Here is a 70,517-nt window from a genome sequence, read left to right as displayed (position 1 = left end):
AGAGTGTATCCGATATGTTCAATCGGTTAAATGAGATAGTAAATGAACTCAAGGGACTTGGTTTTAATGTACCGGATGTGGATTTCACTCACAAGTTCCTTAGATCACTTCCGGAGAAATATGAGACCATTGTGACAATGTTAGTAAGGAGTGATCTATCTACAACTTCTCCAACCGAAGTATTGGGAGAAATTCTCACTCAAGATATATTTAAGAAGTCGCAAGCCGATGCTTTAAGTTTGGCAAAGAAGGTGAAAAATGAATCAATTGCTCTCAAAGCTAAGGCCTCAAAGGCAATTGAAAAGGAAGATAGTAATGATGAAGAAAATGAAAGTGAGAGTGATGGTGACATGGCTCTATTTGTAAGGAAATTCAATAAATTCATGAAGATGAAGAGAGGTCAACCTAAAAGAGGTCAAACATCTAGAAGAAATGCTTTCAATGATAGAAAGTGTTTTGAGTGTGGGGAACCCGATCACATTGCCATGAATTGCCCAAGCAAGAAGAAGAAGGGCAAAGATGAAAGTGACAAGAAGAAAAAGAAATACTTTAACAAGAAGAAAGATGGCAAAGCCTACTTAGTTGAATGGGACTCGGATGATAGCTCGGATGATGATGATGATGATGACACCTCATCCAAGCTTAATGCCGGAATTGCCATAAAGGAAGCTCCCTCACTCTTCTCATCCCCCATTGTCTCATGGCAAAGGGAGATGCTAAGGTAAACTACAAGCCGGGAGGGAATCATTGGGTGTTAGATAGTGGATGCACTCAACACATGACCGGAGATATGAAAATGTTTACCCAAATGAGTGAGGAAGATTGCTCAAATTATGATAGTATCACATTTGGAGATAATCGCAAAGGAAAGGTTAAAGGTTTGGGTAAAATTGCTATTTCAAATGATCATTCTATATCAAATGTGCTCTTGGTTGAGTCTTTGAATTTTAATTTACTTTCCGTAGCTCAATTATGTGATTTAGGATTTTGTTGCAATTTCACGGTTGAAGATGTTATTATCTCTAGTGTTGATGGTAGCAATCTTAAGTTTAAAGGTTTTAGACATGAAAATCTTTATCTTGTTGATTTCTCATCTAATGAGGCAAAGCTCACAACTTGCCTATTCTCAAAAGCTTCACTAGGTTGGTTATGGCATAGAAGACTTGGTCATGTTGGAATGAAGCAACTCAATCGGTTAACCAAGCATGACTTAGTTCGCGGCTTAAAAGATGTGAAGTTTGAGAAGAACAAATTGTGTAGCTCTTGTCAAGCCGGGAAGCAAGTGGCAAACACTCATCCAAATAAAAGTCAAATGTCCACTCATCGACCTTTGGAATTACTTCACATGGATTTATTTGGGCCCACATCATTTGTAAGTATTGGTGGTAATTCTTATTGTCTTGTGATTGTGGACGACTATTCAAGATTTACTTGGGTTTATTTTCTTCGAGACAAATCTAATGTGTTTGAAACATTCAAGTCATTTGCTATATTGGCTTAAAATCAATTTGATTTCGACATCAAAAAGGTTAGAAGTGATAATGGGTCGGAATTCAAAAATGCGAGAATTGATGAATATTGTGATGACAAGGGTATTAAACATGAATTCTCTTCCAAATATACCCCGGAACAAAACGGTATTGTTGAAAGAAAGAATAGAACTCTCATTGATATGGCTAGGTCTATGTTAGCGGAATATAGTATATCGGATTCTTATTGGGCCGAGGCAATAAATACCGCTTGTCATTCATCAAATAGACTATATTGTCACAAGCTTTTGAAGAAAACTCCATATGAATTGCTCATTGGTAGAAAGCCAAATTTCTCATATTTTAGGGTATTCGGTTGCAAATGTTATATTTTGAGAAAGGGAAGCCGGCTTTCTAAATTTGAGAAGAAATGTGATGAGGGTTTTCTTCTTGGATATTCGTCAAATAGTAAAGCTTATAGAGTCTTCAACAAAACTCATGGTATTATTGAGGAAGCATATGATGTTGAATTCGATGAAACAAATGGGTCTCAAGATGAGAGTGATAATCTCGATGATGTTGGGGGAACTCAATTGATAAATGCAATGAAAACAATGGCCATCGGTGAAATAAAACCAAAGGAAGATGATGATGAAAATAGTGTGGTTGTCATTCCTTCATCCTCAACTCTAAATGAGGAAGATCACCAAAGCCAACAACATAATGAAACCATGGATACTCATGATCAAGGTACTTCAAGACTTTCGGTTCCTCCTAATGCTTCAACTAGAAATTATCAAACGGTATCAAGAATTCATCATTCCATTGTGAAGGATCACCCGGTTGATCAAATTGTGGGTGATATTAGTAAGGGTGTTCAAATTTGCTCTCGCATAGCTTCTTTTTGTGAACATTTCTCTTTTGTATCTTGTATGGAACCTAACCGTGTAGATGAAGCTCTACTTGATGTTGATTGGGTGAATGCAATGCATGAAGAATTAAATAACTTCGCTCGAAATGAAGTTTGGGAGCTTGTTGAGAGACCAAAGAACCACAATGTTATTGGTACAAAATGGGTGTTTCGCAACAAGCATAATGAAGATGGTGTGGTAGTAAGAAACCAGGCAAGATTAGTTGCACAAGGATATACTCAAATTGAGGGATTGGATTTTGGGGAGACATTTGCTCCCGTGGCAAGATTAGAAGCAATCCGGATTCTTCTTGCTTATGCTTGTGCACATAATATCAAGCTCTACCAAATGGATGTAAAGAGTGCTTTTCTAAATGGTAAGATTAGTGAACTAGTGTATGTTGAACAACCTCCCGGTTTTGAGGACCCCAAAAGACCTAACCATGTGTTCAAGCTTTCTAAAGCTCTTTATGGGCTTAAGCAAGCTCCACGCGCGTGGTATGAAAGGCTTAGGGATTTCTTGCTTTCCAAAGACTTCAAAATTGGGAAGGTTGACACTACTCTATTCACTAAAAGAATTGGCAAAGACTTATTTGTTTGTCAAATCTATGTTGATGATAATATTTTTGGATATACTAATGAATTATTTTGTGAGGAATTTGGAAAAATGATGTCAAAAGAATTTGAAATGTCTATGATAGGAGAATTGAGCTTCTTTCTTGGCCTTCAAATCAAACAATTGAAAGATGGAATTTTTATAAGTCAATCAAAATATTTGAAGGACATGCTCAAGAAGTTTGGTTTAGAAAATGCAAAGCCTATCAAGACTCCAATGGCAACAAATGGTCATCTAGACTTAGATGAAGGAGGTACTACAGTTGATCAAAAACTTTATCGTTCAATAATTGGTAGTTTGCTTTATATTACCGCATCTAGGCCCGATGTTATGTTTAGTGTATGCATGTGTGCTCGATTTCAAGCTTCACCTAGAGAGATTCACTTGAAAGCCGCTAAAAGAATTCTAAGATATTTGAAGTACACTCCCAATATTGGTCTATGGTATCCCAAAAGTTCTCAATTTGAATTAATTGGATATTCGGATTCGGACTATGCGGGGTGCAAAGTTGATAGAAAGAGCACCTCCGGTTGTTGTCAATTTCTTGGTAGATCTCTTGTTTCATGGTCTTCTAAAAAACAAAATTCGGTTGCTCTCTCTACCGCCGAAGCGGAATACATATCGGCCGGAAATTGTTGTGCTCAACTATTATGGATGAAACAAACCTTATTGGATTATGGAATTATCTTCAAGAATGTGCCTCTCATGTGTGATAATGAGAGTGCGGTAAAATTGGCTACCAATCCGGTCCAACACTCAAGAACTAAGCATATTGATATAAGGCATCACTTCTTAAGAGATCATGTTGGCAAGGGAGATATCTCTATTTATTCCATTGGCACGGATGATCAATTAGCAGACATTTTTACAAAGCCTTTGGATGAATCAAGATTTTGTTCTCTAAGAAGTGAAATGAATGTGATCGATCTCTCAAATGTGGCTTGAAGTTGATCACGCATGTGTCGTGTTGCATCTCGGTTCTTCATATGCTCTTTAAGCTTTTTATTTGATATTATTGATGCATTTTTCACTCTAAATTGCTCTAGATAGTTTAATGCAAACAATTTGCATAACTCAATTACATAATATGAATATGCATGCATACTAACTCTTGGATTGGTCGAAATGTCCATTTATGAGCACCAATTCGGATTTGAAATTCAAAATCAGAAAGTGGACAGACATTAGAAAACTGAGTATCGGGCCGCGGACCGTCCGCCCATGGACCGCGGACCGTCCGCAGCATCAGGAACTGGACAGTCCGATCAGCAATGCAGACCGTCTGAACTCTTCAGGGCGCGGACCGACCGCAGCCCCTGCGCGGACCGTCCGCGACAGACAGTAAAAACAGGCAGAGACCGCAGACTTGTCATTTGTGTTACTTGCTCCTTCTCTCTTGCTCTCCACTCGCCAAATAGTCTCCTTTGTCGATTGTGCGCGGACGGAGAAGTGACGTTGCGCACGGACAGTCCGACAGCTTGTGGCACCGTTCGATCAACATGTCTTCATCACGGTATTTCATAAATCTTGTGGACTTCATCAAATTTCTTCAAGTTTTGAGATTATTTGGGTTTCCTCTCTGATCTAAAATTGAGCAGTAGTTTTGAAAATCTGATTGGTGGGATTGTTGGTATTACTCACTATGAATGCTGTGCAAAATTTTGAACTCGGTTGGATGGGTATTCTCTGCACAATCATCACTTCAACATTTGTGGCGGCTAGGGTTCTTTGGAGTCACCCCTGGTCGGTCGCGGACCGTCCGCCTGGTGGGCGCGGACCGTCCGTGCCTCTGGCGCGGACTGTCCGGCCCCCTAGTGCGGACTGTCCGGACCCTGGCAGAGCAATGCAGTTCTATTCCTTTCTATTGTGGTGATTTGTATCAACTATTTATCTATGGATGTCTATCACATTATTGCAGTGGTTTTGGTGGTCTCCTCAAGAAACTTGCAGGTCGCTTTAAATCAAAGCGCCCTCGTGGAGATGATGATGACTATAACCGACCACTGATTCAGAGGCCCAATCTTCAGCTGGGGGCACTGAATCTATGGATACTGAAGACTTTCCCCATGTCCATCCTGATTATCCCATTGACACCTCTGGATGGACCTTTCCAAAGCGAAGGTTTTCTATGGCTGAGTACTGCTCAAGGCGGACTGTGAACCAGTACACTCTGCCATCTGACACCAATATTCAATTTTTCCACACTCAGCTGCAGTTTGATGTCTTTTGGGGCACCTTGGTGGATACAAATTTTCATAAGCATCAGGTGATTGATTGGTCCTTCTTGCTAAGTCAATCAGTAATGGAGGGTCTGATCCCTAAGTTTGAAACGTGTGGACCGTATCAGTTTATGGGGCAACGCACAGACTTCAATGAAATGGTTGTTAAGCAATTCCTGGCTACCTCAGAGATTGATATAGAAGAAGAATCTATCACTTGGATGACTGGCTTCAAGCGCTATTCTGCCTCTTTTGCTGACTTTGCCACTGCCAACAGTCTGGACTATGGCACCATTTCTGCTGGGCTGGATCTCTATACTGAGGATAATTTTGAGGATTTTGTGCAATTCTATGAGCTAGCCAGACTAGGAATACCCAGGAGGTTTGGAGAGACAGCAGGACTCAGGCATCATCCTGCTGTAATCAACAAGATTGCTAGAGTCACCATTCTTCCCAAGAGTGGTGATAAGAGTAAAATACGAGATAAATTCTGGAACATTATCCAGCACATCATGAATGGTGAAGTCATGAATATTGTTCTTTTCATGATGAGACAACTTAATGATTTGAAAATGGACAAGAATCAAAATTTAGCATATGCTCCTTACATTATGGCTCTCATCAAATCCAAGACAAGATTTGAGGGCCCTTGCGAGGTTGTTCACACACCATTCAGACCTTTTAAGAATGAGATAGGGTTTCTCACCAGGCCACTCACTCCCTTTCCAGATAATGAGGAAGACCCTGGATATGAGGGTGGAGCAGCTCCTGATGTTGAGGGCGCGCAGATGCCTCCTCCTCCACCTCCTCCTCAGCCTCAGCAATATTGGGAGCCTGGTCCAGGCTACTTTGATCCTTATTTTCACAATATGCAGCAGGGGCTTGAGACTCATATTGATACTCGCTTTGAGGGCATGATGACACATATGGATCACCGCCTAGATGACATGCAGTCTCGCTTTGACAGTAACTGGGATGCGCTCAACTCTGAATTTTCTGAGTTTCGTGATCACATTCACACTAATGTCAGTGACCCTATCATGACCGGGCTGAATAATATGCAACAGAGTTTTCAAGATAACATGGGCGCTCTCTCCAGCCAGTTTGACAATCTTTCTACAAATGACAGCATGCATGAAATCAGTCAGAGGCAGCAACAACTCCAGCAAGATTTTGGCCAGTTCTCCTCTCTTTTTGACACATTCAGCACTCACTACTACAACATGCATCCTCCACCAAGTGATCAGTGAGGCTTCTCCTTTGTGGCAATTGATGCCAAAGGGGGAGAGTGTGATGAGAAGAGAAGTTGTCAGGTGTCTCCTTCAGGGGGAGTTGGTGATCTATGTGGACATTAAGACCATGCATATGCATATTTACCTTTTTATGTCGCATGCATTAGTTTATGTCTTACGCATTTGGAACTGGCTTGAACTGTTAACTCTATGTCGTATGTCTATGTCGTATGTCTGTGGACTACTGGCTTGAACTGTTAACTCTATGTCGTATGTCTGTGGACTATTATCTGTAATATTCTGTGGGTTGAACTATGTTTTAGTTCAAATTACTCTGTGTGTGGTTGATCGAGGATATTGCTGCGCTTACTCTACGAATCATCTCTTGTATGCTTTGATAACCATGATTGTAGGAAACTCTCCATCAAACTCCGATATATTATGTGTGTTATATCTTCAGCTTCAAATAATCCTGCACACACTTAGGGGGAGCCTTTCTTACATTCTGAGTTTTTATTGGGATTTATCTATCTCTCGGACAGAACTTCAAATCTAGATAAGTCCTATGAAAAACTAAACTTCTCTTTAATATATTATGTAGTGTTGTCATCAATTACCAAAAAGGGGGAGATTGTGAATCATCTAGGCCCCTTTAGTGATGTTTTGGTAATTAATGATAACTGCTTATGGACTAACGGTTCTTGGAGAAATAAGAATGCAGGGTTGGACCACATAGAACAGCAAATGTTGGAGAATCATAAGCATTGGTTGTGGATCAGATGAAGGCAAAGGTAAAATATAGGTTTTGTTTTTGCCGGTCTTGAGGAGTTTAGAGAAGATACCTGACCGGATTAGTAGGCTAGATAGCCGTACTATTAAGAGGGGTCAATGTCTTTGATCTGTGTAAAGCTTAGTGCCTCATAGAGCATCAAGTAGTTTCATTTGCATGAGGACTAACAACGCTTCAAATTTCGTGAGTTAAAAGTTCCTTCAAAAGCAAGTTTGAAAATTGCAAAGTCTTGGATGCGCGGACCGTCCGGGCCTTGAGGGCGGACCGTCCGCGATCCACCAGAGGGGTCCGAAGTCTAACCTCTTAGGCAGCCACTTTGTTCTTTTGCACTGCGGACCGTCCGGGCCTTTGGGCCGGACCGTCTGCAGTCATGACCAGAGAAGGCTGGTTTCGGGCCAGTCCCTGAATTATAGCGCGGACCATCCGGCTGTGATAGGCGGACCGTCCGCAAGTGTCAAACATGTTTTGGACAGGGACTGTGTGATTTTGTAGATTTGTACTACGGACTGTCCGGGGGACTAGTCCGGACAGTACTATCTCAGGTCTCGGACCGTCCGGATTTATAGGCGAACGGTCCGCGCGTGTTAACTGTTCTTGGTCTGAGGCTCGGGTGCCTCATGCTGCCAGGTCGCGGACGGTCCGGCCTTGGAGGGCGGACTGTCTGGACCTACCTTTTCTGACAAGTTCTGACAGTTTTCAAACGGGAATTATAGTCGTTATGCGTACGGCGGACCGTCCGGCCCTAGGGCGCGGACAGTCCGCGTGTGCGCAGAACATGTGTTGTTTGCACATAACGGTTGGATTTTGATGGAGGGGTATAAATAGAAGGGTAGCTCGTGTGAGAGAGTTCTCTTGGCTATTCCTTGCACACATTGAGCTCATTTGTGATCCTCCAACTCACTCTCTCACACTCTTTGCTTGAGATTGCATTCTAGTGAGAGATTGAGGGTTCCTAGTGCATTTGCATCATTTGGTGATTCTTGAGGCACTAGGTGGTACACCGAGCAAGCGTCATTGGCTTGTTACTCTTGGAGGTTGCCGCCTCCTAGACGGCTCGGGTGATTGTCTCCGTCGAGCTCTCCAAGAAGATTGTGGAGAAGCCACGGTGTTGATTGTGAGGGGTTTGCGCCTACCTCGCCGGAGTGGCAAAGGTGACATTAGTGGGATCGAGGTATTGAGTGATTTCTTGTCCACTTGGCTCAAAGATCAAGTTGTGACTTGATAGAGGAGCAAGTGAGAGCTTGAAGTCCACCTCAACGTGGATTAGGGGTGATCGGCAAATCACCGATACCACGGGATAAATTTCGGTGTCTCTACCTTCTTGCATTACTTATTGCCTTGCAAGTATTTAGTGTTTTGCATATTGTTCCTCAAGTATTCAATCACCGTAGTTGTTTCTCATACATTGTTTACTTATTGTCACTAGAGAATTTATTCCTCTTGTTATATTGATTAAATTTACCTAGTGTTTTTTATTTTAGTCAAAACCGCATATTCACCCCCTTTAGCCGGTGTTCTGGATCCTACAAACGCGCCGATGACATCCGAGTCGGTGACGTTGGGCAGCTCGGTGCGCTGCTTCGAGAATCACCGGATGTAGTCCCGGAGAGACTCTCCCGGCTGCTGGCGGCAGCTTCGGAGATCCCAGGAGTTCCCAGGGCGCACGTACGTGCCCTGGAAATTGCCGGCGAAGGCTTGGACCAGGTCGTCCGAGTTGGAGATCTACCCCGGAGGCAAATGCTCCAGCCAGGCTCGAACGGTGTCGGAGAGGAACAGGGGGAGGTTGCGGATGATGAGGTTGTCATCGTCCGTTCCACCCAGGTGGCAGGCCAGCCGGTAGTCCGCGAGCCACAGTTCCGGCCTCGTCTCCCCCGAGTACTTTGTGATAGTAGTGGGGGTTCGGAACCAGGTCGGGAACGGCGCCCGTCGTATGGCCCGGCTGAATGTCTGCGGACCGGGTGGTTCGGGCGAGGGACTTCGATCCTCCCCGTTGTCGTAGCGACCCCCGCGCCTGGGGTGGTAGCCTCGGTGCACCTTCTCGTCGAGGTGGGCTCGACGGTTGCGGTGATGGTGCTCGTTGTCGAGGCGACCCGGGGCCGCAGGCGCTGTGTTGCGCGTGCGCCCGGTGTGGACCGAGGCTTCCCGCATAATCGGGAAGTCGTGGCGCGATGCTCCGAGGGGTATCCCTTCCTTCGGGAGGCAGAGCTTTCGGCCCGTCGGACCGCGACATCCTCCAGGAGGTTCTTGAGCTCTCCCTGGATACGCCGCCCCTCGGTGGTTGATGGTTCCGACATCGCGCGGAGAAGTATTGCCGCTGCAGCCAGGTTCTGGCCGACCCCACTGGAAGCTGGTGGCGGCCTTGCCCTGACATCGTCGGCGATGCGGTGCTAGATGCCCTGGGGTAGATGACGCGCTTCTCCGGCCGAAGGTTGGCCTGCCCATTCCTGCCCGATGTCCCGACGGAACGACTCAAGTGTTCCTGCTCCCTCGTCGAGCCTGGCCTGCATCTCGCGGATTTGCTCGAGCTGTGAGTCCTGACCCCCCCGCAGGGACTGGAACCACAGGTAGCTCCCGAAGGATGTCAACGCGAGGCGCAGGCCTAGGGGATCACCGTTTTCCGGTATACCAAGATGGTTGCCTTCACCGGGACCCCCTAGATCGACGTGGAAACATTCACGACTTGGGCCGCAGTCCTCGTCGCCGAAGCTGCGGCTACCGTCGGAACAATCGGAAAGGCAGTAGTCGCATGCGGTCATGAAGTCCCGCATGACACTGGGGTTACCAAGTCCGGAGAAATCCCAACAAAAGTCGGGCTCGTCATCTTCCTCGGAACCCGAGGGCCCGTAGGTCGAGACGGCTGTCAGCCGGTCCCAGGGTAACCGCATACCGTACCCCGGAGGGTTTGGACTCGCCTCTATGAAGGCTTCCACCGAAGCGAAGTCGCTCGGTGGGTCGAGGCTGAATCCAAAAGGCACGAGATGGGAATCGGTCGGTACCTCCTGGTCGACGGGCGGTGACGAAGTCGCGTCAGGGGCAGACTGCACCGTCGTCTCGGGTACGAGGGTGACGCCCAGCAAGTCCTTTGCGAGCGTGCTGGCGTCGTCCGTCCGCTTGGAGTTGGCGTTAGGGATGGCAATGGGTCGGGTTCGGATCGGGTAGAGTAAATACCCGCCCGCGACCATACCCGCGGGGATTATCCATATCCGCCCATGACTCTACCCGCGGGTAAAATTTTGTACCCGTGCCCGTACCCATCGGGTATCGGGCGGATATCGGGTATCCGTCGGGTATAGCAGCTTGGTGCATTCTCCCTAAATGAAGTCTAGTGCAGTTCTGAGCGTCGCACATCGCCATGATCACCGAAGGCACATAATGTTATTGCACAGTGCATTCGTGTAGATGTAGCCCCGGACATGTGTTGCTAATGTTTTTTGTTAATAAACTTCCAACTCGTCAAAATCGGAGAGTAGCTAGCATAGTCGTCTGGTGTATTAGCACTGTCTTAGCTCAAGTACTTGTACTAGATAGCACTGGTACTACGTACTGGCACTTTATCAAAGGTACTGGCACTAGTACTAGAACCAGATCGGAAGCATCAGCAGACGAGAAGGAATGGTAGTAGGATGAGCTGTCGAGGGTGGACGACTAGCTAGCGTACTAGTAGGTTGAAAATCTAAAATCACTATTTTCGGATATCCGTCGGGTACCCGCGGGTAAGAAATCAAATCCGTACCCGACCCGTAATAAAATCGGGTCGGGTACGGGTAAGACCCACGGGTCAAATTTCGTGCCCGAACCCGTACCCGACGGGTCGGATATCCGACGGATATCCGAACCTGCGGGTAAAATTGCCATCCCTAGTTGGCGTGTTGCAGGGAAACAACGCTCGTCTTCGTCTCAGACGCGAGGTCGATGCCCGACGAGTCCCCCGTTGGGGCGCCGGCGCCGTCGACTCGCTCGACAGCCGACGAGGTGTCGCCTCCTGCTTGGCCTTGGTTGCCCCGCCTCCTCCTCCGTCGGCGGGGGAGGCGACAGGACAAACCCGGATGTTGTTCTTCAGCCACGTGGGAAAGACGTCGTCGATTCCGTCGCCGGCGGGCGGGTTGTCAGCCGCCATTGTCGTTGTCGCGCGGCGGGGGAAGGAGTATCATGTCGTAGCTGCCGTAGAGGGACATGAATTCAAGACTCCCGAAACGGAGCACCGTTCCGGGCTGGAAAGGTTGCTGGAGACTACCCATCTGGAGCTTGACGGAAAGCTGTTCGTCAACACGCAGCAGACCCCTACCTGGCGCGCCAACTGTCGGTGTTTCGACCCCGGGGTCCATGGACCGACGAGTAAATTATCGCCGCGTGCCCCAGCCCAGATGGGTCGGCGCGAGACGGAGCGCGAAGGGGGGAAAAGCCGGAGGGAGACAGGCGTAAAAGGGGAAACCCGCGGCCTTCGTGTTTGTCCCGCGCCCAGGTCGGGTGCGCTTGCAGTAGGGGGTTACAAGCGTCCGCGCGGGAGGGAGCGAGAGGCTTATGCACGCGCCGTCCCGTCCTTCCCTGCGCGGCCAACCCTCTGTAAGAGGGCCATGGACCTTCCTTTTATAGGCGTAAGGAGAGGGTCCAGGTGTCCAATGGGAGATGTAGCAGTGTGCTAACATGTCTAGCAGAGAGGAGCTAGTGCCCTAAGTACATGCCGTCGTGGCAGCCGGAGAGGTTTTGGCACCCTGTTCATGAGATGTCGTGTCGTCGGAGGAGCGCTGGAGCCTGACGGAAGGACAGCAGTCGGGGCTGTCGAGTCCTTGCTGACGTCTCCTTGCTTCCGTAAGGGGGCTGAGATTCGTCGTCGTCATGGAGCACGCGGGGCGCCATCATTATTTGCTTCACCGGGGCGAGCCAGATGGGACGCCGGTCTTGTTCCCTGTAGCCAGAGCTAGCTAGGGGTAGGGTAATGATGGCCCCTCCTGTGACATGGTCGGTCCGAGCCCTGGGTCGGGCGAGGCGGAGGCTCCTCCGAGGTCGAGGTCGAGTCTGGCTGGGCTCGGGCGAGGCGAGATCGCGTCCCTTGAGTGGACCGAGTCTTGACTTAATCGCACCCGTAACGACGCCCGACACGGGCTAGATGCACGCGGGCCACAACTATGGCACAGGCGCGTCATGCTGGACTGCTAACTATGTCGGGCCAGCCCGTTGGCCCGTCGATCCATTTAATTAAATCAGCGTAAAATGTTAAAAAACGGTGCAGGAGGTGGGGTTCGAACTCATGCCCTAATGGAAGAAGGGCGAGAGACAATGGGTGAAACTGTCTAACCAGTAGAACATCACGCTAAGATGTTTTTAATATTGAATATGAATTGTATATAGGTATATACGTTTTTTGTAAAATAAAAAAATAATCGTGTCGGGCAGGGCCAGCACTACGTGCCGAGGCTACAACCCAAGCACGACACGGCGTTCTTGGCTCTTGCAAGCATTAGGTCGTTTCTGAGACGACATTGGCGCAATGGACTACATGGTGTTTGAGGTTGCTGAATTGGATGGAGGAGCAATGATTTGTCACACTAACAGCAAAAAAAAAGGTTATTTGTTGGTTTTAAACGTTAGTAATTGCTACGAAGTAGCATAATTTATATGGAGCGCATCCAGTTTTTATTGATGCCTGACTTTAGCAATCACTCCATATTTTGATCTATCTTTTTTATAAGTTTGACTTCATGGGACTTATTTTAAAAACTTGATGTCACAAACTTTTTTTAATTTGGTCTCTGTATGATGGAATTATGTCATTTTATAATCTCTGTTTATTCAGTCAATCGTTATGAACTCTCTTCTAATCGCTCACTTCATTGGCCGTGTTGTACCAAGACATATTTGCATGGAGTAAACAATAACATCAGTTAGCCAAATCAAAAAAATATATTATACAGAGAGCGGACACAATCGATAAAAAATCTTGAAATTTTTTTGATGGATAGTTTATATGGATATTGTTGTAAGCCGTCGCAACACACGAGCAACCGACTAGTAGAAACTAAAACGTCGCCGCCGCTCCTGATTACTCCTCGGCAACGCAACAGAAGTACTAGTGCTTTTGTGATGCAGATGCAGGGAAGAGTAGAAATCTCAAATCTGGGAGAGTGGTCAGTGGTTACGGGAACGACACGTGAAAGGGAAATCGGTGCTCGCGTGATGTGCCCTGCCGGGCGTGAGAGAAACGGTGGCATGTGCCTGATCTATACTATACTTAAACCATTAGTTTCACCGGTCGTCGTGCGGTATTTTTTTATAAATAACCCCTCACATCTATTTAAAATTAATCCGTTGCACGTCTATAGATGCCACGACGCCCGACATGGGCTAGATGCACGTGGGCCACAAATATGGCACAAGCACGTCATGCCAGCCTACTAACATTGTCGGGCTAGCCCGTTAGCCTATCGATCCATTTAATTAAATCAGCGTAACGACGCCCGACACATGCTAGATGCACGCGGGCCACAACTATAGCACAGACACGCCATGCCGACCTACTAACTATGTCGGGCCAGCCCGTTAGCCCGTCAATCTATTTAATTAAATCAACATAAAATATTAAAAAACGGTGCAAGAGGTGGGGTTCGAACCCATGTCCTGATGGAAGAAGGGCGGAAGACACTGGGTGAAACTGTCTAACCAGTAGAACATCACGCTAAGATGTTTTTAATATTTAATATAAATTGTATATAGGTATATACGTTTTTTTGTAAAATAAAAAATAATCGTGTTGGGCCGGACCAACACTACGGGCCGAGGCTACAGCCCAAGCACGACACGACGTTCTTTGCTCTTGCAAGCATTAGGTCGTTTCTGAGACCACATTGGCGCAATGGACTACATGATGTTTGAGGTTGCTGAATTGGATGGAGCAGCAATGATTTGTCACACTAATAACAAAATGAAAGGTTATTTGTTGGTTTTAAACATTAGTAATTGCTACGAAGTAGCGTAATTTATATGGAGCGCATCCAGTTTTTATTAATGCCCAACTTTAGCAATCACTACATATTTTGATCTATTTTTTTATAAGTTTGACTTCATGGGACTTATTTTATAAACTTGATCTCACAAACTCTCTTATTTGGTCTCTGTATGATGGAATTATGTCATTGTATAATTTCTGTTAATTCAGTCAATCGTTGTGAACTCTCTTCTAATCGCTCACTTCATTGACCGTGTTGTATCAAGACATATTTGTATGGAGTAAACAATAATATCAGTTAGCCAAATCAAAAAATATATTATACAGAGAGCGGAGACAATCAATAAAAAATTTTGAAATTTTTTTATGGATAGTTTACGTGAGTATTGTTGTAAGCCGTCGCAACGCACGGGCAACCGACTAGTTGGGCTTAGGGTGTGTTTGGTTTGGCTTTTGGCTTTGGCTTTTACCCCCTAAAAGCCAAAAGCCAAACCAAAGGGCTGGATCTAGGAAGCAGCTTTTTCTAAAAGCCGACTTTCTTGCAGTGCAAAACTGAAAGCACCTCTAGACCTGCTTTTAGCGGCTTTTGGATGGAACTGTGAAAATATATATGGAAAAACTTTTAGCGACTTTTAGTGGTTTCCACCAAACACTTTTTAGTTTTTTAACAGCTCACAGCCCACAGCAGCTTTTCTCACAGCTCACAGCCCACAGCAGCTTTTTTCATAGCCACAGCCCAACCAAACAGACCCTTAATGTTGTGCTCGTGTGGGCCTACGTGGGCTTATGCTTTCCTAGCGACAGTTTGTAGGCTGGGATTTCGTTTTTTTTCCGTGATTCACCGTTTTGACCGTTTGATCTAGAGCCAACGGCACAGATCTGCGCCCTTCTCTCGCTTTCTCCCTGTCTCCTCGACGCCACCGCCGCCACCGCCTGGGCACCTCCCCCGGCCTCCGACGCTGCTAACCGCTCGACGTCCCGCCACCTCCACAACGCAGTTGGGCGCGCTTCCAGCCTCCGCCGGACCGGCGAGCTCCGGAGGTCTCAGGTAAAGCAACCCCAAAATTTTCAAATGTCTGTTGTAAAACATGGTGACTGATCAATTTCAAATACTTAGTCACTCGAACTCTCGAAGAACAGAGTGTCCATGGAATGATTTAAAGATGGCGGCACCACTGCCTTCGTCTTGCACATCTCTTGCACACTCTCCTAGGGTTTAGGGTCTAGACTCAAACCCCTTCTCGAAGACTACCATATGGCGTCCGCATCTCGAGTAAGTCACAGCCTCCCCTTTTCTCCGGTCCATTACACGGTCCGATATCGGGGGGAAATTTTGGGGTTGGATGGTTGCTTTTACTCAACGCTCTAGGATAACGTGTTGCATTCAGTTGAAGTGATATTTGGCGCCTTGGTTTTTTAGGTGAGGCTTGGCACTCTAGTTCCCCTTACCAAGGACAATGCTGGCTCATCAAATGGATCTGTATCAAGCATTCCTATATTCCAGGGGCCCAATGTAGTCGGGAGGGATCATTTGGTTGTCGTCGACAAGAGGATCAGCCGCAAGCATCTGAGCCTCCACGCCTCTACTGATGGCTCCATTGAAGTAGTAGTGGTATGAGAAAATATGGGGGATTGTTGATGGTGCCACATCATTGAATTTGAATGTATTTATGTCCTTATTTGTTGAAAGTAATGGTGCGGCATCATCATATTTCAACGGCTTTTGATTCAGCAAATAAGTTGTTGTATAAGTTCTATGTTAATGGATTTTCAGGAAGGTCCAAACCCTATAATTGTGCGATCGAAGGGACAGAGGAGGAAGGTTTGTGCTAAAGAGACAGCCAAGATTGCTCATGGTGATGTCCTAGAACTGATTCCTGGTGATTATTTCGTGAAGTACGTGGACATGGGTGATGAACATGTACCAATGCATTTGAGCGACTTAATGAAGGGTAAGAGGTATAGTGAGGAACATGGCGCAGCAGTCAAGAGGATTCGACAGATTATGGAAGATGAGGCTTTGGCAAAAACACTACAGGTTAGCTAATGCTCTATTGTTGTTTCCAGTCCATTCATGTACCGTTTATTTAACTGACAACAGGCTAATCCACGATATTATTGATAGTTATGTTGTAGTGTTTTCCTATTGTTATTAGCTGACTTTAATTGGTTTTAGTGTCTGCTTAATTGGGGCAGTACTTAGGTAACATTAATACTAGTCTGAGTGAAAGATGTAGCAGGCTTAAAAACAAGGGACTTGAAAGTGCTTGCTTACTTCCCTCCCTTCGGCCACTGACCCGCTCGTGGCCACCACGCTCGCGACGGCGCCGCTCCCCAGGTCGTCGCGGCCCCCCATGCCGTGTGCCAGCCACCAGCAGCGGCACGACGCTTCTCCCCGCTCGCCAGCGAGCCCTGCCTGTGCTCCCCCAGTAGCCAGGCCGCCGACTCTTCCTCCCTCGCGGCCTCTCTCTTCCCCAGCTCCCTTGTCGCCGCCTGCCTCGCCATGGCGCAGGCATCTGCCACCCCCCTGCGACAGCGGATCCACGTGCCCCTCCCCTCCGGCTCCGGAGGCTTAGCCACGACCCCCTCCCTTCCTTGGTGGCTCAAATCTGCCCCGACCTGACCCTGCCAGGGCCTTCCCCGCCGGCGCCCCGCTTGTCGGCAATCGGCCTCCCTACCCGCTCCTGCGCTATGCTGCCCCCGTTGTCGCGCTGTCCACCTCGTCCTGACTGCGTCGACGCCCAGCAACGTCTCTTATATTCAAGCTTCTCTCGCTGTCGGCGTCAACCTCCCCTGCCAGGTCCGGCGCAGTCCCCTGGCTGGCTGGACCCGCCCTTGCCGCGCGCCTCCCTCCTTCGTCGCCTTCGTTAGTTCTGTCGGTGCCGCGACCTTCCCGGCCGGATCCACATTGCTGTGGCCATCCCGGCTAGATCCGCCATCCCTTTGGCTAGATCGCCGTCTTCATGGCTGGATCCGTCGCTGTCGTGGATTTTCCAACCGGATCCACCGATACCCCTTCTTTTCTGCCGCGGGCGCGACCACCCTGACCGGCGCAGACGCGTGCGCTGTCGTCGGCCTCCCTAGCGAGGCTCCTCGATGACCGATCGCGGAACGGAGCAAGAAGGCCCTAAGGTTGCTGCTACTCTTTTGTTGTGTCGCCCTCGCCGTTCGTTGACGCTCGAACGTCGACCCCTCCCGAAGAACAAGCTTTTGCTGCGTGTAGGGGGGGGGATTTCAACTCGGCAACCACCTCGACTTCGGCTACCTCAGCATCTAGGGGCTATCGTCTTCTTGGCGCACACACTGGTCTCTGCTCCAGCCGCAACATTCGCACCCTCACGACGCTGCGACTGCGGGGGGGGGGGGGGGGGGGGGGGATTTTCAACCCGGCGCCTCCTACCTTCGGCTTCTACTCCAGTCTCATAGTGTGTGGTGCCCCCGTTGCGACTGCGGGGGATATTAGACTGTGTGTGTGAGTCGGCCGGCACCACTGTTGGGCTGTCGGCCCATTAGGGTTAGGGTTGTGAGTCTATATATTGTACCCCATCTCCTATCAATACATCAAGCACTTACATTATCCTACACTTTCTGTGCATACATGTGCTCTGTGCACCTTTTCTTGCTGAGTAGTAGAGTTCACTTGTATGCTGGCAGATTTGGCTTTCCTTGTGTAAAATCACTGTGCACCATCAAATTATGATGTATCCTATCTAAACAGGAAAGCTTTGCAGCAGATGATGCAGCTGTTTCTGGCATGCCTTCTGGCCAAAAAATAAGTTCACATGACAGTGCCGGTTCTTCCGAAAGAAATAATGACAGAACACACTCTGTTGGTCCTTTGAAAGATATGCTCCCTTTGACTTTTCGGCTCATGCATGTCCAAGGTCTTCCATCATGGACTAACACTTCATCAGTTACCATTCAAGATGTCATACAGGTATTGCTCATTTATCCAGCACAAACTCTTGGATAAAATTTGTTTGTCCAATTCATCTCATTCAACATGTCAATGCTGTTAATATGAACGTTTGTTAGTGACATAACTGTTGCATAATAATCGATTCCTACCTTTTAAATAGCGCATGAAAAAACTTTTGTGCATTATGCTCTCGTTACTCGTTACCATCACTGATTCACTGTGTTCAAGAGGAACCTTTGTAATGCAAATGCAAACAAAAAACCTATGTGCTGCAATGTTCACTTATATACTGGCATACTGCACATTTCTTCAATGTTATTGCATTCAACTAATGTACTGCACATTTCTTCCATGTTTTTTGTGTTGTTTTCTTTTTGTTCTTTTGGCAGGATCTCTGCCTTGTAAAACCCTTTGGGTTTGTCTCCTTTCCTTTTGATATAAAGATGCGCAGTTCTCCTGCGCGTTCGATAAAAAAAGAACCATTTCTCAAAGAAATGCTATTCATGGTTTTCACATTATATGCTTACATTTCCTAATTTGCTGAGAAGCATAGTAGATTTTACTTCGTACATCTGAATGGATTCTTAGGGTGAAGTACTGCTTGCTGTACTTTCAAATTACATGGTGGACATTGATTGGTTGCTTACTGGTAAGTTTGTTATAAACATATTTTTTTTTTCCGAATAGCTGATTTTATCAAATTTTTAGCTGTCCATTTTTCAATGTAGAAGAGAATCTTGTGTTCCTACAAAAATTAACATTGAAGCCATCTGTGTGCTAGGCATTAGGCAATGTGGTAGATATTGTTATCATGCTCTATAAAGAAACACATTTGTTCAACTTGATAGAATTTCTAAATGTTTTATTTATACTGCAAAGCAATGTTTTGGTGGTAGGTTGAACACGTCTCTTCATATATATTTTTTCATTTATGTTCAATTTTTTATTGTAGATTGCCACATTTCTCATTTACTTAGTTTCACTACAGATAAATTTCTCCCAATGCTTTGTCTATGATGTGACTATCATATTTACAACTTTATAAAGTGTGTTGTAGCAAGTCCCCAGGTACTAGTTGCAACCTCAGATAGTCAGATTTGAGCTAAAATAATTTGTTCCTAGATTTTCCCCCTTCCCTCCAGATCCGCCAGTGTGTCTTTTTGTAGAACCAGCTGGCTATTTGAGTTCTAGCTGGAGTATGAACTATGGAATACCGCCTGCTAGATAAATAATACGTCATGCTTTATCACCAAAGAGTGGGCCTATTATTCCTATAAGGGTGCGTTTGGTTGCGGGACAGCCAGGACAGGGACGTCCACTGTCGTCCTCTCTTGTCCCTCCAATTTTGAGGGATAACTGGGGACAACACTGAGATAGTTCTGTCCCAACCCTTGACTCTGAACCAAACAACCTTTTTTGAGGGATCGTCCCATCCTGTCCCATCCTGTGATTGCAACCAAACGCACCTTAAAGGACAGCAAGGTACTAAACAGTGAACTATGCAGTTGATGAAAGTGAAAACTAGATAGATACATAACTTAAGAGTTTTTTTTCTTTTGTTCTTTTGTCTTTGGCTGCCTTTAGGCGGCTTGTACTGGGTTTACTTTAGACCTTTTTTCCCTTCTTAATATAATGATACACAATTTTCTTGCGTGTTCGAGAAAAAGAGTAATCCACTACAGCCAGGCAAAGTCAACCAGAAATATTATTCCATGCCAACCTTTAGAGCATCTTGGCTTCCATTCCAACAGAGCTGATGTATTCAAGGGCTAGTCGATAACACTTATCTTCAATTCATGCCTACACACATTTAGCATCCATCATTCAAAGCCCTGAAACCAGGATGATTCAGAGATCTTAAAATTTAAATCAAGATTGACCAGTTAATATCACAGACACAGTAGTTGAAATATTTGGATCTTAACCAATTAACAACCTTTAAAAATGAGATATTAACGTTAGGTGTAAAGAAACAACAGATACCTATCTGGAAAAACAAGAGACAGAATCAGCTAGAAGTCAAGAAAGACAGCTGGATAGTGGAGTTAGGAACTTGCCCCTGTCCATATCTGGGGTCAGGACAGTTGCAGATGTGGCAAGATGACAACAGAGGGAAGTCTAGCACCGTCACTGTAGTGCTTGATAATGAGGATAGCAAACTGGCCAGAAAGCGAGTGGCTAGAAAGTCGGTCACATCAACTGGCTGTCAGTGAGTGCAGATGAGGTTAAAGAAGCTAACCGTGAGTTCGACAACATTAGTAGTGGTTGTGGTCAGAGGCGGATACAATGTTAGGGCTACTAGGGCCACGGCGCTATGTGTGGCCCAAAACCTCTGTTGTACCCTATTGATTCTCTATAGGCTAGTGTGGTTTCCTATAAATTGGTTCAAGGCCTGATCCAGCAACAAAAAACCATCAATTTTCACAGGTCGAGTCATCAAGTCACAGACTAATCCAATCTGACAGGCTTGCTCGTAGCTCACTCAAGCACATGTTGCCCCGACGGCCTCATGTCTAAAAATCTCTTGCCACCCTCTAGCCTCTGCCTTCTTGCTTGTCTCTTGATCCCTCTCTCGATCACTTCCACTCTTCATGCACTAACCAACTCCAGCAACGATGTGATTGGACCTTTAGTAGCGGTGCGCCGGTGCCCCAACCTAGACATGACCTAAAGGCTAGACCAAGACACAAACTCCACTGAGGCGAGCGAGTGGGTGTTGTGGTTCTGGTTGCCTCATTTGACAGTGCAAGAGATGCCAAGACGTGGTGTGTTGGTACCAGACTGTCGGTGTGTGTTGTGGTTGTGGCACTAGAGCTGGTAGCGAGACCCTGGAGGTTGTGCTGGGCTACTATACCTGAGGGAGCAAGGGATATATCTGAAGTTGGTTATTTGTAGTGTCACATCACATGAGCCTACAAGAGGAAAATAGTTAGGAATGTGGCAAAATAAGGATAACCTTTGCCTTTACACGAATATTGCTGTTGTATCTAGTGTACATGGTTATTTTCCTTCAAATACATCACATATTGGCACGCGCCACCTCATTTAATGCATCAACAAAACCTAGAAAGTAGGTCCCTGCTGGACTCTTGGCAAGAATGTTGATCAAATGACGTTGTCTTGTGTCGATCCACCCATCTGACATAATCGTACAATCATACTCCTTCCAAGCCTCTTCATGCTTGGACCTCAATATTGTTGTCCTTTTGACAACCCTCTTAAATCAAGGTACCCTAGCTTCATGGTACGATGGGCTACGGTATCCAGGACAAAACTGCCCAATGGACTCCAACGTAATCTGCCAGCTTCTTGAGTTGACGACGTTCAATGATATTTTATTCTCGTAGAGAAAATCAGCAACATGGCCATCAACAATTTGCTTTGCTTCCTTTCTTGGTGCAGTGCTCAAGAATGGATTGAGATATTTTGTTCTTGTGCCTCTCTGAAACTTCTTCTGGTGTTTTGCAAAACATTGCACTGACTGATTTGCTTGCCTTTTGAGTGCTTGGTTTCAGAGGAGCAGAAACCACAAATGAGGTCATCGCAGCTTGCACAACTTTCCTCTTTGCTTGCTTATACTTTGTCCCAGAACTTGATTCTGGACCTTCAACATCTTGCTGTCCTCCCTGTTCACCACCTTCACCATCAGCATCAAGGACCACAACCTTCAAGTTCCTTTTCATATCAGCATGCATCTCCCTTGAAACCAGTTCTGGAACTCTAGTACACTTCATAGTGTCACCAAAACCCATCGGCAAGATGTTGTTTAAATCTTTTAATTCCAGAAGGAACAACCATAAAACAGAAAATACATGGAACAATGTCCTTTGCAGTGTCTGGCCAACACCCAAACTTCGATCCGGGGTCCTATGACCTAGCCTTCTTCTTCAGATTAGTTGCTTGTGCACGAAGCTCAGGAGACAACACTACAATGGCCTTCTCAACAAGTGTCGGAGAATCTGCAGCATCCAATGATGCCGATGCAGGCTCGGTGCTATCAGCAACAGTGGACACATGGCCCCATTGACCACATGCGACTCACCGACTCAGGAAAGATTTTTTCTCGAAACGCGTAGGAGAATTGCGCCCCTTTATATATTAAGAAGATAGAGAAACAAAGGCCTAAAGTAGACCATACAGCAGAAAGCCTCCTTACGGAGGCCAGTAGATAGCATACAAAAAACGCTAAAGAGGCAGCCTAGGGAACAAAAACCGACAAACCAGCTAGCCAGAGAACATAGGCCCTTTGCCCCAGCTGTTTCCCAACGACTTCTCTCCTCATCAGCCAAGGCAAGGATTGAGGTGGGGCTTGGAGACATTCCATCGAAGACACATCTATTCCGATGGATCCAAATAATCCAAGCACCCATGATGATAAGGTGAGAGCACCTAGAGGGGGGTGAATAGGTGATCCTGTAAAATTCAACAACTAATAGCCAATAAAACTTGGTTAAGTGTTAGTATGGCTAAGTAGCGAGCTCTTGCGAACACACAAGTAATCACAGAAAAGCAATCACGAGAGACACGCGAGTTATCCCGTGGTTCAGCCAAGTATAACACTTGCCTACTTCCACGTTGTGGCGTCCCAATGGACAAGGGTTGCACTCAACCCCTTTCAAGTGATCCAATGATCAACTTGAATACCACGATGTTCTTCTTTCTTATCTCTTTTCCCGTTCGCGAGGAATCTTCACAAGTTGGAGTCTCTCGCCCTTACAATAAAGATCACGGTGAAAGCACAAGAGTAAGGATGGGAAGCAATGTTGGGACGAAGGCAAAGACGCCACCCTTCGCTCGAGGCCTTCGCTGGTGTCTCTGGTCTGGCAGAGACAAAACGGACAGGGACACCCTTCGCTCGATTCGGCACCAGACGAAGGCCTGCGACGGCGTCATCCCACAGCGCGGCCTCGTCCGGCTCGGAGGCCCACGTGTGATTCGGCCCATTGTAGCGGGCCCTGCGTGGCCGCCGTGAGTTACGGGCCTAATTTGTAAAGGCATCCCTGTAATTACAGTCTGTAACCCTGCTTTATGGGAATATTCTGGGGATAACCTAGGTAGCTGAGGGCACATGCGTCCTTGGCACAAGGCGCTGGGCGCTCAGGCACCTATAAATACCCCCGCGCAGTGCCCGTGAGAGGCTAGGTTAACAGAGCTATCGCCTTCTAGCACGTAACCCTGTTGACATCATTGTTCACCCTTGTTGGCCTCCTTGCGGTTTAGAGCAAGTACCAACATTTGGCGCCCACCGTTCGTGCTACGAGAAAACCACCCGCGATGGCACCCAAGAGAGCTAACCCGAAGGCTGACGAGGCTGCGAAGGCAGCACTGCTCGCCGCAAGAAAGGGCAAGGTCCTCGCCCTCACCCAATCCACCCACCCAGAGGCCACTGAAGACAATGTTCCCCGCACCTGCGAAGACGACACTTTCCGCACCTGCGGCCCTGAAGGACAATCGCAGCCACCCCCAGGCTTCGCCCCACTGGAAGGCGCGGACCTCACCGAGGATGGTGAAGTCCTCGGCGTATCAGCGGAAGAACAACTACAGCTGCGCGCCCTGCGCCTCAAGAACCGCAATCTCCAGAGGCAGAAAGAGATACTGGAGGCCAAGCGCCAGCGTGTGTCCGCACTAGCCAAAGTGCGGCAAATGATACGCGACGAAGAGCAGAAGGCCCAAGACCTCGAGCGGGAGATCGCGCTGATGCAGCGCGAAGGCCACCTTGGCCTGCAGCAAGGGCCACCCCTCCAGCAGCGCGCACAACTGGAAGACACGCGCGAAGGCCACCTCGGCCTGCAGCATGGGCCACCCCTGCAACACCGAGCACAACCGGAAGACCCGCGTTTCCCCCAGCGCGACCACACCTTCCAGCACGCCGCGCCATTCCAAGGGGTCAACTATCTCGACGAGCGAAGTCCCCTGGCGCCACACCTGCAAGTGACGCCTTGGCCAGCTAACTTCCGAGCAGGGACCTATCCCAAGTACAACGGCAGCACCGACCCGGCGCAATACATAATGAGTTATCAGGTCGCCGTTGCTTCCGCCGGGGGGGACGACGCCACAATGGCGAAGTATTTCATCATCGCCCTAGAGGGCCCAGCTCTCACCTGGTTCACCAGATTGCCTCCGTTGTCCATTGATTCCTGGAGAAGTCTCAGGGACAAGTTCCTGCTCAACTTCCAAGGGTACCGCCCAGACACCGACGCCTTGGCCGAGCTCTCGCTTTGCAAGCAGCTGGAAAAGGAGACTCTGCGGGAGTATTACCGCAAATTTTTAACACTCAAGTCACAGCTGCCCTCCGTTGATGATCAGATCGCTATCCACTACGCCATCAGTGGCCTTCGTGCCGGCGTCCTCTACAACCACTGTATCAGAGATCCGCCCAAGAACCTCCAGGAGCTATATCAGCTCTTTGAAAAATATGCCAAATCCGAAGAGCTCCACCAGCGCAAGGTTGAGTCACAGCGGAAACCCAAAGATGCCCCACAGTCCAGCCGCACGTGGACGAGGACTCCGTAGGCAGACTCCGGTCGAGACGGCCGCAATCAGCAGCAAGTGCACAACATCGCCAACCAGCATCCCGCTGCTGACCCCCCTCGTCGCCAGGAATATCCCCCCCAGGGCCGCGGAAATGGAACTCGTGGTAGGGGCCGAGGGCGTGCGCAGCTGCCGCGCCGTTTCTACTGCCTCTTCCATGGCGAAGACTGTGCCCACCAAACCAAAGACTGCCCCGAAACGAAGGCCACCAGAGACAGAATGGCACGGGCGCAGCCAGCCGACAACCCCAGAATTGTCGCGCACAATTACCAGCAACCCCCTCCACCATATATCCACGCTCCCGCCCCGCATCCACCGCACCACGCTTACCAACACCATCAGGAAGTACAAATCGTACCTCCTCCACCCCCACCACCACACCAGCAACATCAAAACATCCCCCATGCCCCAAAGCAGGAAGACTTCGCCGATCAACCATATCGCGGAGTCATCCACATGATAACTGGGGGGTCCAGCAATGACTTCGACACCAAGCGGCAGAAGCGGGACCACTACCGCAGCATCAACCATGTCGCCGTCACTGGCCCAGTCGTGCAGACAAGGTGGTCCCACATACCGCTAACCTTCGACGCACGAGACGTCGACCTGCGCAGTGCCCCCCACATCGACGCTATGGTTATCAATTGCAGCGTGGCAGGCTGGGACCTACACAAAGTCCTAGTCGACAACGGCAGTCAGGCGGACATCATCTTCCTCCACGCCTTCGACCGCATGGGTATAAGCCACAGCCTGCTCAAGCCTTCGGACAACCCGTTGTATGGCTTCGGCGGCAAGGGCACCTTTCCCGTCGGCAAAATAGAGTTGCCCCTCTCCTTCGGTGTAGCACCCAATGCCCGAAGTGAGCAAGTGACTTTTGATATCGTGGATATGGTATATCCATACAACGCCATCATGGGTCGGGGCTCCATCAATAAGTTCGAAGCCGCCATTCACGGACTGTACCTATGTATGAAGATACCAGGTCCGCTAGGCGCCATTACGGTCTACGGCAACCAACAGACGACGCGCAACATAGAGCGGGACTTCGTGCCCGGTCAGAGAAACGTGCACTGCCTCACGGCCCAGCGCGAGGTCCCCGCGCCCGCCAGCCCAACCGATAAACATCACGACAAGGCACAGCTGCAGAGCCAAGTCAGGACCAAGACTGTCCCCCTCAATCAGGCCACGCCCAAGCAGACAATCACTATCAGCGAAGACCTCACCTCGCATGAAGAAGAGAAACTCCTCTGCTGCTTGTCCAAAAATAAAGATGTCTTCGCCTGGTCCGCCCTCGACCTGGTCGGAGTCAGCCGATCCATAATTGAGCACAGCTTGGGAATTGACCCTTCGGTGCGACCAAAAAAGCAGAGTCTTCGCAAAATGTCCGACGAAAAGACAGAGGCCGCCAAGGCGGAGGTGCACCGCCTCCTAGAGGCTAAATTCATCGAGCCAGTGGCTTACCCCACGTGGCTCTCCAATGTTGTAATGGTGCAGAAAAAAGCGGGAAATGGCGAATGTGCATAGACTTCACCAGTCTCAACAAGGCCTGCCCAAAGGACAATTTCCCGTTGCCGCGGATCGACAAAATAGTCGATAGCGCGGCCGGATGCGAGGTCATGTCACTCCTCGACTGCTTCTCCGGTTACCACCAGATATACATGAAGGAGGAAGACAAGGCTAGCACCAGCTTTATAACACCCTTCGGCACATATTGCTTCATCAGAATGCCGGAGGGACTCAAGAACGCCGGGTCCACCTTCTCCAGACTCACCAAAACAGTACTCGAAGGGCAGGTTGGCAGAAATATATTCACATATGTGGACGACATCGTCGTCGCCAGCAAGAACAAGGAGGACCATCTCGCCGACCTCGCCGAGACATTCGCGAACATGCGAGACGCACGACTCCGCCTAAACCCGGAAAAGTGCGTCTTCAGCGTTCGTCAGGGCAAAATATTGGGCTACCTGGTATCACACCGCGGCATCGAGGCCAACCCAACCAAGATCCAGGCCATCGTAGACATGTCGCCTTCGCAGTCCGCCAGGGACGTCCAGCGTCTGACAGGCAGATTGGTCGCTCTCAACAGATTCATCTCCAGATCCGCCGAGCGAAGTCTCCCCTTCCTCAAAACACTTCGCGGTGCAAAGGACTTCGCCTGGGGACCGGAGCAGGCAGCGGCCTTCGCCTCACTAAAACAGTACCTGTCGGAGCTGGCCATCCTCACAAGCCCCGACTCCTCGCTCCCCCTATTGCTCTACGTCGCGGCTTCGCCGCATGCTGTCAGCGCGGCACTAGTGCAGGAGCAGACAGTTGAGGGCGTGGTCAGGCAGTGCCCTGTTTACTATGTCTCCGAGGTACTGACACCGTCCAAGTGCAACATGACAGAGCTGGAGAAGATTGCCTACGCAGTCGTTATGTCTTCGCGCAAACTACGCCACTACTTTGAAGCATTCAAGGTCCGAGTCACCTCAGACAGGGGACTCGGCGAACTATTCAGAAACCCGGAGGCATCGGTGAGAATTGCCAAGTGGGCAGCCGAACTATCCGGCTACCACATCAGCTTCGAGCCCAGGACAGCCATCAAGTCACAAGTCCTGGCAGACTTCGTCGTCGACTGGACTGGGCCAATAACACAGCCAGACCCGTCCACAGAGAAGGTCTGGACGATCCATTGCGACGGCGCATGGTGCCATGCGGGGGCAGGCGCCGCTGCAGTCATCACCTCACCAGCCGGGGTCAAGCACAGATATGCAGCACGCCTCAGCTTCGCTCTGGAATCCGACAGATGCACAAATAATATAGCAGAATATGAAGCAGTCATCCTCGGCCTCCGCAAGCTAAGGGCCCTCGGAGTCACCACCTGTATCATCAAAACAGACTCCAAGATAGTTGCCGGCCAGGTCGAGAAAGACTACGCAGCAAAGGACCCCGCACTTATGCAATACCTCGCGGCCATCCGAAGTCTCGAGAGACAATTCAAGGGATTCACCTTGCAGCATGTGGATAGGACCAAGAATGAGGAGGCCGACGCATTGGCCAAGGCCGCCGCCAGGGGCGAGTTCTTGCCCTCCGACGTGTTCTTTCATATCATCGGCACGTCAGCCGTCCGGAGCCCCAAAGGGCTCCAAATAACTAATGACAGCGAGGGCCACCGCATAGTCAACCTTATCATGACCGAAGACTGGCGGGCACCAATAACCCTGTTCCTGCAGGGGTACTATCATCCAGCCGACATCAGTGAGGCCAAGCGCCTCAGACATCGAAGCCGAGACTTCGCACTGATTGAAGGCCAACTCTACAAGAAAGGGGTCAGTCAGCCAATGCTTAAGTGCGTCACCGAAACCGAAGGCATCCAGATCCTACGCGAAGTCCACAGTGGCACGTGCGGCTCACACGCAGGGCCAAGGGCCCTAGCTGCTAAGGTGATCCGCCAGGGCTTTTACTGGCCCGCAATGATCTGCGCCGCAAATCGGGTCACAAGGTCCTGCGAAGCCTGCCAGAAGTTTTCCCCTCGGTCAGGCAGCCCCTCGCAGTATACAAAGCTGATCGCCCACACATGGCCTCTCCAGCGCTGGGGCCTGGACATTGTCGGGCCCCTGCCCACCGCTCAGGGGAACCTTAAGTTCGCCTTCGTCGCTGTCGAGTACTTCACCAAATGGATCGAGGCAAGGGCTGTTTCTACAATAACATCAAAGACTGCCCAAAAATTCTTCTGGCAAAACATTGTTTGCCGCTTCGGAGTACCGTCCGAACTAACAGTCGACAACGGCAAGCAGTTTGACAGCCAAGACTTCAAGGATTTTTGTTTCTCCATTGGCACCAAGCTTGCCTTCGCCTCAGTCTACCATCCGCAGTCCAACGGGGTCGTGGAACGCGCCAATGGGAAAATCTTCACAGCTGTCAAGAAGATGCTCCTTGATGAAAAAAGGGCAGATGGACCGATTTGTTACCTGAGGCAGTCTGGGCACTAAACACAACTGAGTGCAGGGCGATTGGGTTTACTCCCTTCCGCCTTCTATACGGATCGGAGGCCATGACCCCGCAAGAAATAAAACATGGGTCCCCGCGAACAGTTCCGTCAGCCGTCCCCGACGTGGACGAGCCAACTTCAAAGGATCTCATTGACGGAGACCGAGTCTTCGCCCTACAGGCCCTAAACAAATACCAAGCCCAGACCAAAGCATGGCGCGACCACACAGTCATCCCGAGGGAGTTCAGCGAAGGGGACCTCGTACTCGTCCGAACAGCTCGGACGGAGTCCAAGGGCAAGCTGGAGCCCAAGTGGGAGGGCCCCTTTATAGTCAAGACAAAAGCTTCCCCCAGCGCTTACAGGCTCACAACGCCAAACGGCGAGGACCTGGAGCACTCTTGGAACATCGACAACCTCCGCAAATTTTTTGTTTGACTCACCAGGGCTGATTTCGCCCTTGTAAATTCGCAAAAACAATCTTGTACCGGCCCACACTCTTTTCCTCCCGGGGGGTGAGGTTTTTAACGAGGCGGAGCCATGTAATATATGTCTGAAAAATCCCCCGCAAAAACATGCGTCGAAAAAAGACCGCGACGACGGTCTTCGACATTCGACCAATACGAGGTCACCGCGAGGCTAAGCGCTAGCCACCCTCGCGTGCGACAAATCCGCGCAGAAGTCGCCTAAGGGTGCAGCCGGACTAGCACAACAAGTGCGAAAAAACCGAAGTCTACCGCGAAGACTATCCGCGCAGAAGTCGCCTAAGGGCGCAGCCGGACTAGCACAACAAGTGCGAAAAAACCGAAGTCTACCGCGAAGACTATCCGCGCAGAAGTCGCCTAAGGGTGCAGCCGGACTAGCACAACAAGTGCGAAAAAACCGAAGTCTACCGCGAAGACTATCCGCGCAGAAGTCGCCTAAGGGTGCAGCCGGACTAGCACAACAAGTGCGAAAAAACCGAAGTCTACCGCGAAGACTATCCGCGCAGAAGTCGCCTAAGGGTGCAGCCGGACTAGCACAACAAGTGCGAAAAAACCGAAGTCTACCGCGAAGACTGTCCGCGCAGAAGTCGCCTAAGGGTGCAGCCGGACTAGCACAACAAGTGCGAAAAATCCGAAGTCTACCGCGAAGACTATCCGCGCAGAAGTCGCCTAAGGGTGCAGCCGGACTAGCACAACAAAAGCAGAAACGACAACTTCAAACCGTCCGCGCCAAGACCGACTATAATCGCACCAGCACAGCATAACAAAGCACACCAGACAAAGTACACAACTTCATCATACAAGCCTTCACACATATACAAGCGAGGGCACCACACTCTACATCGGCTCAACCTTAGGAATAATTCCCATCTCCCTATAATTAAATAACATTATCCTAAGCTCCTCACCCGCAAAAAGACTTCGCAGTTCCCCTTCACCTGTACTCGCGGCGGCCGGCAAAGACAACAGTTCCTGCCGGCCAGCCCTATTCACACGAAGCCGAGCCCCCTCCGCCCCACTAACTCTACGCTTCGCAACCGCCCTTCGCCGTCGGCGCCCGGTGCTAGGACCTGGCACATCCTCTGCGCCCGCGGCGTGCGGCGAAGCCTCCGCCGCAGCCACATCCAAAGCCGCAAAGTAGTCCAAGTCCTCCTCCGACGACTCCTCAGTCCACTCAACCGAGCTCCCAGAGTCAGCAAAATCAAAAAACTCAGATGCAGATCCACCACATTCATTACCACCTTCCGCGGTCGAAGCCGCCAAAAATTTAGCAGTAGCGGTTGCGTGCGCAGGCCCAAAATCTTGAACCTGCGCAGCAACCAAAATTCAGCAACATATCCAAAATTCCCCAACCCTCTACACCCACTACGCCACCTGCGAAGGCCCTGACGTCGCGGGAGCCTCCGCCGTTGGCTCCGCCATTGCTTCCGCTGTTGTTTCCGCCGCCACTGCCGCAGGATCTTCAGCACTCGGCGCAGCAGCTGCGGGGGCATCAGGTGCGCCTTCGGCGACCTCTAGGGGCAGGTCTCCGCAGGGCGCAGCGGATGCGGGGGCATCCGGTGCGCCTTCCGCAGTCTCCGGGGTCGGCTCCGGGTCAGGCAGCGCGCTGTTCAACGCCCCGAAGTCGTCCACCCTCTCGCCACGCGCCGCCTAAGACAAAACACCCAAAATTCAGCAAACACACACACAGCCCACATCCAACAAACGCCAAACAAACGAAAACGTTACCTGAGCCATCGCCGTCTCGGCCCGCTCTCTGACCACCTCGCAACCATGCGGACCCCACAGCCGGTCGTAGATGGCTCCGGCGGATTCCTTCACTACGGGGTCCTCAACCTTATAGATATCTCGCTCAAAATCTTCATCGGCTTGGTCGAAGACCTCGAAGTGCCGGCACCCTTCGCGGGAGAGCGCGTTCATCGCCCCCTCGCAGGTGACCAGGGAGGCATACGACATTAACCCCTCCACGACAGTGGGGAGTGCCTGCAACTCCTCCTGCACCCACTCCAGGCAGCGAAGTCCGGGCTCTCGGTCCGGCACTTCGAAATCACCGGTCCGCGCGCCCAGCTCACGGTATGTATCCATAAGCTGTTTGCGCGTCCGCTCTGCCTCCGCGCGCGACACGGCCTCGGCCCTCTCCACGCGGCTCTCCAGGGTGGTGAGCCGCTCCTGCAGCTGCTAGGCGCGCTCCCTGGCAATATTGCCCTCCGCCCGCGCCAATTTGGCCTCCGCCTGCGCAGCCTGCTCCTTGACGAGAGCCTCGTTGGTCTCCCTCCTCTCCCCCGCCAGTTGGCGCCGGAGGTCAGCCTTCTCCCTCTCAAGTGCGGCCACCTTGTCCGTCAGCTTACGGCACTTGCTGTCGGCGGCCGATTTTTCACGGACGGCGTCAGCATGTTGTGTCCGAAGTCTCTCGACTTCGGCAGATACAGCCGCCGTGAGGGCCCCCGACGCTGTACGGTTGGCGAAGTCAGCCACCTGCAGAGCACATGTAAGGTCGCGGCCTCAGCAAGTCAAAAAAAAAAGAAAAGAAAAGAAAAAGAGAGACTCTAGCTCAGCGAACCTGACTCAGCGCCTCCGTCACCTCCTTCAGCCGGCGGGACGCAGCGCCCGCCTCATCCCTGACAGCCGCGAGGGCCGACACCTCGCCTCCGGCGCTAAGAGCCCCGCCCTTCGTCTTTGGCACTACGACAGCCGTCGTGGCCGCCGCGGCGGGCGCAACTATAGCAAGTTGGCCTTCGTCCGACCCTGCGACGTATCAACGAATGAATTAAAAAAAAAACGAGCCAACGACTTACCAACAAGATAGTTGTCCACATTAATATCAGTGGCGAAGTCGGCGACACGTTTGCCTGACAACGGCAAAGCTCGGGCCGCCTTCGCGACCTCCGCCACTCCGCTGGACGGCGGCACCATCTTCGTCGATTTGGAGCCTCCGGCGCCTGCCGTTGCCTCCGGCGCCTTGCTAGATGCAGGGGCGCCCGACTTCGCCGCCAGTGGCGGCTTGCCTCCGCCGGGGGCCGCAGCCTTCGCAGCCCCCCGATGCCTCTTCGGCCTGGCTTCAACGAGCCTGACAACCGCCTGTCGCTTTTGTGCAGCTCCCTGGCGATCCTTGTCCATCACTGCCGACACAACAGCAACAATATTCCGCCCGTAAGGAAAAACTCTCCATTCACGAACCATGCGAGATGTAAAAAAGTCCTCGCCAGCCGCGCGGGGGATAGGAACATTCCTAGGCCAGCAACCCCCGGTGACCCTCATCATCCGAGCCGAGGACTCCCGGAGCTCGGGCGAAGACATCCTTCCCCCGGGGGCCGCGCACGTCCTCATCAACTCTCTAGCAAAACCATCAGAAACCCCAAGACCTCCCATAGCAGTACCTAATTTTCTCTTTTTAGAGGCTGAGGCGGCCGCCGGCGCAGGGTCGTTTCCAGTCTCCACCACCGGCTTCTTCCCACGGCGGTCCACTTCGTCTTGACCAGGATAGCCGTCATATGGCAATTGATTTAATTCAAAAACCCTGTTCAAACGGTCATTCGACCCACGGATGTCAAAGCTGCGCTGGCCCTCTGTCCTCGGCACGTAACGTCCAACGAGCCGCACCGCCCCATCCTCCGCCTCACGCACAAAGGCGGCCGGGTCGCGGCTTTGCAGATTCAGCGCGAAGGCAGGACTTCGCACCACCCTCCCACCATGAAAAGGCACCTGGCGAGGGCACACTTCGCCCAACGCCCAGCCATGCGCCAAGGGCCATACCCCGTATGCCACAAACTCTTCAACCAAATCGCGCCCACTGCTCGGGCCGGCGGCGCACCGAAGGGCCCCTTCGTCCACATCCTCCTCCGCCACTTCAAAGGGCGGGTACGCTGAGTAAAAATGAGAGCACATCTCGGACGCGGGGAGTCCCTCATGGCCTTCGACGGTACCCTCAGCAACGTAAAACCAAAATTCATTCCAGTTGCCCCACTTGTTGCGGGCGCAAGGAACCAACTCGACTACCTGCATCGTGGTCTTGCCGGTCTTCGGCGTGAATGTGCAGGATCCAAACTGAGCGACTTCGTCTCCAATCATCCTCTTCTGCCAGTGCAAACAATAATACTTCGCAAAAACTTCGACCGATGGCTGTCCGCCGTACGAAGTCGTCGCCCAGACATACTTTGACAGAGCCACCACGACATTCGGTGTCAGCTGATGTATCTGAACGTTGAACCTGCGCAGGACTTCGCCAACAAATCGGTGCGCAGGCAAGCGGAGACCGGCGGCGAAGAACGCCTCGAAAACAACCAACTCGCCCTCCGGCTCGGGGACTTCCTCCGTCCCCGGGACACGAGCAACTCCGCCGCCGAAATAACCCAACCGCTGCATTTCTTGCACGCGGACCGACGACATCCGCGACACTCCAAAATCAACAGAATCGCCGGCGCGCAACTCCTCCGCCATCAAACTACTCAGCGTCTCCTCAGACGAGGCGGCGGCCGGCGGCGAGGGATCGGCCGGCGGCGTAGCGGCAGCGGAAGAAGAGGAGGTCGACATCGCTACGTACCGTCGGCGGCGGCGGGCGGTCTGCTTCACTCGAGCCAGATCTCCGACGAACAAGAGCACGGCGGGCAGACGAGCGGTAAGACGGCGGGCAGCTAGGGTTTTCACGGAGCGCGGAAAGTGAAGTTCAAAAAGCGCCGTCCCCCGCCCCCTTTTATAGGCAGGGCGCGGCTCTTCGGGAAACCCGCAATCCAACAGTACGCTGTCAATCAACGGTCATATCAAAAACCCCCGCGGAACCACTTCGAGCGAGGGCAGCGTCTCCGCCATCTAGCGACGTGTTCGGCACCAGGTGACTTTGTCGAACTGGTCCCTCGGAGGGCAAATGTTGGGACGAAGGCAAAGACGCCACCCTTCGCTCGAGGCCTTCGCTGGTGTCTCTGGTCTGGCAGAGACAAAACGGACAGGGACACCCTTCGCTTGATTCGGCACCAGACGAAGGCCTGCGACGGCGTCATCCCACAGCGCGGCCTCGTCCGGCTCGGAGGCCCACGTGTGATTCGGCCCATTGTAGCGGGCCCTGCGTGGCCGCCGTGAGTTACGGGCCTAATTTGTAAAGGCATCCCTGTAATTACAGTCTGTAACCCTGCTTTATGGGAATATTCTGGGGATAACCTAGGTAGCTGAGGGCACATGCGTCCTTGGCACAAGGCGCTGGGCGCTCAGGCACCTATAAATACCCCCGCGCAGTGCCCGTGAGAGGCTAGGTTAACAGAGCTATCGCCTTCTAGCACGTAACCCTGTTGACATCACTGTTCACCCTTGTTGGCCTCCTTGCGGTTTAGAGCAAGTACCAACAAGCAACACACACAAATCCGCAGCAATACACACGCACACAAGCCAAGACTTGAGCTCAAAATGAAGCACAACGAGTTCACTACAAGAACGGAGCTCAAATCACTAACACGGTCGATCAAGTGCGCAGAGACGGAGTGTAGAAGACTTAGAATGCTCAAAGTATGCTTGGGTGGCTCCTCCATGCGCCTAGGGGTCCCTTTTATAGCCCCAAGGCAGCTAGGAGCCGTTGGAGGCATTCTTGGAAGTCTTATCTTGCCTTCTGTCGGGTGGCGCACCGGACAGTCCGGTGTGCCACCGGACAGCCACTGTTCATGTCCGGTGCGCGATTTCCTTCCATTCCTGGCGCAGCCGACCGTTGCAACTTCGGGCTGGTTGGCGCACCGGACACTGTCTGGTGCACGTCGGACAGTCCGGTGCCCCCTGCCGACCGTTGGAGCGGGCCACGCGTCGCCCGCGGATTTGGCGGCCGACCGTTGCGCTGGCGGTCGTTGGCTCACCGGACAGTTCGGTGCACCACCAGACAGTCCGGTGAATTATAGCCGTACACCGCCGAAGTTTTCCCGAGAGTGGCCAGTTCGCCGGAGACCAGCCTGGCGCACCGGACAGTCCGGTGTGCCAGACTGTGCTGAGTCTTGGCTGCACACAGGCACTCTCTTCCAATCTTTTTCTTTTCCTGTTTCTAGTACTTAGTTAACTTCATTAGTACCCAAAACAAATGTACTAAGTCTAGAAACATACCTTCTTGTTGATTTGCACTTCATTCATCATTTGGCATATAATAACTCACTTAATATGTGTTGGACACTTAATCACCAAAATATACTAGAAATGGCCCAAGGGCACATTTCCCTTTCATAAGGGAGTCAAGGCCTTTTTTTGGTAAGACCCGAAACAACATCTGAGACTTCCTCCCACCAACTTAGGAAGGAGGTGGCAGCCGGCTAAGGGGCAAGAGAGTGCAGCCCAAATTTCCGTAGAAGCTGATACCAGAAGATTCTTGAGAAGGAACAAGCCACAAGATGATGGTCCGAAGTTTCTGCAGCTTGGTCACATAAAAGACATTTCTAAGAGTGGTTTAGACCTCTTTTAGCTAAATGATCAGCTGTCCAGCATCTATTATGGGCAACAAGCCAAATGAAAAAGCTGATGATACTCTGGAGCAGGAGAGGTCGAGAGGAGATCAAGAGCTGCAGATGCTAGTCTTGGAAATAGGAGCGTCAATTTGTATCCAGGGCAACAGGGGCGGCAGCATAGTATGCCTTTTTGGCTACTGTAGCTGGCCAAAAATAGAGGCCCATAAAAAACCCTACAAGTTGGTCTGGTCGAATTGCTCCCTAATCGGACAATTTAATCACTCTAGTCGGGTGACCAGAGGACCTGATTGAGGCGTCCTCCTAGTCGAGAACCTGCTGGTGACTAGGCTGACTAATCGTGATTAGTCGGACGACTTGAAAACAAGAGGGTGAGCGGCCAGGCTGGCTCGCCGGCGAGCAGAGGCTGAGCTCCCATGTTGGCTGCGGCGGGGAGGTAAGCGTTCGGATGAGGCGGCGCGTTGAGGGAAGTCCGGCGGAGTCAAATGACCTAGGTTGCTTGATCTAGGGTTATTGGATGCTGTACTCACTTCTTATGGTGTCCAAATCTGTAGCCTAATCGCCCATGGATGCCTTAGTCACGCCTCATGGACACCATGGACGATTCGAGGATGCCATAGGCCTAAGATCTAAGGCGTCTGCTATGACATCCTAACTGCAGGCTTGCAGCGCCTTACCGCTTAAACGACGCTTAGAGGACGCATAACAACCATGACTATAAGTATACAAGTCATGCTGAGATTGTTATGTTCAATACGCTACATAATGATATATCAATGTTGTGTTTTGTATTCATTATTTATAATTTTGATCTAATACTAATTAGATACTCATCCTGCAGCGTGCCCAAGTTTGAGGAAGGTTCCACATGTCCTGGTTCTACATGGGCAAGATGGTGCTTCATTAGAGCTTATGAAGGTTGCAAAAATAGTGAAACGTGTTTGTTGTCTTGTGTGTTTCTTTCTTTCTTTTTATCATTTTCATGTTCATGTTCATGATTGGTTTGCAGAAGCTGAAGCCTGCAAATTGGATCCTTCACAGGCCTCCACTCCCAATTTCATTTGGAACACACCATTCTAAGGCTATGTTGCTTGTGTATCCTCAAGGAATTCGAATTGTTGTGCACACAGCAAATTTGATACATGTTGACTGGAATTACAAAAGTCAGGGACTATGGATGCAAGATTTTCCCTGGAAAGACACAGTCGATATGAATAAAAAAACAGCCTTTGAGAATGATCTAGTTGATTATCTAAGTGCACTTAAGGTAACGAGGTGTCTTTTGTGTTCTGTCATTAATTTTTTAAAATTTGATTACTTTTCCTGCTGAGAACTTTTTTTCTCAAACACACAGGAGACCTGTATCTTTGTATTAATATAGAGAGAGAAATACAAACAACCCACTTTGTCTTGCTTAGGAGAACAAAGGGGTTGCAGCCGAGGTTTAGAGAAATTATACAATCACTGGAAGATAAAAAGGACATGACCAAAGCAAGGCTACTTAAGTATCCCCTCAACCCGACTTAGGCCTAGATCCTGGAGTTTATGGACTCCAGCAAATTCCCAATGTTTCAAATATTTCGAGTTTTGGAACATTAGAACTTTTAAAACCATCATTTTCTTGTCAGAAGATTTTTTTTGATAATGTTTATGTGTTTTTTGACACTTACAATTGACACAATTACTTGTGTTTTTATCCACGTGACTAGTCTTAACGGCAAGTTGGCATTAAAGAAATAGCTTATGAATATTGTGCTCTTCCAGACAACTGAATGATTACTCAGAGAAGGGGAACTGAAAATTTCCTTTTACTTAAATACTGTCGAAATAGGAAAGTCCACTTTTTTTTTGCCAGAGTGGAATTCATGAATTGCTGGAACATATGACCCTTGTGGCCTTGTCATATATGTCGTTATAAGCAGTAAAGCATGCTTGGAAGATGCCTTAAACAAGTTGGAGGATGTTTCTATGATCACGAGATATAATCTGGATTCTCTGTTAAATATGTTCTTCCACAATAAGTCCCATTCTTGTTCTCCAACTCATTCTAGCACAATCTTTGGAATCGCTTAGATTACGCTGGTTCCCTCTTTTTGTTCATTGTGAGACCACTTGTCTTATACAACCTGTTTGTTTCCCCTGCAGTTGCAGTTTGTTTAAACTCATATTATCTGTTTTAGGTAGTAAAGTGAATTTTCACTAAATGACAATGCAGTGGCCTGAGTTCAGGGTGAATCTCCCAGGGGTTGGTGATGTCAACATCAATGCGGCATTCTTTAGGAAGTTTGACTATAGTAATTCAATGGTTAGTACAATTTGAACCTCAAAGTTGCTTCAAACTTACATGTGGTGCTGAACAGCTAGTTTCCTGTTTTCTCTCTCAACTAAGCTGACATGAAATGAATAACCAAACAGAATATTGGTCACATGCAATGAAATTAGCGCTTCTATCAAAATGTCATTTGGTGTTATAGCAAATGTATGCTTAGCTTGATAAACAATGGCAACATGGCAGTTTATTAATCACGTGTTTAAAGGCACTGAATTTGTTATCATGTTCATTAATTGACGAACTGCTTGACCACTGAGCAGCAAGGTCCTTATCATGCCAAATGAAATAAATATTCTGTTATTTAGTGCATCATTTGGCCATGATACAACAACATCAAAGCCTTTTAGTGCGCCATTTGGCCGTGTATAATACAAAATATTCATTTAGAGGAAGACATTTCATGTTGATTCATAAAAAACATGTTACATATTTTCTATCCATTTTGGTCCACCACTTACCTTGTCAACACACATTTAACCCATCCTCTTTCGCTAGTTTATTGATTAGTCAGTCTCGACTGATTTAAATCATTCACAGGTCAGGTTGATTGGATCGGTTCCTGGTTATCATGTGGGCTCCAATATTAGGAAGTGGGGCCATATGAAACTTAGGAATGTTCTGGATGAAATCATGTTCAATAAACAATTTTGCAAATCCCCTCTGATTTACCAGGTACCTTTTTATATATATCCATTTTTAGGGCATGCAACTTTGCAAAAAATGTGGTGGTAAAATTAATCTTTTGATCTTTAATACGTTGATAGTTGAAATTAATAAATAACATTTATTGACACAAAACTTGTGCCTTGACAGTATTTCTACCACAGTTATATCTTGAAGGCGCTCTTGTACTTTGCAGCATACTAATGTCATTCATAGAGCTGTGCCAGTGTTGCAAATTTGCAATGGTAAACAAAGAAGCATATAACAAATAGACCATTTTCCCTTGCGTTAGAGTGTATTCAATGGAGGGCTGGTACGATTGTACAAAACTATCTGTTATTGCCTTAACAATTGAGCTTTAAATCCAAAAGCCATATTTCCTTTCTGTTTACTCAAAAGTTTAAAGTGTATTATCATCTATCACCTATCAACTTGAAGTTGTAGGATGTTTACCATTTGTTCATTGTTGGATGTAGTTTTCTTCCCTGGGGTCACTTGATGAGAAATGGATGAGTGAATTTGCATGCTCGCTGTCAGCTGGTAAATCAGATGATGGATCACAGCTAGGAATCGGGAAACCACTGATTGTCTGGCCTACGGTGGAGGATGTTCGGTGCTCGATAGAGGTAGAAGAAGCTTAAGCTCAAATGCATTCTTCTTTATTTGTGCACGTACGAAACTATAATGAACAGAAGGCCCCATGCTGTCTGTGCGTTCTTGACCCTTGACATGTATACAACTTTTTTAAAACTAGTAGGTTGTATTTTAAGATGGATATGTACTGGCATCATGATTCATGAACATTTTACGTTCAGACATTAATTTTTCACTCCAATCAATGCTTGCTAGATACACGGTATTAATTTTTACTAATCATATTTACCTGTATATCATCTACTCCCTCCGTCCCAAAATATAATTCGTTTTAGACTAATCACATATTCTTTAAGTAACATATGAATGTAGTTTCCATGTATGTCTAGATTCATTATCATTTGAATGAAAGTGAACGGAAAAAAATAGGCAGAACGGAAGGAGTATCTTATTTTCCAACTATTATCTCTGTTTCATATTCATATTAGGGTTATGCAGCTGGTAGTTGCATTCCAAGTCCTCAAAAGAATGTTGAGAGAGACTTCTTGAAGAAATATTGGTCCAGGTGGAAAGCGGATCATGTAGGTCGTTGGTATGCTCTCTTTTCCTCTAATTACCTGAAAACCTATGATTTTATTTGAATAAAATTACATGATCGTTAGACCACCAGTGGGCTGCTATATTGCAATCGTCGGTCCATTATACATACACCATGCAACCGTGTGTTTTTTACCACTTACAGAATAGCATAACGTATAGCCATGATTGAAAGACTGACAAAGTGTTCAGGACCTTTAATTAAGTGCCTAAGGCATCAAACATTCTGCAGAAGTATAGCTTCTCCAGAGAAATATTTCTTTACCGAGTGGCCAATGGGGTAGTATCAGTAAAAGAGCCTAGGAATGATAAAGGTCTCTTCTGGCCTTGCCATTCTGACATTTTGTGAAGGTAGCAGATCAAGTCTCGATGTTTCTGAGCTTCTGTAGTGCGGTAGTTTTTTTTAAAAAAAAAATCCTCTACCAGAAACAATAGCTTATAGTCTTTTTTTTTCATTCTAGTTAACAGGGCAGTGAATAATCTCTGGGTAAGCCAAGCACTCAAACAGCATCAGTGCATTCAAGTGGGCATATGCTTTATGGCCTGAAAAAGACTGCCCTTCTTTTCTTTTCTTAATCTTTCAATGGTGCATACTGTTGTCGTGGACTAACATGCTGAACTTGATTTTTTTCCTTTATCAGTCGGGCTATGCCTCACATAAAAACCTTTACTCGTTACAGTGGCCAAAACATTGCGTAAGTTTTCATGTGACCTCATTGTATTCCAGAGCATTGACGACCATCATCTGAACTCTTGTCTATTCCCATCAGATGGTTTCTGCTTACCTCAGCAAATTTAAGCAAAGCTGCTTGGGGCGCGCTACAGAAGAACAACACACAGCTAATGATACGTTCATATGAGGTACTACCGCTTGTATTTTCCATGATACTTTCTGGACATTCAGGGCAACATATTTTGAACAAGGAACACTATTTTCAGCCTTTAAGATCTAACCAAGAATAGTTTACTACCTGTTGTAGATGATTGTAGCACCCATTCCACTCCCAGACTGACGGTAGTTACTCCTGCCAGCCTTTTAGGATCATACATCATCCCTACAGACAAACACACAAACACGAGTTTTTTATACGCACTTTGTCCTCAATCATGCGAATTCGAGAAAACTTCCAGCCGGTCATCCATCCCAAGATTGTTCTGGGCTAAGCACGCTTAACCCAAATGTTCTTTCGAGACAGTCTTTTAAAAAAGAAGATGCACCTTGTTGGTATGAGTATTTTATTAATTTTATTAAACCTTGAGCCAGGATATCACAATCCACCCCCTTAGAAACCGACGTCCTCATCGGTCAACCCCAAGCCAGAAAACTCCCCTCTTGGCCACGTCTGTATGTCTAGTGTCGTTATATGCCATGCTATGTGATCAGTCTGAGCCCACATGCGCCATATACCCGAACCCCTAGCCCACACACGCCCGTGAAACCGCGAGGGTCGGCTTTGATACCATTTGTAACACCCCGTTCACTCCCGGACCAGCAGTACTTACTTTTGTCAGCCCTCTAGGACCAAAGACCATCCCCACAAACCAACACGAGTCTTTTGTGCGTACTTTGTCCTCACTCGTGTCCACAAGAAAAACTTCCCGATAGGTCACCCATCCCAAGATTGCTCTAGGCCAAGCACTCTTAACAAAAAAGTTCTTTCGTAGTAGCCTTCCAAAAAAGAAGATGCACCTTGTTGATACGATTACTCTATTAATTCTATTAATCCTTGGGCCAGAATATCACCATTCATCAAGGGCAGGATATCACAATCCACCCCCTTAGAAGACCGACGTCCTCGTCGGTCAACCCCAAGCCAGGAACATCCCCTCCTGGCCACGTCTGTATGTCTAGTGTCGTCATATGCCATGCCATGTGACCACTCTGGGTTCACATACGTCATGTGCCATGTACTCGAACCCCTAGCCCACACACACCTGTGAAACCGCGAGGGTCGGCTCTGATACCATTTGTAACACCCCGTCCACTCCCAGACCGATGATACTTACTCCTGGCAGGCCTCTAGGACCATAGACTATCCTCACAAAGCAACATGAGTCTTTTGTGCGTACTTTGTCCTCACTCGTGCGCACCCGGGAAAACTTCTCAGCCGGTCAGCCCATCCCAAGATTGCTCTGTTCCAAGCACACTTAAACCAAAATTTCTTTCGAGGTAGGTTTCCTAAAAATAAGATGCACCTTATTGGTTCGAGCACTATATTAATTATATTAAGCCTTGGATCAGAATATCACCATACACCAGGTAGGATATCACAATCCGTCCAGGTGCGTCATAGAATCATCACTTATGCCCCCATCATTTGACCTCTTTTCAGCTAGGTGTATTGTTCTTGCCCCAAACACTCCAATCAGTACCACAATTTTCATGCACGGAAAAGAGCCGCTCAATCAGGGTAATTACAATTCATTCCTTCATAGTGTCAATTAAATTTTGCTGAGAAATTTGACATCCATCGTTACCGTCACCGGCTCGATTTTGCATGCATTTTCAGGATGGCGTCGCCCTTGGCAAGACGATCAAGACCAAGCTGGTCACTCTTTGCTGGAAAGGTGACGAAGAGGATCCATCTATTGTGAGATTGCCTGTGCCATACCAGCTTCCTCCACAACCTTATGGCACACAAGGTTAGTCGTGCCCTTGACCACCGTAGGTACGGTTTATTCTCAATAATAATATTGGTAAAGGCCATACGTTCTTTTGCTTTCAGATGTCCCTTGGTCGTGGGATCGGAGGTACACAAAGAAGGATGTGTATGGTTCCGTCTGGCCACGATATGGCTAGCCTGTGATTTGGTTTTATTTATATCCCAGAAAAAGATGATTCCTAACCCTGTTACTGTTCGGGTCGGTTTGAACCATCGGGCAGCCCCTCTCGTTCTGTGACCCTGCTTTCATGGCCACTCGACCATCAGTGGCGAGAATTGTGGGATACGATATTTTCATCTGGTTGAAGCTATGATATTGATTGATGCGTGAACAAAATGCCATTGGTTGCTTGCTACTGCGTTGTTTATACATGCACCTAGCTGTCCTCATCGAATTTTTATTCCGCACAAAGTATCGTTTTATATGCTGCTTTAAAAAGAGCGATCTAAATTTAAGCTGGTTGGTATTCCAGCACTTGCATACCTTGATTCAGATTCTGGATTTCTAGCGGGCATCGTTGCCTTTGTTAGTCTTCGTCGATTCCTCATCATGATCTCCCTAACGGCCTAACCACTGAAGCGAAATTTTGTCGGCGCTCACGGACTTCCTGACTCCCGGGCCATTCACGTAACTAATTTGGTGCGCAGCTCGCTGGGCACCGTCGGGCGTCAACGGCCCAACCACCCCGCCACAACCGACGCCGGTGACGGGTGGATGCTCTGTCCGGGCGTCAGGCGGATCCAGTCCACGGTCCCGCGTCTCTTCGGCGCCGGATCCGTCTGCCACGCCAAGCACGACCCGGACGGATGGAGGCATGGGCATGGAGCTGCCACGCAAAGTCCATTTGCGCCGTTGTACCTGCGCCGCGCCACACAATACCCCAAAATCTGTTAGCGCTTGTTTGGTTAGAGCATCTCCAATAAATTTCTAAAAATATATCTCCCAATAGAGAGGAATTAGGATCTCCCAAAAACTTTAAATCTTATGTACGACGGTGATTAATATTTTTTTTTGCTAGTGGGATCATTACTCATACGTGTGTATATTACATATGTGTATATATGGCAATAATTAATAAAAAATTTACCTCTTAAAATAATCCTAAATGATCTTAAAATAATTTATTTTGTATTCATTGGTACAATCTACGTCTTTCTTTCGTATACAGCCAATTAAACAGACGCCCGTATAAAATCAACATACGCGGTGGTGCGGACAACAACTTTCCGCCGTCTCATTTGCTGGGCACCGGCCGGGTCTCCGTGTCCGTGACGGTGCACGTTTCAATTCATCGGGGCGGCCCGCGCCCACCCCCGTGCGCCAGCAAACGACGGCACTGGTTACACGGACACGCGTGACGCGTCGGCCGCTGGGTCCGCCCCGCGCATCCCGATCACGGCAAGCAAGCGCGCCCGCCGCTGCGCTGCACGTCCCGCCTCGACGCCACGCCAGACAAGCACGACGCGGAGCCAACGAAAAGCCGAAACGGGGCGCGGGCACGTAGCACGGGTGACGTGCGCGCATGCTCCGACGTCCGGTCCAGTCCCGGCCCCGTCGCCTTCCTCGATGCTCCCGGCGTCCGCCCCACGCCAATCCCCGGTGGGCCCCTTGCATGCGTAGGAAGAGGGACGGGAACGCGATGCCGATGCGGCTGCCGGCTGCACCGCGCCCACGTGAAGGCATGCATCCATCCACACCGGCGAGGAGAAGGAGATCAGGCAGGCCCGCGCGGCGGTGGGCTAAACGCGTTGCCGTCGCGAATCTTCTTCCTCCACTCGCCCCGCTCCGCTATTCGCTAGGGAATGGAATCCGATCCCGTCCGATTACATATAATACAATTATGTTAACTTAATTGCGTCTCATAGGGCTAAACCCTATCTTTGCATCGTCGGATGCTGCTACTATGTGCTATGGGATGACCATTCGCGTACTGTCGGTTGTATGGGTGGGATCCTCTGCGCACGCGTTTCGGTGTCCACGATATAATAGTGGAATACAGTGAACAGTTTGTTCGGTTATTCTACAATTCTATTCTATCAAAAGAACTACTACTGCTAGTACTAGTAGCATCTAAAAAAGGCGGACGGTGTTTTCCTCGTGGCAGGCCACACAGAGGGGCAACCAAAGTCGTTGCCGCAGAAAAAAATAATAATCACAAGCGTTCTACCGGTGGAGGACAACCATTAATCAGCAGGCTTTGGGGCCAAAAGAAACGGAGAGGAGAAAAGCGGGGGCGGCAAGCAACCACGGGCGGAGCTCGGAGCGTCCTCCTCCTCCCGTCTATAAATTCCCCTCCTTTTCTTCCTCCATATATAGGGGCCATCAGATCCAAGAAGAGGGAAGAGCACCAAGGACCTTCGGCGCCCGTTCAGGATCCACATCTTCCCGAGCGAGTTCTTGGTTGACCTCTTCCTCTTCGGACCACCTCCAAGGGTATGCACCCCCACCCCTTCTTCCCCTTTCCCCTTTCCCCCTTTACTTTCTCTCAGGAAATCTGTGATTACTTTTTTGCGTCCTCGTAATTTCGTCCCGGTTTAGCTGTTTATGATCCACTCTGTACTTGTTTTCTTCTTAGAAACCCTTTTGTTCAGTATTATTATTCAAGATTCATTTCTCGACTACGATGGTGCTAGGAAATTAAAATTAGTTGTTTTTCTGAGTATGTGGTAGCCTGCTGAGCTAAATTTGTATCGATCTTGATTTTTTTTAATGATGATCAGCCCTGTCCACGAACAAAAGGTCGCTATCCCCCCCCCCCCCCCCCCCCCCCCCCCCCACACATAGTTTGTAGTCATGTTTGTTTGTTTGTTTTGTTAGATAACGCTTTTCTTGAATTGCGTCTGGATCTTATTATTATGTTTGTTGCTCTGAGGCTGTTAAGTAATTGTAATCAGACTGGGTGCAGTTGCTGGCCCTGAATCCCAACAGTCAGCTTGCTCGGGTCTGAGAGGATTTATGTTGGATAATTTTGGTCATGACTGCACAGAAAGGATTAATCTTGATGGAAATAATTTAGACGAAATCTTTCATGAGATAAAAGCGTGCCATCTTATGGCCCTTGCTTTGTTGATTCTACAGTTATGTGAAGCCAAAGACAGTGACCTAAGCAGATCAAAACTACCAAGGGTGCATCTATAACTGTTCGTTATTTTGTTTGTATCTTGGTTATACAATACAGTAGTGTAAAAAACGAATTGGTGCTCGTTAACTAGTACATGATGCATCTAGTCAGCTTAATTCCTGTTTTGGATGTTGTGTGGTTGATTTGATCATAACTCCTTGTTTGGAATGTGGACCTCATCATTACTTCCCTGACATCTTGTCTAGAATTGAGATGCCTTCATTTAAGCTTTGGACCACTTAATTGAAAGTTATCTGGACTGTAGGAATAAATAGGTGCTGGGAGGAATAATGAGGTAGATTACAATGGTCCCGTAACAATGATAAAAGGCCATTGAGACCTGAATATAGAGATGATCACATGGTGGGGCTTGTGACTGAATTCTTTGACACAGTACAACATTTCATAAGTCTTGGGAAAAGCTATATCATATAGTCTAGATTTCTTAGCTCAGTACAAATTGCTCCTAGATTCTTATGGAAGAATGTCATCAGTCTATTGTTTCATGGGTGTGCACCCATCTGACTCAAATAATATTGTTGTATGGTGTGCACCCCTTTGACTTCAGGAGAAACTTATCCTATATTTTGTAGATGTTTGGGTCTGTGATATGGTTTCCTTTGTCTACACCGAATGTTCTAATTATCTATATCGTTCCTTTGTACAGCTCTTGGTGTAGCTTGCCACTCTCACCAATCAAGTTTTCATGTCTGATCTCGACATTCAGATCCCAACTGCCTTCGGTACGCTAGTTGAAATTGTTTTCTTCTAGTTCAGCTGTCGTCTTTCGGCTGTGATGCCTGGAACACGAACACGTGCGGTTCATTCTAACTAATCTGCATTCACACGTACATACAGATCCCTTCGCTGAGGCCAATGCTGGGGACTCTGGTGCGGCAGCAGGGTCAAAGGACTACGTACACGTGCGCATCCAGCAGCGTAATGGTCGCAAGAGCCTGACCACCGTCCAGGGATTGAAGAAGGAGTTCAGCTACAGCAAGATCCTCAAAGATCTCAAGAAAGAGTTCTGCTGCAATGGTACAGTGGTCCAGGACCCAGAACTTGGACAGGTATGGTACTCCTGATGAACTCGTGTCCCCTAGGCCATCGACTTTAGCCTTTCTGAATTATCTTGATGGATTCGGTTCTGCATGCTGCCCGCTATAGGTCATTCAGCTCCAGGGTGATCAGAGGAAGAACGTCTCGAATTTCCTCGTCCAGGTACGCACCATTCGGTGCAACACCTTGTGCGCTTAGAGACATGTAGCAACGTATGTATAAAGACGGCTGATTCTGTTCCTGATGTTGTCCTGGCAGGCCGGCATTGTGAAGAAGGAGCACATCAAGATTCATGGTTTCTGAGCAACCGCCGGGTCCATAGCAAACCAACCCTGCATGCAGGGCCAGCTTATTATATATAATATCTGAGGTGGAGCATATCTATCTGGCTGTGTACTGCAAGCAGGCCTAGTACGCCGCCTGCGCGTTCCTCCTATTACACATATAGGCCCCTCCCTGCGTGTATGCTTGTTACCGTCGTGTCGAACCTTGTACTACGAGGCTCCATCGAACATCGATGGCTTGCTTCTTTATCAGAACATGTTTGAATAAACGCTATTTGGTAATGCTGTGTGTCGAATGCTTCCGCTGAATTCACCAAGTCCTGTTGGATGGGCGGTATAGTTTACCAGGCTGACTTGAAGTGTCAAAGACAATTGATACGGTTAAGCAGGTGAAGCCCGCACAGTCGCCTTGAAGCATGCTGCTGGCAGAATACGATTAGATGTTAATGAGGTGTTTGTTGGAAGAGTCAATTCATTCGTGAAGCATTATGACTTCATTACGACTTTATTAATTTGGAGGAATGAATTCATTTCATCATATTATTACTAATTGTTAGTATACCAGGAATGAAATGGTGATAGGTTAACTCATTATATTCCACCAACCAAACAAAAAAGTCTATAAACCAAGCAAAAAAGTGAGGAGAGACATCTATCATATTCCTCATATCTCATTTCTCAAACCAAACATGTTATAGGGTGAGGTTTTTTCGGTTCTACTCCAATCTATATGAATTGAGGGGGTTTCAATCCCTATTAAGTCAAAATCCCCTCCAATCCGTATCAATCTCCTTCAATCCATATGGATTGAAAATAACCGAACAAGCCCATAATGGGATTGTTGCACCGGGGCTCCCCACTGAATCTCCGTTACGATCACTCTAAGGTGGCGTTTGGTTGGCGCATTTGTTAATGGATCACAGCAAGGCCAACCAACGGGCACTAGCTCTAAGCTCCTACTCCAGTGCCCAAACTAGGAGCAGCAAGCTGATGGCACTGCAAGTTTGTCACCGTGGGATCGTTGAAATGATTGTCCGACATGTCGTACCAGGTCGGCGGGACAGGCCAGGATTCCAGTACCCAATCCTGTCCTGCGGTTTTTTTTTCGTGATTAGCATCACTTTTGACTCTGACCTAATCCTGATGATAATGGCGTTACCGTACTGTTGAATTTAACTCTTTTACCGCGCTCCATCTCATGCAAGGATTCTCGTACCATTCACTCTCCATGCATCTAATCACTAAATAGAAAAATAGCTCGTCTTATCTATCAAACTAAACAAACAGCATATCCCTAAATTCATGGATAGCCATATTTCATCCACTCTTGTACTTAAATCAAACACGATCCTGAATTGATGGTGATGATAACGACGACGACGGTGATGATGTTTTTTTTTATTTTCTCTAGATGGTATGAAAATGAGGAGATGAGACGGACGAGGGGACGTTGCCGCTCATGCCATGGCAGTGCGGCTGAGATGCCTCCATATCTGAATATATCGCGCGCGGGGGCAGGTGCGGCGAACATGGGATCCATGTGCTCCCGTCCCGTCCCAGGAATACGACGACGAGCACGATCTCATCTGTTGCTTGAATCCCGTAGCCATCACGTTGTGGACGGTCCATGGGATCGACTAGAGGAAGTAAATTAAACAGTGGAGTATTTTTTTTTTCTTCTTCTAAAAACCAGTTACATCAGCTAACCAAAATAAATATGAAGCTGCACAACCTTTCGGTCTAAACAAGAATACATATACTCTTATCTATCACAAAGACTTAAAAGAAAAAACCAATCAAAGCAATTAAACTATCAAGCTAGTGAGAACTCATCCACAATGTTCTAGTTTAGTAAGAGGTCATATAAACATTACAACTCGTCGATTAAGCACGCTAAAAGCTTCTACATATACTAGTAAGCAAAGAGCACAAATTAAAGCACACGTTGTTATTAGCACCTCTACTCACTCGTTGCACTACACAACACATAGCTAGAGAGCTATAGCTACATAGTTACAAAAGGTAAGCAAGGTCACTAAGCTAAAAAAAATTAGGGTTCTTTTGCTTTAATATTGATATAAGATGCACACGTATCAGACGGAGCCTGCAGCATCCGGTCGCAGTGACTTTTTTTTTCTCGGCTTGGCTTGTATCCTACCGTTGAAAATGTGGCGGCGTCTTTCTCTGGATGATTCTTTCCTTTATCCGTGCTCCCCTTTTCTTTCTTTTCCTCGTCGTCAGCCTCACATGCACTTGTTCGCTCCTGGCGTCACCTTTTTTTCCCGCCTCTCCTTTTCACCTTTTTCTGATTCGTTCGTGCTATTTTTTTTACTACGGTGGACGGGTAGACCGGAAGTGTACAGAAGAGAGAGAGAGAGAGAGAGAGAGAGAGAGAGAGAGAGAGAGAGAGGAAAAGCAAAAGGGAAAAGGCTCGCTACCCAGATCTATAGATATGGCGCTGTAGTCTGTAGACGGGTAGGGTAGATGGAGTCATCGACCGTTTTCGTATCAGCCGAGCTAGCCGCGTAGGCAGAGCACAGCGCATGTCGGCTGCGGGATCTGTGGCCAGACACGGGCAAACAAAGGCACGACTGCCTGACAGGCTTGCTGGCTGAGGTAGTCTGAGATCTACATTGGGCGCATGTTCGGCTAACCCGATTTTTTAATTCATATTTTCTTACTAGTAAAATTTTAGATTAAAGATGATTATAGGTGGATTAAATATGATTAATTCTTTTGCTAACCTCTGAATCTCCTCCAATTCTCACATAATTTAAAAAACGGCTATAGCGGGACTAAAACCGTATATAGAATTTGTTTGATTTGTTGTCCAACTTAGGGGTTGTTTGGTTTTCAGGGACTAATGTTTAGTCCCTACATTTTATTCCATTTTAATTCAAAAATTGTCAAATATAGAAAATAAAACTTTATTTTATTTTTTATATTTAACAATTTATAGACTAAAAAGGAATAAAATAAGGGACTAAATATTAGTTCCTAGAAACCAAACACCACCTTTTTTGTTTTGATAAGACAGGAGGGGCGAGCCCCTACTGAAAATTTTATTAAAACTTTAGAATAACAGAGTTAGAAGCAGACAGAAAGCAGATTACAAAGGGTAAAACAGCCTAACTACAACGGGAAAAGGAAAAGAGACGAGGTCTACTGCCAGAGCTGAAGCCATGCAGGAATTGTCGAATCAAAACGGCCTTTAGCCCTCAGCATGACAAGATGAAGTTCCCTTGCAAACTCATTTTTGCAGTGTTGCACAGTCGGGGCTTTATTCTGAAAAAACCAAGCATTGCGGGTTTTCCAAATGCTCCAGTTCATGAGAATGACAATTTCCATAGAGAATGGAACATTGAGTTGTTGCATTAGGTTTACTGCCGCGGCCTCAGGATTAGCAATTCTGGGAGACGTCAAACCAATAGAAGTCCAGCAAGCCTTTGCAAAGTTACACTTGAGGAAAAGATGGTAAAGAGTTTCTTCCTTTTGCCAGATGCAGTTCTCACAAGTGTAGGACTCTAGGTTCATATTCTTCCTTTTCAGCAGATCTCTTGTATTGAGTCTGTTTTTTAGCCAAAGCCAAAAAAAGACCTTGTGCTTTGGTTGACACTTGTTTTTCCAAAGCAATCTGAAGATCTGGTGAACCTGGGCCTGACCCATCAAATGCTTATACGTTTTTTTTGTAGAGTAAATGTCTGCTCCCCAAATGAGTTTCCAAGAATCATTTGTGCTGTTTACCATGATTTGGCCCCAGGTTGCGTCTAAGTCTAAAAATTGTTCATGAGCTTGAACCGACAGAGGAAGCTGGAAAATTTCAATAAGTTGCTCTTTTTGGAGAGCCTCTTTGATGGACAGTTTGCTATTGCGGGCAAAGGAAAATAATTCAGGGAATTGATTAGCCGGGATGCCCGAATTCCACATATCTTCCCAGAAAAGAATGGTTCTTCCATCTCCAATTTTTGGGGCAGCCATACCCTTGTAGTCTTGGACAAACGTAAGTAAGCTTTTCCACCAGAAGGAGCCAATTTTCGAGCAGCCAGGCATCCTGGTTGTCCTGTAATAGTTGCTCCAGACCAAGTTAACCCAGGGAATATCGTGACTGTTGAAGAACTTGTGTAAGAACTTCAGGAGCAAGGCTTTATTGTGAGTCTCTAGTCTTACCACTCCCAGGCCCCCATTTTTTTGTCTGGGTAATCATACTCCAGGCAGCTAGCGCCGGTTTCTTTGAATTGACGTCGTTCCCCCTCCAGAGACAGTGCTTCCGATAGGAATCAATCTTCTTAATCGTGGTCACCGGGATCTTCAGCGTACACATCAAAAAAGTCGGGAGAGCTGAGAAAACCGAGTTAACAAGCTCGAGCCTGCCAGCCTGTGAGAGGAGGGCAGAAGTGCATGAAAGTCGCTGTTGAATCCTCTGAATGAGTGGTAAAAAGTGGCATATTTTAGGTTTTGAAAGACCCAGCGGGATACCCAGATAGGTAAATGGCATTGAACCTATCTGACAGTTAAGAGTTCCAGCAAGGATCACCATTTTAGCCGGACTGACGTTGATGGGGTACATACTTGATTTGTTGTAGTTCACCTTCAGCCCCGTTGAAAAAGCAAAAGAGTTCAGGACAGCTCTTAGAAAGAATAGCTGTCTAGGGCAAGCTTCCAAAATCAGCAGTGTGTCATCCGCGTATTGAACTATCGGAAAATCTTGACCGCAATTCTCTGGCAATGGTAACTTGAGCAAGTTTTGCCGCCGCGCTTTATTTATGATGCTTTGAAGCAGATCTGCCGCGAGAACAAAAAGAAGAGGCGAGAGGGGATCACCCTGCCTGACCCCACGCTTGCAGTGAAAAGTTTTCCCAGGTACACCATTAAGAAGAACTGAAGACGTGCCAGACCGAAGAATGTCCCTAATCCAGTTTATCCATCTGGGGCCGAAGCCATTGTGTAGCAACACCTGAAGAATGAACTCATGCTCTAGAGAATCAAACGCCTTTTCAAAGTCCAGTTTGAGCACAATAATCTCTTTTTTTGAAATATGGCAAAGATGGATATATTCGAATGCCCAGGCCAGGCAGTCTTGAATGGTTCTTCCTTTGATGAAGCCATATTGATTTTTGTGAACAAGGGAAGTCATCACAGTCTGAAGCCGGTTAGCCAGCAGCTTAGTAATGATTTTCATACTATTATTCAGAAGAGAGATTGGTCTGAAATCGCCCACTACTCTGGCATTATCCTTCTTTGGAATCAGAACAATATAGGAACCATTAATGCTTCGAAGGCAAACATCTCCGTGGTAGAATTGATCACATAAGTCATAGAAGTCTTGTGAAATAATCGGCCAGCATTTTTTGATAAAGTTAGTATTAAACCCATCAGGTCCCGGGGATTTATCAGAAGGTAGGCCCGCCACAATACTATCAATTTCTTGCTTTGAAAAAGGCTCATCAAGCCACTGTAAGTCACTGTTGCAGAGTATCAAACTAGGAAGATCAAAGACATTGTCCACGAAATCGGAGGAACCCAGTCGTTGTTTGAACGCATTCCAGAGCAGGTTGGCTTTGAGGTCATGCTCTGAAAAGGCTGCACCACTGTCATCTGCGAGCAACGCAATTGTATTGCGGCCATGCCTTACCGTTGCATGGGTATGAAAGAATCTGGAGCAGATATCTCCATCCGTAACCCATTTGATGGAGGCCCGTTGCTTCCAATAGATTTTTTGAAGCCGAAGCAACTCAGCAGCCTTGAGTTGCAAAAGCTCACGGAAATTCCATTCTTCAATCAAAAGGTCTCGATGCTCTTCGATAAGATCAATGAATTCAATAATCAACTTAATTTGGCTCACAGTTTTGTCGATTTTTGGCAGGGACCGCTGCCATTCTTTTAGAATCTTTCTGGTGGACTTGAACTTTGCTGTTAAATTCTTCGCTTTGTCCAAAATGCTTGGCATACCCGTCCACGAATTTTGAAAAATTGTCATGAACTCGTCAAACTGTAACCAGAAATTTTCAAATCTAAAGATCTTGGGCTTAGGAATCTTTGACTTAAAAGAAATCAAGCAGGGCACATGATCTGAAATATCCCTGGGCAACGTTGTAGCGAGAGTATTCGGGTAACTGACCGCCCACTCTTGCGACATGAAAAACCAATCGAGTCTCTGGAGAAGGGGTTCCCTTTGTTTATTCGACCAAGTAAAGGAGAGGCCATGGAGGGGGATTTCCACCAGGTCTAGCTGGCTGATTGCCTCATTAAAGCACAGCATCAGATTAATGTCCCCCCCTGCAGAATTTCTATTCTCAGGCCTACGTGTTAGGTTAAAGTCCCCAACAATCAACCAACGCTTATCGGAGGGCATGTTGATATTAGAAAACCAGTGAAGAAAATCAATTTTCCCAGCTGGGGAACAGGGCGCATAGACGTTTGTGATAATCCAAGATTCCTCCGACGAAGTAGCAAAAAATTCAACCGAAAGAGCATACTCATTTTGGAAAACAACATTGCCAACCAGCTTCGAACTATTCCAAACAGTAATGAAACCCCCGGAGTTTCCGATCGAAGGGACAAAAGCGAACTCATCGAAATAACTTGGGCAGAACCTTCTTAAGTCTGCCCTAACAAAAGATTCTCTCTTCGTCTCCTGCAAGCAGATAATATCGCTATTGGACTCCCGAATCACACAATGAATTCCATTCCCCTTAGCCACGGCATTAATACCTCGGACATTAAAACTTAAAACAGACCAGTCGGAGTAATTAATAGCATTGCGACTATTCATCATAGAGATTAAGTTTGTCAACGGAAATGAGCCCAAACCCAAAAATTGGGAGGGCAAAAGAGTATCTGTTAAGACAGAACCGGGCACAGCCAGAAACCGCCAAGTTCAAGAACACAGAGATCAGATATAAACGCCAGGGCCGAGACAGCCAAAAAGCCTGGCGAGGTTGAGACCTGCAAAAGACACCCACCCAAGGCAGAAATAACGAATCATTTGTCATCATCTGAAGATTCTTGATTCTTGTCTCCCTCATCTTTCTTGCCTGACTTGCTAGAACCAACACAGCCAGGCGGATTCTTCTTTTTCTTCAGAACTTTGTCAGCCAAGTCTTCCTCTGACAGATTACAAAAGCGCTCTCCTAAGCGCCTGATAGCTTTAGCAGAAAGCGAGGGGGGGCCCTCACATTTGTGCTGACACATCAAACAATTCTTCTTTTGGCAAGAGCCTTGCCTGAAACCAGCCCGGGCGTCACGAAGCCTCTTACTTCTCCTCAGGTCTGATTCCACAATAGCAATATTGGGCTTGGAGGAGGTTGTGTCCGCAGGGACAGAGGTGTCATCAGCAGATTCCTCAGAAACAGCCAAATCAGGGAGCTTGTCCTCAGGACACTTCCTGGGGAGGACAAAAGGGAGTGACATAGACTCCGGCTCCAACAAAGCTGAAGGAATATCTGAGGATAGGAACTTTTTGGACCAGCTAAAGGAATCCTCGTGCATCAAGTTGGATAAGAAAAAAGGTGCCCATTTCTTGGAAACCTGCACCGAGGTCACTGAGTAGTCGGCTGGAGCAAAAAATCTCTCCCAGATCCTGTAAAACTGGGCATTCCTTTTCCTCTCTAAGTGGCTCAACAGAACAGGATCTGAATGCCAGCCAGGCGAAAACATAAAGTTCAGCTCCACGTTATTGTGCCCATTCACAAGGGGCTCCACCGGTTGGGCATCAGGAATAACTATATCTCCAGGCACAGGAGGGACCTCCTGTATAGGTGGGCCATCAACCTCTTGGGGCCCAATCATGGGATGAACGGCAGGGGCATTAAAGTTTGGCACCGGCCCCACATCCACCGGATCTTCAGGAATCTGCCCATTCAGAGGCTGCCCATTCTGCAGCAAGGCACCATGAATGTGACTAGAAGAGCTATCTGAGGACAGGTCCGAATGGGGGTTGCTGACTTGCCGCTCATCAGGTGGCTGGTCCAGAAGGGGCTGCAGAGGTGGTTGAGCAGGGGGATCATTGACAATCCACTGGTCCCAGTCACCTTGAATGTTGTCTGCAGGTTGAGCTTGAACGTTGTCATCAGGAGGAAAATTAAGATCCCAGCCCGCCGCCGGCACAGGTTGACCCAGGCCAAAAAACTCAAAGGGAAGCTGTTGCCCGTCCGCCGGGGCCGCTGGCACTGGGTCCTCATCTTGAGGCTGACCTCCCAACAAAGATTGCTGGATGATCTCACACTGCACCGTCCACGAATCTCCAAGAAAGCCATCAGCGTCTGAGAAAACAATGAACTGTGGGACCTCCTCCAGGGACGTGATCCGAACCCTGAGCAAAGTCCTAGAAATGTTGCGTCTGTCTTCTTCCCACAGAATCAATCTGCCAAAGGAGCCAATAGCCACCTGCAAGTGCTCAGAAGAACGATAATCCAGAGGGAAACCCAACAACATGAGCCAACATTCCCGATTAAAATACAGGGCCCTATGGTTCCAAGCATCATTGTGTCGCTGAACAGTGAAGGAGGCATCAAGGTACTGCTGCGGACCGAGAAGGACAAGGTTGTCTCTTTCAAGAATGCTGCTAAACTGAACCAAAACTTGTCCCAGGTGCGACCGCTGGATATCACGCACCCCAAGTTGACGGTGCTCCACAAGGTATTCTCTAACCACATCCCTCACCGCCGGGAACGCAATCTCATGGTCAGGTAAAGGTTGGATGCTGATGATAGCCCAGTCCTCATGCAATGGCGGGAGGCGCCGAGAAACTGACCTGGCCATAATTTCCCGGTGAAGGACCACCGAAGCGCTGAAGCCCAGAGGAAGGAAGGGTTCAGGATCCACGCGCCTAAACGCCATCGGAGCAGGAGGCGAGGATCGACAACCAGCAGGCGAAGACGGAGCAAGTTGGGGTTTTGCTGAAGTGACGCCCAGAGAAAGCGTCAGGGACGGAGGAGGTGCCGATTCAGATTTTTTTAATACTTCTCTGGCGAACTCCTCGAAGCAACTGAAAGTGGGCGGTCCACAGGACAGAGAAACATCCGGTGTGCGAAACCAGGAACTGCGATCAGGAGAAATTTGGTTTCCCACCAAAAGGGCCCGACTCCCAAAGGCAGGGAACGAAGTCAGAGGAGAACCGAAGGAAGTGAACTTGCTGGGACAAAAAAGATCCACGTGTCCCCGGCCCTTACAGAACTTGCAGCATAAAGTCCTAGAGCCCGGTGGCCCAGCCGGCCCGCGAGCACGCACCGGTCTCCATTGCAGGTTGCAGGGACGAGACCGACCAGAGTTCAAATTTTGAAAATTGGAACGGTTATAGAGTCTGCTACCAATAGCCACCCCAGAACGAGTAGGATCCAAGAACCGAGGAAGACCAGTTCTTCCATTAGAAGCAGAATGTCACGGTCCCGAAGCCTGCGGGCGAAGACGGTTGAACACGGAAACCCTCGGGAGAAGCCGAGGTAAAGCCTGCGGGCGCCAGATGTTACGAGCCTGGGCACGAGTAGTGGAAGGACGGCCCAAACGATTGAAAACCGAAGAGCCAGCCCGAGCAGCATGCTGAACACCACCAAGCGGCCTGGTAGGGCGACGAATCGGGACCGCATTGGCACCAGTGAGAGGGAGCTTAACCACATCCGCATATGACAGAGAATTCCTGACACGGACCCTCGACCAGGAGGCATCTTCCTCCGCCAAAAAGAGTCTAAATTCATGCTTCCAATTGGGTCCACCGCGATTCCAGAGGTTGAAGAAGGCTCTGAACTCCTTACGCTCAATGGAGCCCAAGTTATAGATGTGGAAACCCACCGCCATCGAGGAAACCGAAAATCGAAAAACGCGGTCAGCCAGCTGAAACACTTCGAAATCCTCAGCGAGCCCACCAAGGGCAGCCTAGAGAAGATGACCAACCGAAACCGAATTCAACTTGAAGATGCATCTACCGAAGGAAACCACCAGCCAGAAGGGCGACCGCAAACACGGACGAGCAGGGCAAACCGAAGCTTCCAAGGCATCCCAGAGGGATTCCGCGAAGGCCAATCCTGGCCCAAAGTCCAGGAGGGAGAAATCCATAGCGGGAAAGCAAGAAGACCGGAGGGAAGGACACGAGAGGCAGGAGAATCTGAGCTAGGCCATCGCCGCAGGGGGTGTTTCTCGCCTCCAGATCCAGGAATTCTTGGTCGGTAAGAAAAGCTAGCTAGGATTGCTTCAACTCCAGCGCATGCATTTCCGATTCCGACCGGTCGAGGTGCGTGAGGTGGTAGCTAATTAAGCTGCTTGCTTGATGCTTGGTGACTAGTTGCATGTGCGATGCATGGATCCCTGCTGGAGGACGACGGTGCCGCTTCTGTGCATGGCTAACCAAACACCACCTTACTGTACAGTAACCAAACACCACCTTACTGTACAGTTTGTTAGGTCTGTTCGGTCCGCTGTCTAACTTAACTAAGTGAAAATGGCGGCTTTGCCAACGGGAAACAAAATTGCTTTGGTGGTACAAAACTGAATCCATTCCTCGTTTCCTCGTAACAAAAGAATGGCCGACATGGTCCGTTCCAACGCCACAACCATCGGTCCGGACTGTCCATGCGCCCACACACAATGTACGCATAATACGGCCTTTCTCCATCCCCCACCCCCAACAATCAGCCCGGTTTTACGCACCAAGAAACAAACCCCAAAAAAAAAACCATCTCATCATCATGCACGAACCAATCCAACAGTATAGTATGATCACGATGCGGTCGCGGCGGGCCGGAGCTTGCACTCCTCGGGCGGCGTCGGGAAGCGCTTGCGGTCGTCGCAGTAGTCGTAGACGAGGAGGTTCCTTGCCACCCAGGCGTTGTCCAGGCGCTGGCCGGCGTCCAGCGCCCACGCGGGGGGCTGGTCCCACCAGCTGTCCCCCGTGGCCGCGGCGCACGCGGGCGTCGGCGGGGACGGGGCGACCCCCGCGGCCGGCGGCGGCCAGGCGCAGGCGTCGGCGGCGAAGTCGCGGTAGGACGACACGAAGGGCGCCTTGGCCCAGTCCGTCTTCTCCAGCCCGCCGCGCGTCGCCCAGTCGTCCGCGTTCCAGATGCTGGAAAAGATGTACATGGGCTTGGCGATCGGGAAGAAGCCGTCGCCGCCGCCTCCTCCGCCCGGCGGTTTGGACGCGTCGTTCGGGTACACCCGGATCGCCACCTTGTCCACGAAGAACCTGCCAGCACCGTCATGGACCACTCGTGATGAGGTATGGTAGGGTAGGGTAGGGTATGGATCTCGATCCTCGGTGGTGCCGACTGCCGATGCCAAGGATCGGACAGGACTGGGGCCTGGGCCCTGGGGGCAGGCAGGCAGTGGATCCATGTGCGGTGTCGTGGACCGGGAATAATAGGCATGGACCGACCGCGACCGGGGGAGGGCATGGGCGAGACGCCGTGCATGGTTCGGCCCCAAACAGGGGCGTGTACCAAGTTTGCAGGGGCGCCGACGGGATCGTATCCAAATCCAACGTGCCATGCCTCATGCCTCATGCCAACCAACCAGTGCAGGGGTGCGGGGTCGAACGTGGAGGTGGGTGGCCGCATTGAAGTCGGCACGCGCTGTGTCACGGTCAGCTCTCTCTCAGTACCCAGAGCAGCAGCAGCAGCCAGCAGGAGCAGCAGGCAACAAGTGGAGAGGGATGAATGAAACGGAGAGTAGTTTTATTTACTTACACGATCTGCTTGGGGTTCCAGAGGATGGCGTAGGTGTGGAAGTCGGCGGTGGGGTCGAACCAGAGCGAGTGGCGCATCTCCCGGCCGCCGACGCCGCTGTGGTACACGTTGGTCTGGATGATGTAGGGCTCCCCGCTGCGGTTGCCCAGGAACTCGAAGTCCAGCTCGTCGCGCAGGGGCGCCGCGTCCAGGTCGGAGCACATCTGCGAATTGGAGATGATCGTCGTCGTCGTCGTCAGGTGAGATGACACGACGCGATCGGTCCGAAGGAAGGAAGGATACCGCTGCTTCGTACGTAGTAGGCGGTGACGACGCCCGCGGAGTCGTTGCCCACCAGCTTCAGCTTCATGCTGAACCAGCCGAACAGGTAGCGCTGCTTCGTCTGGAACCCGACGCCTGCACACACCCGGCCACATGCATGAGCTGACTGACCATCCATGGATGAAGCAAGCATTCTTCTTGTTACCTGTCTTGTTGTCGAGGTATAGGTACCAGGTCTGCCCGTCGGCGGAGGTCTTCACGTGGTCCTCGGCGCCCGTGATCTCGAAGTTGTCGCCGAACGACGCCGCCGCCGTCGCCGACGCGCCCTGGCAGCAGCAGCAGCAGCAGCAGGACAGCAGCGCCGCGACGCCCACGGCGACGGCGAGAGGAAGAGGCGGCGGCGGCGCGCCCGCCCACGGACGCCCCGTCATCGGAGGGCGGGGGAGGTGGGGGGGAAGGCGAATCGAGCTGACGGCCGACCGGAGTCGTGAAGCTCTCTCTCTCTCTCTCTCTGTATACGGTTGCTGCTGGCAGATGCTGCCTTCGGGCGGGGGCGGGGTGAAGCACAAGGTGGAGCAGCGCGTCTTGTGTCTTATTATCTACCCGAGGAATCACACAGCCAGGACTGTTTGTTTAGGCTAAAGCTGCGGGTTTAAAGTAAGGCACGAGTTGTGAGCGGGCATCAAGAAGCGTGCACCATCCTTTCTTTGCTTTTCCTCAGCTGGACTGGACTGGACAGCTGCACTGCACGGCTCGTGCGTCCGTGTCTGTGTGCGTGCGCCGCGCGACGCTCGTTCGTCGTCGCTAGCTAGCGCGGCCCAGACCACTTTTCCCCCTCGACCTCGAGTGCCTGCCTACAAGGCTAAGGCTAGCTCCAGCAAGGGACTCTAAAGAGTTCTATACCCTAAATATAGAGGACCAAATGGTCCTCTACGCTCTGCAGCAGCGTCCTCTAAACGGTTCTCTAAATTTAGAGGACGCTGCTGGATTCTCTATATATAGAGTTTCTCTAAAGGGTCCTCTATCCATTTGAATACTTTAAATAACCGGTTTAACAAAACTAAAATATGTACAATACATTTCAGAGTATGACAAATATATATGTACAAAAAAAATGTCTCTAATATAGATATTTGAGTATAGAGAACGTGATTTAGATGACGTTGTTGGAGAGAAAGGAGACATAGATGATAAAATCTTTTAGAGTAGACTGTAAAAGACGGATATAGAGGATGAATATAGAGGACGTTGCTGGAGACAGCCTAACCGCAACAGCTTTTGTTTTTTGTTTATTAGAGTATTATTGCGAGCAGTGCAGGAGCCTCCTCAGATCCCGCGCGCATATCAGGCAAAAGAGTAGTCGTACTACTCCGTCAGCGACGCCCGTGGTCATGGTCCCATTCCGTCTGCTCATCTCGATCGAGATCGCACTGGATTTTCGGGCAGAGTAGCAGGACTGCAGGAGGAGAGAGTGACATGCGAAGCTCAAGTATCAAAAATATGGTCTGGCCACGCAGCATCCAACCACCCCGCAGAGGCCGCAGACGCATCAATGGTTTGCTCTGCGGCGCGGCGAACGAGCGATCGCAGTCACAGCCTCACAGGCAGTAGTAGTCGAAAAGAGGGACGACAGGTTTGGCTCCAATCTGGAGTCGAGACCAGTTGACACGCAAGCAGTTTTCATTTCGTTTAAAAGAGGCGCCAAAACTCGGGAGACAGAGATATCACATGGCTGCCTTTAGATTTGGAATGGATAAGTACCACGCAGTTCGTGGTGGCCTTGTGGCCAATGCACGATCCACACTGCCGGGATTCGCTGATCAAAGGTGTACTGTAGTAAAACACACAAGGACTGCGCAGAGCCGCAGACGGACGGGCTAGTGCAAAGTTAATGAACAGTTACCAGAGCTGCATGCACTGCACACGACGCATATGTTGTCATGTTGGTGGTCCATTGATTCTGTTGTCCAGGGTTCCCTTCCGAGTAGTTTTGGTTCGAGTCCATATATTCTCACTCATCGCTTTCTTCTTTGGTTTGAGGAACCTAATAATTAGGGGCTGTTAAACAAGAGACAAGCTTTTTTCCTTCCATCACTTCTCTACAGGTGAACGAGATGATGCTGCCTTTTCATGAAGGGCCTCAACTGCTGTGGCAATAGTGATCGTCCATGACGGAGGCTGCTGTTTCTTTTCCTGCGTCTGCGGCGTGTGGTGCGCGGTAAATGAGCAATATGCTATTGGAGAACAGCGAGCTTAGTTTGAGCATGAAGATTGAGACAGATGGTCACGTGTATAGATGTCCAAACGTTCGTGCCGGGCCGGCCCGGCCCGGGCACGATTTGACCCTGCACGGAATACACTTGCCCAAGCCCGGCCCGCTCATATGCCGTGCCGTGCCGGGCCGGCCCGTGGACTACAGTAGCCAGTCCAGACCCGGCACGGCTTGTCTTACACGGGCCGGGCCGGGCCGGAGGCACGACGGACTACTAGTGCCGTGCTCGGACCCGGGCCCATAAACAGATTTGTCCACAGCATTTCAAACACACATTTCAGCAGCAATAAACAGTTTCATACACAGATTTGTACACACAATATACACAGAATTAATTAAGACTGGAGCCTTAGTGCAATGCTGCCTCATTAAAAACCTTCCTAGGTAAAAACTCACACCTCGTGAGAAAACCCTAGGAAGGAAAAGAGTACAGCCAGCTCCTTATAGAGTTATAGTTAAACTGTTCAAGTGTCAATTACAGACTTACAGTCCATTACATAAATCATGAGTTCAAGTTCTAATTCTCCTGTTCCTTGTCACTTCAACTCTTTCTTGCTCCTTTCTCTTGATCCCAGAAACTGTTTCTTGTTCATCATCCAGGTACATTGATTCATAAGCCACTTCTAGTTCCTTGGTCTCCTTCTCCACCTCATGCTGCTTGTGCAAGTCTGCTAGCTCCCAGTCCTTGATGCATGAGAGGACCTCCACCATATCAGTTGTTAGCCGCCGTCGCCGTTCCTCGAGGACCCTGCCAGCAAGACTAAAAGTGGACTCCGAAGATATTGTAGAAGCAGGGACAGTTAGTACATCTTTAGCAAGTATAGAAAGTATAGGATAAGTCTGGTTATGGCTTTTCCACCAGGTAAGAATATTGAAATCAGAGCCAAACTGAGTTTCAGTGTCACTGTCAAGATATGAAGACAGTTCAGAGAGAGCAGATTGAGAAGATGATACTGAGGGACCTGCACCCCTTCCAACAGAAGCAGAAAAAGAATCATCATCACCATAGATGTCATCCCAAGCCTCACTAGCCTTACCAGAACCACCAGATGCAGGCTGCTGATTTGCATTCAAGCACACCTCACCAAATTTGGTCTCATAGATTATGTACAGCTTACTTAATTTGGTACGAATACTAGATGGAAAGGTACTGTAATCAGTAGCAGTTAGAGAAGACAACCTGAGAAGAAGTTTGTGAAACCCCCTCATCTTAGCTCTAGGGTCAAGAATGAAAGCAAAAGCATAGAGAATGGGTATATATCCCTCCAATATTTTAGAAACTTGGACTTCATAGGAACAATAGCTTCTCTAAGCAGTCTATCATTTTCAAAAGCATTTAGTTGTCTAGCAATTTTCAAGATATGATGTAGCATTAAAGGTGATGTTGGATAGTAAACACCAGACAGTGCAACAGTAGAATCATAGTGATAGTCGCCTAGAGGGGGGGTGAATAGGGCGAAACTGAAATTTACAAATATAAACACAACTACAAGCCGGGTTAGCGTTAGAAATATAAACGAGTCCGAGAGAGAGGGCGCAAAACAAATCCCAAGCGAATAAGCAAGTGAGACACGGAGATTTGTTTTACCGAGGTTCGGTTCTTGCAAACCTACTCCCCGTTGAGGAGGCCACAAAGGCCGGGTCTCTTTCAACCCTTCCCTCTCTCAAACGGTCCCTTGGACCGAGTGAGCTTCTCTTCTCAAATCAAAGCCGGGAACAAAACTTCCCCGCAAGGGTCACCACACAATTGGTGCCTCTTGCCTTGATTACAATGGAGTTGTGATCTCAAGAACAAGTGAGAAAGAAAAGAAGCAATCCAAGCGCAAGAGCTCAAATGAACACGGCAAATCACTCTCACTAGTCACTAGGGCTTTGTGTGGAATTGGAGAGGATTTGATCTTTTTGGTGTGTCTAGAATTGAATGCTAGAGCTCTTGTAGTAGTTGAGAAGTGGAAAACTTGGATGCAATGAATGGTGGGGTGGTTGGGGTATTTATAGCCCCAACCACCAAAAGTGGCCGTTGGAAGGCTGTCTGTTCGATGGCGCACCGGACAGTCCGGTGCCCCCTGCCACGTCATCACTGCCGTTGGATTCTGACCGTTGGAGCTTCTGACTTTTGGGCCCGCCTGGGTGTCCGGTGCACACCGGACAGGTACTGTTTGATGTCCGGTGTGCCAGCATGGGCGATTCTGACTTCTGCGCGCGCAGAGGGCGCATTAAATGCGCGGCAGAGAGCCGTTGGCGCGGAGATGACCGTTGCTTCGGAGGCGCACCGGACAGTCCGGTGCACACCGGACAGTCCGGTGAATTTTAGCGGGCTAGCCGTTGGCGTTTCCCGAAGCTGGCGAGTTCCTGAGGCCGACCTCCCTTGGCGCACCGGACACTGTCCGGTGTACACCGGACAGTCCGGTGAATTATAGCCGAGTCGCCCTGGAAATTCCCGAAGGTGGCGAGTTTGAGTCTGAGTCCCCTGGTGCACCGGACAGGTACTGTTCACTGTCCGGTGGCACACCGGACAGTCCGGTGCGCCAGACCAGGGGTGCCTTCGGTTGCCCCTTTGCTCCTTTATTGAATCCAAAACTTGGTCTTTTTATTGGCTGAGGGTGAACCTTTTACACCTGTATAATCTACACACTTGGGCAAACTAGTTAGTCCAATTATTTGTGTTGGGCAATTCAACCACCAAAATTATTTAGGAACTAGGTGTAAGCCTAATTCCCTTTCAATCTCCCCCTTTTTGGTGATTGATGCCAACACAAACCAAAGCAAACAGAGATGTGCATAATTGAACTAGTTTGCATAATGTAAGTGTAAAGGTTGCTTGGAATTGAGCCAATATAACTACTTACAAGATATGCATGGAATGTTTCTTTCTTATTTAGTATTTTGGACCACGTTTGCACCACATGTTTTGTTTTTGCAAAAAATTTTTGTAAATTCATTTCAAAGATCTTTTGCAAATAGTCAAAGGTAAATGAATAAGAGTTTGCAAAGCATTTTCAAGATTTGAAATTTTCTCCCTCTGTTTCAAATGCTTTTCCTTTGACTAAACAAAACTCCCCCTAAATTAAATCCTCCTCTTAGTGTTCAAGAGGGTTTTGATATACCATTTTGAAATACTACTTTCTCCCCCTTTTGAACACAACAGAATCCCAATTGATAAATACTTCTTGGAAAACACTAAGTTTTGAAATTGGTGGTGGTGCGGTCCTTTTGCTTTGGGCTCATTTCTCCCCCTTTTTGGCATGAATCGCCAAAAACGGAATCATTAGAGCCCTTAGGTACTATCTTCCCCTTTGGTCATAAGTAAAGATTATACCAAAGACGAAGTCCTTTTGCTTTGAATTCTCATTTCTCCCCAAGGAATAGAGAGATGCTTGGAGTGATGGCGAAGTATGAGTTACGGAGTGGAAGCCTTTGTCTTTGCCGAAGACTCCAATTCCCTTTCAATATACCTATGACTTGGTTTGAAATAGACTTGAAGACGCATTAGTCATAGTATATAAAAGAGATATAATCAAAGGTATTCAAATGAGCTATGTGTGCAAGCTAGCAAAAGAAATTTCTAGAATCAAGAATATTGAGCTCATGCCTAAGTCTGGTAAAAGATTGTTCATCAAGAGGCTTGGTAAAGATATCGGCTAATTGATCTTTAGTGTTAATGTAAGAAATCTCGATATCTCCCTTTTGTTGGTGATCCCTAAGAAAATGATACCGAATGGCTATGTGCTTAGTGCGGCTATGCTCGACGGGGTTGTCGGCCATTTTGATTGCACTCTCATTATCACATAGTAAAGGAACTTTGGTTAATTTGTAACCGTAGTCCCGCAGGGTTTGCCTCATCCAAAGCAATTGCGCGCAACAATGGCCTGCAGCAATGTACTCGGCTTCGGCGGTGGAAAGAGCGACCGAATTTTGCTTCTTTGAAGCCCAAGACACCAAGGATCTTCCCAAGAACTGGCAAGTCCCCGATGTGCTCTTCCTATTAATCTTACACCCTGCCCAATCGGCATCCGAATAACCAATCAAATCAAAAGTGGATCCCCGAGGGTACCAAAGCCCAAACTTAGGAGTATAAGCTAAATATCTCAAGATTCGTTTTACGGCCGTAAGGTGGGATTCCTTAGGGTCGGATTGAAATCTTGCACACATGCAAACGGAAAGCATAATATCCGGTCGAGATGCACATAAATAAAGCAATGAACCAATCATCGACCGGTATACCTTTTGATCGACGGATTTACCTCCCGTGTCGAGGTCGAGATGCCCATTGGTTCCCATGGGTGTCTTGATGGGCTTGGCATCCTTCATTCCAAACTTGGTTAGAATGTCTTGAGTGTACTTCGTTTGGCAAATGAAGGTGCCTCTTGGAGTTGCTTGACTTGGAATCCTAGAAAATACTTCAACTCCCCCATCATCGACATCTCGAATTTCTGTGTCATGATCCTACTAAACTCTTCACATGTAGACTCGTTAGTAGACCCAAATATAATATCATCAACATAAATTTGGCATACAAACAAGTCATTTTCAAGAGTTTTAGTAAAGAGTGTAGGATCGGCCTTGCCGACTTTGAAGCCATTAGAAATAAGGAAATCTCTTAGGCATTCATACCATGCTCTTGGGGCTTGCTTGAGCCCATAAAGCGCCTTAGAGAGCCTATAGACATGGTTAGGGTACTCACTGTCTTCAAAGCCGGGAGATTTCTCAACATAGACCTCTTCCTTGATTGGTCCGTTGAGGAAGGCACTTTTCACGTCCATTTGATAAAGCTTAAAGCCATGGTAAGTAGCATAGGCCAATAATATGCGAATTGACTCAAGCCTAGCTACGGGTGCATAGGTTTCACCGAAATCCAAACCTTCGACTTGGGAGTATCCCTTGGCCACAAGTCGAGCTTTGTTCCTTGTCACCACACCATGCTCATCTTGCTTGTTTCGGAAGACCCATTTGGTTCCTACAACATTTTGGTTAGGACGTGGAACTAGATGCCATACCTTATTCCTAGTGAAGTTGTTGAGCTCCTCTTGCATCGCCACCACCCAATCCGAATCATGGAGTGCTTCCTCTACCCTGTGTGGCTCAATAGAGGAAACAAACGAGTAATGTTCACAAAAATGTGCAACACGAGATCTAGTGGTTACCCCCTTATGGATGTCGCCGAGGATGGTGTCGACGGGGTGATCTCGTTGGATTGCTTGGTGGACTCTTGGGTGTGGCGGCCTTTGTTCCTCTTCCTCCTTGTCTTCCTCATTTGCATCTCCCCCTTGACCATTGCCATTATCTTGAGGTGGCTCATTTGCTTGATCTTCTACTTTATCAATTTGAGCTTCATCCTCATTTTGAGTTGGTGGAGATGCTTGCGTGGAGGAGGAAGGTTGATCTTGTGCATTTGGAGGCTCTTCGGATTCCCTAGGACACACATCCCCAATGGACATGTTCCTTAGCGCTATGCATGGAGCCTGTTCTTCACCTATCTCATCAAGATCAACTTGCTCTACTTGAGAGCCGTTAGTTTCATCAAACACAACGTCACATGAGACTTCAACTAGTCCAGTGGACTTGTTAAAGACTCTATATGCCCTTGTGTTTGAGTCATAACCAAGTAAAAAGCCTTCTACAGTTTTAGGAGCAAATTTAGATTTTCTACCTCTTTTAACAAGAATAAAGCATTTGCTACCAAAAACTCTAAAGTATGAAATGTTGGGCTTTTTACCGGTTAGGAGTTCATAGGATGTCTTCTTGAGGATTCGGTGAAGATATAACCGATTGATGGCGTAGCAGGCGGTGTTGACCGCTTCGGCCCAAAACCGGTCCGGTGTCTTGTACTCATCAAGCATGGTTCTTGCCATGTCCAAAAGAGTTCGATTCTTCCTCTCCACTACACCATTTTGTTGAGGCGTGTAGGGAGAGGAGAACTCATGCTTGATGCCCTCCTCCTCAAGGAAGCCTTCAATCTGAGAGTTCTTGAACTCCGTCCCGTTGTCGCTTCTTATTTTCTTGATCCTTAAGCCGAACTCATTTTGAGCCCGTCTCAAGAACCCCTTTAAAGTCTCTTGGGTTTGAGATTTTTCCTGTAAAAAGAATACCCAAGTGAAGCGAGAATAATCATCCACAATAACAAGACAATACTTACTCCCGCCGATGCTTATGTAAGCAATCGGGCCGAATAGATCCATGTGGAGTAGCTCAAGCGGCCTGTCGGTCGTCATGATGTTCTTGTGTGGATGATAGACTCCAACTTGCTTCCCCGCCTGGCATGCGCTACAAATCCTGTCTTTCTCAAAATGAACATTTGTTAATCCTAAAATGTGCTCTCCCTTTAGAAGCTTATGAAGATTCTTCATCCCAACATGGGCTAGTCGGCGGTGCCAGAGCCAACCCATGTTAGTCTTAGCAATTAAGCAAGTGTCGAGTTCAGCTCTATCAAAATCTACCAAGTATAGCTGACCCTCTAACATTCCCTTAAATGCTATTGAATCATCACTTCTTCTAAAGACAGTGACACCAATATCAGTAAAAAGACAGTTGTAGCCCATTTGACATAATTGAGAAACAGAAAGCAAATTGTAATCTAAAGAATCTACAAGAAAAACATTGGAAATAGAGTGGTCAGGAGATATAGCAGTTTTACCCAAACCTTTGACCAAACCTTGATTTCCATCCCCGAATGTAATCGCTCTTTGGGGATCTTGGTTTTTCTCATATGAGGAGAACATCCGTTTCTCCCCTGTCATGTGGTTTGTGCACCCGCTGTCGAGTATCCAACTTGAGCCCCCGGATGCATAAACCTACAAAACAAGTTTAGTTCTTGACTTTAGGTACCCAAATGGTTTTGGGTCCTTTGGCATTAGACACAAGAACTTTGGGTATCCAAACACAAGTCTTTGACCCCTTGTGCTTGCCCCCAACATACTTGGCAACTACCTTGCCAGATTTGTTAGTTAAAACATAAGATGCATCAAAAGTTTTAAATGAAAGACTATGTTCATTTGATGCACTAGGAATTTTCTTCTTAGGCAACTTAGCACGGGTTGGTTGCCTAGAACTAGATGTCTCACCCTTATACATAAAAGCATGATTAGGGCCAGAGTGAGACTTCTTAGAATGAATTTTCCTTATTTTGCTCTCGGGATAACCGGCAGGGTACAAAATGTAGCCCTCGTTATCCTGAGGCATGGGAGCCTTGCCTTTAACAAAGTTAGATAAGTTCTTAGGAGGGGCATTAAGTTTGGCATTGTCTCCCCGTTGGAAGGCAATGCCATCCTTGATGCCAGGGCATCTCCCATTATATAGCATACTTCTAGCAAATTTAAATTTTTCATTTTCTAAGTTATGCTCGGCAATTTTAGCATCTAATTTAGCTATATGATCATTTTGTTGTTTAATTAAAGCCATATGATCATGAATAGCATTAACATCAACATCTCTACATCTAGTACAAATAGATACATGCTCAACAATAGATGTAGAGGGTTTGCAAGAATTAAGTTCAACAATCTTAGCATGAAGAATATCATTTTTATCTCTAAGATTGGAAATGGTAGCATTGCAAACATCTAGTTCTTTAGCCTTAGCAATTAAATTCTCATTTTCTATTCTAAGACTAGCAAGAGAAATGTTTAATTCTTCAATCCTAGCAAGCAAATCATTATTATCTCTAGGATTGGGAATTGAAACATTACAAACATGATAATCAACCTTAGCATTTAAAATAGCATTTTCATTCCTAAGGTTGTCAATCATCTCACGGCAAGTGCTTAGCTCACTAGATAATTTTTCACATTTTTCTACCTCTAGAGCATAAGCCTTTTTAACCTTAACATGTTTTTTGTTTTCTTTAATTAGACAATCCTCTTGGGAATCCAAAAGGTCATCCTTTTCATGAATAGCACTAACCAATTCATTTAATTTTTCCTTTTGAGCTATGTTAAGGTTGGCAAAAAGGGAACGCAAATTATCTTCCTCATCACTAGCATTATCATCACTAGAAGATTCATATTTAGTGGATGAGTTAGATTTAACCTTCTTCCGTTTGCCGTCCTTTGCCATGAGGCACTTGTGGCCGACGTTGGGGAAGAGGAGTCCCTTGGTGACGGCGATGTTGGCGGCGTCCTCGTCGTCGGAGAAGTCGCTTGAGCTTTCGTCGGAGTCCCATTCCCGACAAACATGGGCATCGCCGCCCTTCCTTTTGTAGTACCTCTTCTTTTCTCTCCTTTTTCCCTTCTTGTCGTTATCCCTGTCACTGTCACTTGATAATGGACATTTTGCAATAAAGTGACCGGGCTTACCACATTTGTAGCAAACTTTCTTGGAGCGGGACTTGTAGTCTTTCCCTCTCCTTTGCTTGAGGATTTGGCGGAAGCTCTTGATGACGAGCGCCATTTCCTCATTGTCGAGTTTGGAGGCGTCTATTGGTTGTCGACTTGGTGTAGCCTCCTCCTTCTTTTCTTCCGTCGCCTTGAATGCGACGGGTTGAGCTTCGGATGTGGTGGGTTCGTCAAGCTCGTTGATCTTCCTCGAGCCTTCGATCATGCACTCAAAACTTACAAAATGCCCGATTACTTCCTCGGGGGTCATTTTAGTATATCTAGGATTACCACGAATTAATTGAACTTGAGTAGGGTTAAGGAAAATAAGAGATCTTAGAATAACCTTAACCACCTCGTGGTCGTCCCACTTTATGCTCCCGAGGTTGCGCACTTGGTTCACCAAGGTCTTGAGCCGGTTGTACATGTGTTGTGGCTCCTCTCCTTTGCGAAGCCGGAACCGACCGAGCTCCCCCTCGATCGTTTCCCGCTTGGTGATCTTGGTGAGCTCGTCTCCCTCGTGCGCGGTTTTGAGTACATCCCAAACCTCCTTGGCATTCTTCAACCCTTGTACTTTGTTATACTCCTCTCTACTTAGTGAGGCGAGGAGTATTGTTGTCGCTTGAGAGTTGAAGTGCTCGATTTGGGCCACCTCATCCTCATCATAATCCTTATCCCCTACAGACGGTACCTGTGCACCAAACTCAACAACATCCCATATACTTTTGTGGAGTGAGGTTAGATGAAATCGCATTAAATCACTCCACCTAGCATAATCTTCACCATCAAAAGTTGGTGGTTTGCCTAATGGAACGGAAAGTAGAGGTGCATGTTTAGAAATGCGAGGGTAGTGTAGGGGGATCTTACTAAACTTCTTACGCTCTTGGCGTTTAGAAGTTACGGAGGGCGCGTCGGAGCCGGAGGTCGATGTTGATGAAGTGTCGGTCTCGTAGTAGACCACTTTCCTCATCCTCTTTTGTTTGTCCCCACTCCGATGCGGCTTGTGGGAAGAAGATTTTTCCTTCTTCTCTTTGTGGTGAGAAGAAGATTTCTTCTCCTTCCCTTTGTTGGAGGAGCTCTTCTTCTTCTCCCTCCGTTTGGTGTGGGACTCTTCCGATGAAGTGCTCCCATTGCTTGTAGTGGGCTTTTCGCCGGTCTCCATCTCCTTCTTGGCGTGATCTCC

The 70,517-nt window shown here is 48.2% G+C and overlaps 3 protein-coding genes across 7 annotated transcripts; 2 read left to right on the top strand and 1 right to left on the bottom strand.

Moving 5' to 3' along the window:
- Nucleotides 1–14,993: 14,993 nt before the first annotated feature.
- LOC100383136 (Tyrosyl-DNA phosphodiesterase 1) lies at nt 14,994–42,725 on the top strand. Of its 3 annotated transcripts, none has more exons than XM_008653472.3 (17): nt 15,015–15,227; nt 15,297–15,452; nt 15,600–15,791; nt 15,954–16,217; nt 17,898–18,116; nt 18,687–18,747; nt 36,348–36,424; nt 36,516–36,773; nt 37,722–37,811; nt 38,376–38,510; nt 38,978–39,127; nt 39,584–39,687; nt 40,334–40,387; nt 40,463–40,553; nt 42,026–42,103; nt 42,203–42,335; nt 42,419–42,725. In XM_008653472.3, the coding sequence occupies exons 2-17, from the start codon at nt 15,435–15,437 to the stop codon at nt 42,490–42,492; spliced, it is 1,998 nt and encodes a 665-aa protein (XP_008651694.1). In that variant the 5' UTR covers nt 15,015–15,227; nt 15,297–15,434; the 3' UTR covers nt 42,493–42,725. The 3 variants fall into 3 exon arrangements, with proteins under 3 accessions (XP_023156319.1, XP_008651694.1, NP_001169273.1); NM_001175802.1 differs by having other exon boundaries at nt 15,134–15,227; nt 15,320–15,452; nt 42,419–42,688; XM_023300551.2 differs by lacking the exon at nt 38,376–38,510 and having other exon boundaries at nt 14,994–15,227; nt 42,419–42,711.
- Nucleotides 42,726–42,802: 77 nt separating this feature from the next.
- Nucleotides 42,803–59,608, bottom strand: LOC100381808 (putative xyloglucan endotransglucosylase/hydrolase protein 8). Of its 2 annotated transcripts, none has more exons than XM_008653407.4 (4): nt 58,959–59,608; nt 58,775–58,888; nt 58,493–58,695; nt 42,803–43,214 (listed from the first exon to the last, which is right to left on the bottom strand). In XM_008653407.4, exons 1-4 carry the CDS (start codon nt 59,182–59,184, stop codon nt 42,915–42,917), a joined length of 843 nt encoding a protein of 280 aa, XP_008651629.1. In that variant the 5' UTR covers nt 59,185–59,608; the 3' UTR covers nt 42,803–42,914. The 2 variants fall into 2 exon arrangements, with proteins under 2 accessions (XP_008651629.1, NP_001168075.1); NM_001174604.1 differs by lacking the exon at nt 42,803–43,214 and adding an exon at nt 57,288–57,993 and having other exon boundaries at nt 58,788–58,888; nt 58,959–59,370.
- LOC541664 (translation initiation factor 1) lies at nt 43,454–47,102 on the top strand. 2 transcript variants are annotated; one of them, XM_023300565.2, is made up of 5 exons: nt 43,454–44,789; nt 46,145–46,220; nt 46,336–46,547; nt 46,631–46,698; nt 46,795–46,822. In XM_023300565.2, exons 2-5 carry the CDS (start codon nt 46,184–46,186, stop codon nt 46,805–46,807), a joined length of 330 nt encoding a protein of 109 aa, XP_023156333.1. In that variant the 5' UTR covers nt 43,454–44,789; nt 46,145–46,183; the 3' UTR covers nt 46,808–46,822. The 2 variants fall into 2 exon arrangements, with proteins under 2 accessions (XP_023156333.1, NP_001104887.1); NM_001111417.1 differs by having other exon boundaries at nt 44,694–44,789; nt 46,645–46,698; nt 46,795–47,102.
- Nucleotides 59,609–70,517: the final 10,909 nt, after the last annotated feature.

The sequence above is a fragment of the Zea mays genome, chromosome 7 (genome assembly GCF_902167145.1).
Source record: "Zea mays cultivar B73 chromosome 7, Zm-B73-REFERENCE-NAM-5.0, whole genome shotgun sequence".
Taxonomy (NCBI): Eukaryota; Viridiplantae; Streptophyta; class Magnoliopsida; order Poales; family Poaceae; genus Zea; species Zea mays.
The sequence above is the reverse complement of the archived record's forward strand: the minus strand, read 5'-3'. Positions and strand labels throughout refer to the sequence as shown.

Excerpts from the sequence above, each read along its gene's own strand:
- LOC100383136 (XM_008653472.3), top strand. Across the intron at positions 36,774-37,721 it reads ATTATCTAAGTGCACTTAAG|TGGCCTGAGTTCAGGGTGAA; the intron begins GTAACGAGGTGT and ends ATGACAATGCAG. Across the intron at positions 42,104-42,202 it reads AAAAGAGCCGCTCAATCAGG|GATGGCGTCGCCCTTGGCAA; the intron begins GTAATTACAATT and ends ATGCATTTTCAG.
- LOC541664 (NM_001111417.1), top strand. The coding sequence starts at position 46,184 with ATGTCTGATCTCGACATTCAGATCCCAACTGCCTTCG. Across the intron at positions 46,221-46,335 it reads TCAGATCCCAACTGCCTTCG|ATCCCTTCGCTGAGGCCAAT; the intron begins GTACGCTAGTTG and ends ACGTACATACAG. Across the intron at positions 46,699-46,794 it reads TCTCGAATTTCCTCGTCCAG|GCCGGCATTGTGAAGAAGGA; the intron begins GTACGCACCATT and ends TTGTCCTGGCAG.
- LOC100381808 (NM_001174604.1), bottom strand. The coding sequence starts at position 59,184 with ATGACGGGGCGTCCGTGGGCGGGCGCGCCGCCGCCGCCTCTTCCTCTC. Across the intron at positions 58,889-58,958 it reads ATACCTCGACAACAAGACAG|GCGTCGGGTTCCAGACGAAG; the intron begins GTAACAAGAAGA and ends GGGTGTGTGCAG. Across the intron at positions 58,696-58,787 it reads GCGTCGTCACCGCCTACTAC|ATGTGCTCCGACCTGGACGC; the intron begins GTACGAAGCAGC and ends TCCAATTCGCAG.